We start from the raw sequence: 69,783 nt of genomic DNA on the forward strand, positions 1-69,783 counted from the left end.
CACGATCTTACAAACGAATGTTTCCATGCTATTGAGCGATGAGAAATGACTAGTACTGTTTTCATAGATATCAGCAAAGCTTTTGATTTGGTAAATCATAACATTTTGTTACATAAACATGGCGTTAGACCGTGTTAGAAGTCAATCTGTCAATATCGGTGGTAAAACATCAAAACCGTTACGAGAACTTGAAATTTGAATATTACACTAGAAGCTGTCAACAAATGGACCACCAGAAACAAACTACTAATAAATACTAAAAAGAATAAATTTATGCTTATCGGACCCAAAAAAAAATGTCCAATAAATTTTAATATTAATATTGATAATACTGTATTGTTAGAGAAATACGTTGTAAATGCCTAGGGGTAATAATAAATGAGCCACATGTCGAACAAAAAATTTGTTTGTTCAACACGTATTTAAAGAATTTACATACAACACACAGTGTCCACACTACGTGAATAATTTCTTTACACCAAACATGTGAAGTTGGTATACCATTTAAGAACTGTATTTAATTTATGTTCAATGTTTGTTTTTTGCATGAAATAACAGTTTAATGTTACCTGCAATTCTGCAATAGCAATTAGGCATAATGTGTGGTAACATCTGTAACAGTTCAGCCCTGTCGTTATATGGACAGACGAATAAATTGGACGTTAGGGGAAGTTGGTGTCGTTCACACTTGTGTGCATTCAACCTCCAGCCTGTGAGTAGCAGGTTATCCCTGTCCATTTGTATTATTTACATTTTACTCTATCAACGTCCCTTTAATAGCACACGCATGCCATGCTCATATGCACAATACAGAGACGTCGTACAATAATTATTTAAAGAGACAACCGTACAGAATTGCTTTAGTATGTCATAGTTTTCCAGATCTTGCGCTAGTACAGTACGTGGTTTTATGTAGTTCAGTTTACTGTTAAAACACCTTTAGGATTTCACCTTTTAACTGTTTGTTTTTGTAGTCGCATTTCGTTTGACGAATCACGCATTTTATTTCTGCCCATATACATTTACGAGCAAAATGATTGGTCACTGTTTCCATATGACAGCTGCATTAATATTTATATTGCTTAGATTTTACAGTTGAATTATTTTTGCAGCGAAATATGTATTTGAATGTAGCTTAGCTTCTCACAATTATCATCTAGGCCTTAGGCCTATATCTTCGCTGGAGGTATAATATAAGACCATATAATACAACATACCATCTACCCTAGACTTGCTCCAAGTCTTTTAGTATAGTTATTATCTCTTGTTATATGTTACGACCACCAGTGGGCGCTCTTATTTCGAATTTTGTCTGAAACGAGCTCAAGTGCCAATTTGATCTTTTTACTAATATTAAGTAAAAACTCAGTCTAGAGAATATAGATTACAGCTACTCGTCACAAATACAAACATAATTATACATAGTGTTCTATATGTATGCATGTATTGTGCTGTCATAATTATTTTTGTAACCATTTTATGTAAAAAAGTACTGTCTTCATTAAAATTATATGAAACACATCTCTTTTCTATTTCTGCCACATAGACGTTCACGTTAGCGAAGATTATGTAATTAAATTATGAATTTTAACTTAGCTGTTAGATATCATGAATAATTATGTAACTTAGAGGGAAAATGTACTCTTTTCTGGTTAAAGTGTAATCCTAAAAGCTGCAACGCAACACAATAGCGCAAACGTAAGTACTTGACTAATCACGACGCGATGAATCATCCATCGCGTTGTGATGAGTCTTCGACGGTTGTGTCTAGTAACCATCTAAACTAATTTCTTCATGGTTTAACCAGGTTTTACAAACTACATTAAGAGTATCTTTACATCATTGAGATAAGAATGTAATTATTGATAAGACTGAAATCCACTATCGAAATGAAAAAGTTTCATTGGGCAATACTAATTTGGCTTTGTAATGTTCAAATGTACAGGTGCATTCGTTTTTAAATTTAAATCATTAGTGTTTTTGAATTGATGGTCTTAATCCTGTGACGTCAATTTAATAATCCGGTGCATCTAATTGATGTTCATATTCAAGACATTAATGAGCTATCATAGTATAAATATTGCAAATTATCGCATTGCCGCTTATGAATTATTTTGTGGACAACGGCACATGCTTTGGTTAGAAGTTTCACTTAATTTAATTCAGCTTCAAAATATTCTTATATGTGAGGTGTTGACGAACTATTTTCAGATAGTTAAAAAAAGTGCATGGAAATTTGTTTTTTTTTGTACAAAAAGACTCATGACACCTTATATAAGTTTTTATTTTTTAAATAAATCTCTACTTAATTTCATACTACGCATCATCACTATACTAATATTCATTTTGTACCGGATTAGAGATTGTTAATAAATGTTATATCACATTTGTACTTTTGACTGTGGCATAATTATTATTCGAGAGTCACCTTCAATCAAAAGTGTTATACCTTTTAAAAACACATTTCTAGTAATCTATTGCTTGTAATCTTGTTCTTGTACTTTTTATTATATATTGTTATTGAAATATGATTTTTTGTATACTTATTATTATGTCAGGTCCATAGCAATTAATACGGTACTCATTAAATATGATTTAATAAAGAAATGAAATTGTTAATGAGCACTAATGTCAATCACCCGGTGATGTGTGCGCTCGTGTCAATCCCAAGACATCACCATATTATTATTATGTAACATCTATGACGTTAATTTCATTCTTTTTATTTACGAAAGAGGTGCTTATGAATAGCCTAATCAAATACATGAAAAACATTTTTTACAACATAATTGCAACGGTAATGGTTTTTCTAAAAGATGATTAAAACACCACAATTTTAATAGGGCCTAAATTAGAAAAGAAGCTGAAGATTATTATAAAGTACATCATGTTTATATGGGCAATTGCAATTGTGCTGTCATGCGTCATGCTCATAAATAAACATTTTGTTATTTAAAAATAAACAAAGGCCTACATGAGATGTTTTTAGAGATATCTTGAATACGACAAAATACCATCTTTTAAATAATTGTTCTTTATTGTTCTGCGTTAGGCCTACATAAAATAAAACAAATATTGCATTGACATTTAATTTGACATTATCCTAAATGTAAATAAATTAGGCGACTGGTCTTTATTGAGTTCATAGCGGCGTCGTAATACAAATAATGTTTGACAATTAGTGATTGCCAATGCAATTCATTATTAGTAATTAAGTAATTTTGGCCTTCAGATGAAGTGTCTAGGGATCTTGTTATTTCCTATTAATCAAGCCAACATGGCTGTTGTTTGATCGTCACTGGTAGTTAGGCCTACAATAATTTATAATGATATCAAGAAATTCAATGGCTTCTTTGTTGTGTTATGTTATTGCTCGTGTGAATCTATGAAAACCAAGATTTTCACCATTAGATTCAGTTATTCTTTCAAGTCAATTTGCGGAGTAAAATTAGAATAAAGCAGTATTAGTTACTGGATAGTTACTCGCGTTATTATCATTTGTATCGACTAAAACGTCATGTTTAGTATCGCTATGGCAACAGTGCTCAGGTCTGATTAACGTCCCCATACAATAAATTCATGCTTTATAAAACGGTAAATGACTTTGTGGTGGTAAACTCAACAACACATGTTCGATGAACCAATACACAGAATATTCAGGTAGGCGCACAATTCAATGTATTTAATGAAATAGTTTCAGTAATAATAGTAAAGAGTTGTTAATATCAATTTGAAAAAAACCAAAAGATAGTAGATAGTAGTAGGCCTGGTGCCTGTTTCTTGAAATACAAACATACAGTAAAATGGTATTACATGATTCACGATGGCATTGATAGATTGAGTTTAAGCATAGACCTCATATCTGTCCTCATATGCATGGTATACATAAATCATAAAACATAAACATTATTTTGATAAGAATATTATGGAAAAAGATTCATTTTAGATTTATTGAAGGTTTATGCCATTTTAACATCTGTACATTCACAAGATTCTTGAATAGAAGAAGATAGAATCTTTATTGGTTCAAAAACAAGCTCAAACAATTAAACATATATAAGGCCTATATTTTTATTGATATTAATTTTAACCAAATGAACGAAATAATTATTGATACCCAATGTGTGAGATAAGGAAAATGTGTTTAGGACTAGGCCTATATCGGTAAATTTCTAATCGTTTTCCTTCTTAGCGGCTTACCTAATATGAAAAATGAATAGAGGCCTCGTAGAGTAGGTCAAGGCCTAAAGTGAGTTTGTAGTTTTGTTCACTTTGATCTCTGGTAAAAATGTTCATATTATAATATTATAATTTCACAAAACAATAACTGTTCATAGTAAGGCTATAAATTGAAAATTGTAATATTATATATATATATATATGTATCCTATCGCAAACAAACAATAATAGTTCGAGAACGAACACATTATAATTTACAACTAAGTGCATATTTGCCATTTGATTAATTTTGTATCACGTGCCGTTATTGCGGTAACAATTCCTTAAAATACGATTCTATGATTAATTGTTGTGCAACGCGAGGTTGGTCGTTCGAAAGCCAACCTTTAGGCCTAGTGTGCGCTGTCTGTAGGAGCAAACCTAACCGTTTTACTCCGTGGTCAAAATCGGACCGCTACCGTATATTTTGGAATGGCCTAGATGAAATCGCCAGATTAATCAAAAAGATTAACTTTACTTCATGAAAAAAATTTAGATAATTATTTAGAGAGCGTTTAGTATACACCAAGCGCTAATGATAGTATCAATTCTATTGAGAAAATTAGAAGGTTGTTTGCCTAAAATGCAGTATCTTCTACGTTTCAAGTGGTTGTTGACACATCTCTTAAAACAGCAAATGAAAGACTTGTGTAGAAGCATAATTTCATTTTTATGTGTTATGATAACATCATAAGCAGATAATAATAATATGGAAACTCTTCATACGTCGTCTGCGTTTAATGAACACTTTAGTGGGCATTCCAAATATTATCATTATTTTCATTTACGTTAGATGTTATGGAATTAATTTGAGATAAAGGAAATTAACATGATCTTTAATCGTAACCGTAATCGTAACTGCATTCATTTCTAACATTATTAGAAAATCACAATCGATCGTTATGTAGGCTACTTTATGTATGTCCCTTATGTACAGAGCATAGTTTCTACAACATGATCAATGAACTTCAACAAGAATAACAGTATTAGATTTGCTAAGAAAAATAGTAACGGTAATGAATCATGTAAATAGTTCTATCAATGTCATTAACATTGCCTTTTAAGTAAGATGATTATAAAGCGCTTTAAGGTACCGTATTGTTTAAAGGTGCATATTGATTATATGAACACCTTACCATATTTCACAGATAATCTGCTTACATTTTCCCTTTTTGCTAATCAATAATGACAACGAACCCAATGACGTCCCGTTTATACTACCATGGAGAAATAATTTCTCCATGATACTACGGACGATTAAAAACGATGATACATATACTTACATAGGACTTACAAGAAACAAAACTATTTTTAGCCAGAACTATCGTGGGGATACAACGATTGTATATTTATTGATCATGACATATAAATATTAATTTATCAAAGACAGCATAAATGATTATCCTATAGTTCTTAGAGGATAACGCTTTCGATATTTCATATTTATCTAGTTAATCTAATCTCACCTTATCTAATAGGCAATTTGATTAATAACTTACGAAAGTAGACTAATTAATGTCAAATAAACCACGTGAATTGTTATTTATTCCGTAAGCACTTCAATATTTTTAGTATTTTGGTATAGGCCTACAATAGTATAAGTTCTAGAAAAGGTAAAAACCAACGAACAGCTAAATAGATTCGTACTTTATTTACACATCTCTGGCTTGTTACAATAGCACAACGGATATCTGACTCGATTCCGTATTCACAGTGACGACGGATCCAGATCTTTATCTCTATTAATGCCCATTATACTTTATTACATCAATAATATTATTCAAGCATAACGGATTGTAACTTTCGCCATCACAGTTCCTTCTACTGTATTATGTATTGTTACTTGTAAAGGATTTAAATAACTAGCAGAGAAGCTGCCTTTACGGCGATTAAAAACACATGTTTTGTTCAGAATGCAGGTTATTGACTGTGTGTTTTTTTTTAAATTAAACTTATCCAGTAATGTTAGAAGGGATCATACAGTAGAGATAGATATGTAGAAACAGGAATTATGATCAGAATATAATCATGCTAAATTGTTCTATGTTCGTCTGTAATTCGCCTATGTTAAATAGTTTTAGATTTAGTCATTTATTTAGTTAGCATAGGTGCTGTACAGAAAATGCACGATGGCCATATGACTTAAAGTGGAGCTTTAGCCTACTCAGCAGACTTTCTCAGCTTATTTTATGTTTAAGTAGGTTTAATTGAAAGCGATTATATAAAAAACGGGGAAAATATGGCAATATTAAAAAATAAACTAATTTCTAAAAAATAGTGTTTTTTAATACATTACACGATTTAAGTTTACAATACACTTGGCGACTGACGCGTTTTAGTGAATGTTGAACGCGTTGGTGTAATGTCTACCCTTTGGTAAATTATAGTGTCGAAAAATGGCGAAACAATATTTGATACACACAATTAATGCGATTTGTTTAGTCTCAAGTAATATTTCAGATATGTCAGTATCAAATTTACATATAACATCATGATTTGCACTGCAACAATAGCATAATCTTAATCAAATTGCTTATTAATTTTAAGCTAGGCCTAGCTAGGCCGTCTACTCAGCCTAGCTAGCTAATTCATGTCTAGGCCTATTCATCGGTTCGAAAAGACTTGGTCGTTTCGCACCATTTATCGTTCCTTGGTTTTCTCACACATTAAAGATGTATTGTCCCCTGAAAAAATAATTCTTAAAAAATTGTTGTTGAATATTCCATTTTAATGTAACATAATAGTTATCCACAAAATATGGATCGAAAAAAAATGTATTTACCTGAAAAAATGTAATTTAAAACAAAAAATAGTCAAATTGGCTGCCAGCCAATGAATTTTAACATATATTTTGTCATTTTATAAGTGAAAACATGATTTTTTTTTCTATTGACGTAGTTAACTTTATTAAAACTGCAAAATAACATATTTAAAGTCTGATTTAATTAATCTTCATCTTTCAAGATTCAAGATTCAATTTATTGTCACATAATATTACATAGGCCAGTACATGAAATTTGTTTACCTGAGCTTAGAAAAATAGATACAATATAATTTAAAACACAACATAAAAACGTACGTTAATTATCTTGAAAAATGTACATTATATAGATGACAAGCTTATTATATAAGGATCTATATACTGTAATGTACATTTTTCAAGATAATTAGTTAAGTACGTAGATAGATGTACTATAAAATGTAGGAGGCCATAATATATATATAAACACATTATCATGGTATAGACCCCCAAATTCTGATATGCAGATCTTTGAGAGAATAGAAAAAGTACTAGAGAATGTTGAAAGTACAAATTTAGAATATATGATAATTGGGGATGTAAATTGTGACACTCATTCTAAAAACCTATCTTGTTATACTAAAAAATTAATTGATATTGCTAAAAATTTTCATCTAACTCAATTAATAACTGAGCCAACGAGAATCACAGAAAATAGTAGTACTTTAATAGACCATATTTACACAACAGTTCCTAATAGTATCTCCAAATCAGGTGTTTTACATACAGGTATCAGTGACCATTCTGCTATCTATGTAATTGTTGGTAAACAAGAAAAGTGTAAAGCTCATAAGCATAAATATAAAACAAGTAGAAACTACAAACATTTTAATGAAAATGAATTTAAAAGGGATATTGAAAAAATAAACTGGCAAGAAATTCAACATTATAATGATATTGATGACGCTACATATTTTTTCGAATCTAATTTTCTTAAAATTGCTAATGATTATGCCCCGCTAAAAAAGAAGAGGGTGCGAAACAAAACTAGTCCTTGGCTAACAGATGATCTAGTTAGGTCTATGCGTGAGCGTGATGTACTAAAAAAGAAAGCATCTAAAACTAATACACCTGAAATGTGGGCTCAATACAAACTAAGTAAAAATAAGGTAAATGCTGAAATAAAGAAATGTAAAAAAGAATATTTTTCTAAACAATTAGAAACAAAAGATTCAAAGAAAATATGGGAAACTTTAAGATATATTGTCCCAGCAAAGAGTATAAACACTGAAATATCAAACTTAAAAACAAATGATAACAAACTAACAGCAGACTCTTCTAAAATAGCCAACAATTTAAACAAATATTTTTCTAAAATAGGACCTGACCTTGCAAAAAACATCCCACCAGAAATTCCTAGATTACTTATTGTAAATAATACTAATCAAAGTAGGGACCTACTTAAATTTAGTTTTGTTAATCAGGAATATATTTATAAACAATTAAACGCACTCGATGTTAGTAAAGCGACAGGCTTAGATGAGCTTCCAGCTAAAATGCTGAAGTTGGTTATTGATCAAATCGTTGGACCTCTCACTTATTTGGTAAATCTCTCACTCTCAACCAGTACTTTTCCAAAAAGATGGAAATGTGCCAAAATATGCCCAGTGTTTAAGGGGGGAGATAGGACTGAAGCTAGCAACTACAGACCCATATCAATTTTACCGATTCTTTCTAAAATTATCGAGAGGGTTGTATTTGATCAGGTCTATCAATTTATTAACTCAAAAAATATGATTTTTGCTTACCAATCAGGATTTCGTCCTAATTTCTCTACTGTATCTTCATTATTAAACATTACAGAAGATTGGATAAATGATATTGATTGTGGGAAGTATATAGGTTTAGTCATGCTTGATCTGAAAAAAGCTTTCGACACGGTAGACCATACCATACTTATAGACAAGCTTAAATCATTTAACTTAGATGTCTCTATTATAAATTGGTTTAAAGACTATCTTTGTGATCGTACGCACTTAACACAAGTAAATGGTGTCCGATCAGATAAATGCTATAGTAATTGTGGAATCCCCCAAGGATCAATTTTGGGACCACTCTTATTTATACTTTATGTAAATGATCTACCAAAGCATGTAAATAGTGTACAGATTAGTATGTATGCAGATGATACAGCTCTTTACTTTGCATCTTCTGATATAAATGAAGTACTTGCAAAAATTAATGAAGATTTAAAAAAAATCAAATCATGGCTAGCAAGTAACAAGCTTAGTCTAAATGTAAATAAAACTCAGTGTATGTTTATAGGAACACAACAAAGGCTTGCAAAATTAGCAAACATTGATCTAAATTTAAACATAGACAATGTTCGGCTACAAAGAGTAAAAAGCTGTAAACATCTAGGTGTTGTTATTGATGAATATTTACTGTGGGATAAACAAATAGATAATGTTAAAAGTAAAGTATTGCCAGGCTTGTACTACTTAAAAAAATCTTCAAATCTCGTCCCAAAACATGTATCTTGCTTAATGTATAATAGTATTATCTCTCCACAGTTTAACTATTGTAATATTGTGTGGGGCAGATCAAATAAAAAAAATACTAATAAACTACAAATGCTACAAAACAGAGCAGCCAAAATTATTACAAAAACAAGGAAATACGACTCAAGTACACAAGCCCTGCAAAACTTAAACTGGATAAATCTTAATACTCAACTACATAATAATGAAGCCAAAATGTTATATAAAATATTCCATAATCAAGCACCACCATATCTAAACGAACTATTTACACCCAAACTAGACACATACAATACAAGATCAAAGGATGTATTAAAATTGAATAAACCCAAAACAGAATATAAAAAAAAAAGTTTTTCATATCATGGTGCTAGTTTATGGAATACTCTAAAAAAACCAATGCAAAATGCCACAAATTTGAATACTTTCAAAAAATTATTGGTGTGATTTATTATTTATTTTGTACTCTTATCACAAATGTAATTAAGGTTTCTGTTCATATATTTTTGTTCTCTAATTTGTTATTTTTAAAATTTGTTATTTTTAAAATTTGTTATTTTAAAAATTTGTTATTTTTAAATGTGTAATGTACTACTGTTAGTTGATCACGGCCTTGTAGAAGAACACCTTTATGGTGACACAAGCTTTTCCGTGTTAAAATAAAGTATTTATTATTATTATTATTATTATTAGGCAATGAACATTAATTCGAAACCGCCCGGTGATATACGACCATAATATATATATATATATTTATACAATTCAACCTGTTTTTCATTATCGTCGTGGTATTTAAACTATTAAAAATATACTTATAATTCATATTCAAAATAAAACTGTCCATTTTCGCAGAATTCTAATTGTCGAACAGCAATACTGGTCAGTCTTAATTCTACCGTCTAGCTTGAATTACTACGACGATACAAATTTTATATAATTACGAGCTTAATAATTGCTGTCCATCTTATTTTGAATCAAATTTGTCAACTGTCAATACATATAATAATGGAGAAGTAGTTTTATATTTCGACTAAATTACTTTCATAAAATCAGTTCAGACACGAATTATCATGTAAACAGCCTAACAAAAATTATAAAATAAGTACGGTTTCTTAGGACATTTAGGAAAGAAGAAATATTTTAGGCATAAAAGCACTTAAAATCATTTGAAAGGGTAACTTTGTATTCATTTTATTATATCCTTTAATATATAGAATCTATGTTATTTCTTATAACCATTAATACACAACGGACGGGTGGTTGTGCGGAAAGCCGCTCAGGATAGATATAGATTATACTCTGGGACAAGCACGCGGTTTCCGCTTACCGTTTATACAGCTCGTTTGTGTAAATTGGCCTTTATACATACATAAATAACATGACGATACACACGATATAATTCAAGTAGATTAACAATTAGCTTAGGCCTATTTCTTTTGCAATCACGGTTTTACTTAAAATACCATAAAGTAATTTTGAACAAAATTATTAATGGCGAAAAAATAGCACCCCAAACGGTTTGATATGATTGGATATCCTACTCGATTCTAGACGTATGTTCGCCATTTTTCTTTTCCTATAATAAAAGTCATCATATATTTGAATCGATTCATCACTGCTAACTATGCGTATTCTACGAATAGTGGAAATAAAGGAACGTGATTTTTCCCGAGAGGCGATTTTCAATAAAAGCTTTATTGTTTTGTTTGCTAAAAATGTAGGTCTACTACATTTCGTCTGCAGTTAAAGTTTATGTTAAATCAAGATTTGATATCCATTAAGAAATAAGATTATTCCAACAATTTTAATATTTTTTTTACTGAATCTCAGAATAGTTAAAAAATAATTAGTATTATATAAATGTATTTCTTTGTATTTCTTTCTAGCATTGCATCTAAAATCCCACTAAAACAGTTCCAATATAGCAAATGACGCTTTCTTCATATTATTTTAATTCATACAATAAAAATGTTATTACTATTAACTCCAGTTGTTGAACAAAAGCTTGTCTGTCTTTTCTCAAAAACATTTTATTATAATTAGGCGTGTGGTAATATTTAATCGTAGCCATTGCTCGATGCCTAAGCATAGTAAAAATACATGCATGATTGTCTCATTGACAAATTCTTGGAAATTTAAGCTTGATTTTTGGTAGAATTTCCAAATTTAAATGTGCCTTCTTTATCAATTACCTTTGTGCAAGGTAAAAGCTTCAAACTGAATGATCTACCGAATGTTCTTAGTATTACTTATAATTATCGTTAGCTTCTGTAACCATCGGAGTTCAGTACGATGCACCCAAAGTAGAACACACTTAACAGTAGCACATATTGATTCCTTTGCATGGAAACGCTCTATTGCATAAAGTAGTTATATAAGCGACAGGTTTTTGTGAAATACCTACACTTTTATATATATTTATTTTTTTCTATCTTTTGATAGTAAGTCATCTAGGCCTACAGTAAACAAATGAAAGTGGGCCACATGACTCAGTGCTTAATTCCAGTACTTAATCAGCAGCTAATCTAGTATTATCAAGGGTTACTACTAAAATAGAATGCACCTCAATAAAACATTTAAGTACTAGTGTTTCAATGATTATTAGGTTAAATTGTTAATATGTACTACTATTTACTATTTGTACAAGTCCTTTAAGTAAAATATTATCCTTATACCTAGGCCTATGTGATAACGGTAAAATCATTGCTGAGATTGGACTTCAGAGACAGGATATCAGGCAGTAGTATCCTTTTTAGTTCATAGTTCCCTGTAAAATATGGTTATTCCGATATAGTTACCCTTTATTTCCAAAAACATAAACAAGCTGTGGTTACTAAATTCAAGTAGTCTATCAAAATGTAAAGAATTTATAACTCTGTGTTGAATTTCTCATCAGTATCATTGGATTCTATAAAACAGAAATGTATATTTTTATGCAATATGATTTGATTGTTGAAACCGACCGAACTAATGAGAATTAAGCTAATAAAATTGGCTAAAATGTCATAAAAAAACATATTAAAAAAAAAAAGAGTAAGTAGACATTGTATATGAGGAATAGGCCTAAGTGGATTTGAATATGCGAATACAAGTTTGTAGAATTATATAATAGAGTATGTGGTAAAAATACCCACGCAAATGTAAACACTTTGCCAGTTAAACGTTCTGATCAAATACAACATCGTCCAATACTTTTTATTTTCTGACCAGTAACAATATTTGGTAATATGATAGGTAGAAGTCAGTGGAGCTGTAGCTTGGTGGTTTAGATGATTGATTACCGATCTCAGGTTTCTGGGTTCAAATCCTGTCATAATGGCAGAGAAGACCGACTATGTGGCCATATGGCCTCTCCAGGCAACTTGTCTCTAAACTGTCATACTTTAATCTGACCAGTAACTATATTTGCTAATATTGTCCAAGAAATGGTCACATGATTGCCTCTAATTTACCATTAACCATATTTGGATATTTTTTATTTTAAATTTTCCAAGAAATGCATGGTCCTATTCTTTCTTTAATATCTGATCAGTAACCCTTACTCAGCCATTGAATAATATAAACGGAATGGACCAAACTTACTTAGCTTTTAAAGGATCTCTTCTAAACATTAAATGTAGGCCTAATTTATCTCTCATATTCCACCTAATAATTACCTCTTTAATTGTATGGCCTGTAATAATTAAATATTTGGTGATTGTCCATCAACGGTTCTATTCTGCATCTTAAATTTCATATTTAGTAGCCATTGAATATTTTATAAACGTCACCAAATAGACACAATGCATCCATTAACCTTTATATTATATAAGTATTCTAACCATATGTCATTACATGTAGCCTACGTTCCCTGTATTATTCCAATTACCTCTTTAATTCATCACCATTAACTATGGTTCATGCCGAGCTACACCAAATGAATGAATCCAACTTCATTGATTACATAATGTTAGTCACGCTTAGTGAATGCCTTTTGATTTCTTAGTATTTAGCAAACAGTTAAATATACACTATTGTAAAAGAATGTGTAAAACACACTGTCTGTTCTCTCTGTTGCAGCAACAATAAGAGGTATCGATTGCTTGGAAACCTTAATGGTAAGTAATTTCTTCACGTTTTTATAGCTAAATCAATATTCTGTAAAAGTATTAATTTAAATGAAGAACTGTTTAAAATGTAGAACTGTTTTTTTTTTGCTAATGATGCTTTGCGTACAATTTGAAGTAGATGTACGTAATGTACATGAACACACTTACGGCATCATGAACTGTAGGTGAAATAAAAATCAATCAATCATTATTTGAATACACATACTTTTGTGTTCAAACTAATGGTTTGGAAACTGTTACTATAATAGCTTTACTAAAAACTCATTGACAAAAAATGAATATACTATTTCATTATTTATTATAATTAAGATTCAGGTTACAAATTATTTCAAAGTTCTCGCGGCCTAGATAACATACTATCTGAAGTAACCTCTTATTATTACTGAAAAATAAAATAACTCCATTAATATCATCTCGTCGTCTGCTTTATCAAAACTTAGTAAATTACAATTTTGATAGTATACCTTACACTAGTGTCGCGTGTTTTGATTCTGACTCATTCTGACAGTTTTCATTTATTTAGTTAATTTTTAAGTACAGTTTGAGTTTCAAGTCATATTTTAACAGTAATTCTTTTGTTGATCACGGAATTTGTGGAGTCTTTATTTATTATTTAAAAAAAAAATGAATTAGTGTATGTAGACTTACCATTTTAAACATGTATATCCTGTGTCCATACTGCAGTGCTTCTCCCACGGTTTTTAAATAAAAATAATCCAAGATTCGAAAAAGCCCAGTCAAATGAAATTAAATGTTACTGTGTATATTTGTGTATATGTTTAAACAAATCAATTACATTTTAAAACTTGTTATCTATCTTTCTTGTTTAGATGTATCGAATCAAGTAAAAAACGGTATGCATATTGCAGTAAGCTAAGTGAATAGCCTATAGCTGAAATTTGCTAACATTATGGATAGTCGCCATTCTTTTCATTATAATAATACACAGTTTGAGACAGTTTTATAGCTTTTCATCAACAGGAAAATATGGTATAATACTCGGAGATAACCAACAATAATTGATTACCATCTAAAGGAAATTACTTGTTTTGTTTATGGACATAAAACATGAAATAAAAGGATGTCTTTATAATAAAATAAACATTGGCCTAACACAGTGAAGATAATTTTCCATTTTGGCGACAAAAGATTGTAAATAAGACAATATATTATGGGGTGTACCTCTTCAGTTGAGAAGGGTAGAAACTCCAACACGCCGTTCAACGATACACCAATCAAACAAGCGCCTGTTGACAAGCGACTACCATTTACTGCGCGTGACAAGTTTAGTCTTCAAAAATCATGGAAAGCAGTGCAAAGAAATTTAAACGAAGTAGGATCGGATGCTTTTTTAAGGTAATTCAATATATTTATTTGATTTTAATTATTCGGTCTTTTCTGTGAAAGTAATCTCCTCTCTTGTTCACAAATTTGGCCATACCAATTATTTATGACGTCACATTTAGTATACTGTCCAGTGGCCGAGAAGTTACGGCAGGGCCATACCGTAGCATTCAAACGGTACCGGATTCAAGATTCCTCAGAACATGGCTCTTCAGTTAGAATTGAAAACGTACAATAATGTACACATCGGTTACTTTAATAAGTGTAAATGGTCCATCAGCCTATGTCATTATTCATAGGAGCTGTAGGTACTCTGGCTGCCGCGGGTCCTACAGTATATAATACGGGTGAGCGGTTTAAGATAATGTACCCGTAATCCTTAGGCTTTATGGAAAAGGTTCGAGAGGCTCACTCACTTTGATGGTTCTGGTAGTAGAATGATTTTCTCGGTTAAAGACTATAAACCAGTGTACACAACATTCTCTAGACTTGCCCCAAGTCTGTATTTATTGTCTTTTTTTAAAATTTATTTGTTTTTATTTCGACCGCGATTTTTGTCTGAAAATACAAATATCCAAACTCAAGTAATACACGTATGAAACGCCATATGTGCAAAAATATTTATATTTATTTATATTTTTACAAAACTCCGTCTGGAGCCCAGACTAAACATTCTCGTGTGCATTTTTCGAGACGAGTAGTGGGATACTACCCCGGTGTACTAACTAGCTCACACAGCCACTGCCGTAGACAGACATCATTATTATGAACAGAAGACATGTTTAGTGATGTAATTATGGTTAACAAGAGGTGTCTGTTCCGTCTTAATTTTGATGTTTCGGCTGAATCTGCAGCAGAGGACTATACCACAATCTATATCATAGAGGGCGTCATATCGAGTTCATAGAAACAGATAGCCTTACTTTGTTTCCAAAAAGCTGCGATAATGAGATAAAGAATGTAACAGATAACACTTATTTTGAAATACTCTAGAGTAAATCTCTTCTTCTTGTATTCAATGTTACTCACGACTAGTCGTGTGCGTGTTGTAGTCGTAACGCTTTCTATTCAAACATAAGTAATGATGATGCTGAGAAATGACAATAGTGACAGCCATAATAATAGTCAAATATCTACCTCAATTTACCTTACAATACAAACTAATTTAAAGTGAAGAGCTGCTTCGACATTTACAATGCTCAATATCTAGCTCAAGTAACATCGCGCAGATAATTCAAATAATACTGTTTCCATGACAACATTATTAGTAATAATATTTCTATGTCATGTGAAGTTTATATCTCCTAACATGATATGAATTTCCCCGTTACTAAATTATTATAGAATTATTGTATAAAAGCATGATTAAATTAGAGTAAGTCTACTCTAAAAGTGAAAATTGTATAATATATTCTTCTTCTGAGATATTTCAAGATACATACACAGTGGTCAAGGTAGATGCTCCCAAATCCATAGCCCACGCTTTTTCAAATTCATATCTCCTTCGTTTTCAGAAGTTCTCTAGATTGTTACAATGTTTCTGCAAACTCTGATGTTTTAAAAGAGATCAGACAGGGAAGTCTACTTATAAGCATGAACTTAGTAGCTGTAATAGTAGCTTAATAACCTGGTTATATATATATATATATATATATATATATATATATATATATATATATATATATATATATATATATATATATATATATATATATATATATATATATATAATAGCACTAACCAAAATATTTATATCCGCATGGCGTGCTTCATTGAGAGCACGTTTTTTTATACCATTAGGTAGGCCTAATCGTCGGCCATGTCGGCCATATTTTCTGCATTACAATCAGGTCGTAGAGAGATCGTCATGAATTCACTAATTTAATGATAGTCTAATTGCAGGATAAGCTGTTGTCATATAAATAATCAATATCCATAATTAGCCCTCTCAACAAAGGAGGAACGGTATTAATTAGCTTGACAGTTTGACTGTTCACATCCATCCATTACTTCTATAATTATATGCAAATATCATATAGGCAAGTTATATTATTCAGTTGTGTTTTTCTAAAAACAAGTCTTTCTAAAGAATCGCGCTGAATAGTAAAATAGTAGGTCTAATAGTCGGAATACGCACGACGGACAATCGCCATCAGTGTTTGATCTGATGTCATAGTCACATTTTAACTTTGTTTTACACAGGTCTTTTATGGCGTGCATATACAGTAGCACAAAACATTTAGTCATTACTAATTATTTGAATAACCATTGTCTGTGTTTTATCATCAGGAAAAACATCAATAATAAATAACAACTGATATATAGGCTATTACTTTCTTCTTACTAATTTACCATGTTCTAAGCATACTGAGTAAGTTACTTCAGCCTGTATTATTTGTAATTTGTCGCCCCCTACATAATATTACTGATTCGTTTTTCGCCACCAACGACATATAAGTCTACACATCGATTTGGTTGTTAGCACTGTTGATCATCCAAAATTGACGGTTAATGTAATAGTACGGTATTAATATAGCCATATTATTGTTTATAAAAGAATAATTTTATTTTTATTTGACAAAACAATATGCTTAATGATAATTTGCTTATTGAACATTGTCTCGACTGACGTCATTTAGTTCAGCAGGCTAAATTATATATTTCATTAAGCTATACTTACCGTAGGCCGTGGACTAAAAAATGTAAGCCCTCTATATTTTACGTGTATGCGTGTATTATCGTATCCGGATATTCACCCCCTGGACATTTACCCCCGGAAAACTACCCCCCGGACAACCACCACCTGGACCACTACCCCCTTAGGACAACTACCCCTTTAGGACAACTACCCCCGGACAAATACCCCCCAGACAACTACCCCCTTAGGACAACAACCCCTTAGGACAACTACCCCCTGGACAACTACCCCCGGACAATTACCCCCTAGGAACAATTATCCCCCGGACAATTACCCCCCCCCCCCCGGGTAATTACCCCGTGGACAACTACCTCTGACACAATACTCCCCGTAGGACAACTACTTCCTGGACAATACTCCGAGGGAAAATAATCTTTTAGGACAACTACCTCCGTAGGACAACTAACCCCTGGACAACTACCCCCCGGACAATTACCCCCTAGGAACAATTACCCCCTGACAATTATCCCCCGGAGAATTATTTATTTAGAAGTATTTACTGTAAAGACTGGGTTCGCTAATAATAATAATAATTTTTGCGTCAGGACAATGCTTCGATAACCACTGGTCTTGAAAGAATTAATTTTTGTCTCAAATTTGTCATATAGGTATTTTTGTACACTTGAAGAATAATATCACTTTTGATATTTGACCTCAATGTTCACTCACCGAATAAACGGCGATCTTTAAATAAATTCCCCTCAAATAAACGGTGACCATGTCACTCCCATGAAACATCATATGGAATAATCGGCGTCTATTTCCATTAGATTATACCCCCTCCCATTGAATAAACAACTTTCTTCCAATAAATGTCGACCTAAAAACCACCTAAACAATAAACAGCCCAGGCCGTTTTTTCAATAAATACGGTACTTTAAATCTAGCACATCTAGGGTCTAGCGTGCTGTTAAACAGAATAATCGGTAAAAAACGCGTGTTTCGAAACTAGAGACCCGAGACCAGAGACCAGAGACCCGAGGAGACCCAATACGAAAAGGGAGACCTAAATATACGAAAAGGGAGACTCACGTACGAAAAGGGAGACCCCACTATACGAAATAGGAGACACCACTATACGAAAAGGGAGACCCTAATATACGAAAAGGGAGACCTAAATATACGAAAAGCGAGACCCAAATATACGAAAAGGGAGACCCAAATATACAAAATGGGAGACCCAAATATACGAAAAGGGAGACCCACTATAAGAAAAGGGAGACCCCACTATACGAAAAGAGAGACCACACTCTACGAAAAGGGAGACCCTAATATACGAAAAGGGAGACCCAAATATAGGTCTCCCTTTTCGTATTGGGTCTCGTGTCAGGTCTCTGGTCTCGGGTCTCTAGTTTCGAAACACCCGTTAAAAACAGATGATTTCATTTTTACAGAAACCGGTCCTATATATTTGTCTACTTTTGGATTGGGGGGGGGGGGGGGGGGGGGTGGTGACCGGGGTAGTTGACCGGGGGGTAGTTGACCGGTGGTAGTTGACCGGTGGTAGTTACCCGGGGGGTAGTTATCCTAAGGGGGTAGTTGTCCTGAGGGGGTGGTTGTCCGGGGGGTAGTTATCCTAAGGGGGTAGTTGTCCGGGGGGTAGTTGTCCGGGGGATAGTTGTCCGGGGGGTAGTTGTCCGGGGGGGGGGGGGGTAGTTGTCCTAATGGGGTAGTTGTCCGGGTGGTAAACATCCGTGGGGTAACTGTCTAGGGGGTAGGTGTCCTAGAACCGTGTATTATAACATTGGAAACGTCAATCTATCATCTCCCTCTATAGTAGCTGTTTTGTTTAGTGAACTGGGACGACGCACATACTGTACACAGGAAATCCTGATCTCTAGCCTCTTGTTTGTATATATATTGGTTGTATTACAGTATTTTTACATTTCACACTATGGTTAAAATTATATTACATATATACAAATTTCATAGAATTATTTTTATAATTGTATAAATCATTGAAATGCTTTTGTACAACCACTCCCGGTCGTCGATTTATCTATGAATCTGCACCACCAGGCGTTCTCTATACGCCAGGCGTAGTTAACTACACGTGTAGGCCTAAGTTGGATCCTACTTTAGCGATAACTGTGCCCATAAAACCAACTTATCCGGGTATATAACTCTAACACATTATTTATTTGTCATTTTTGTTTTTTGTTGCGTAGTTTTGTAAAGGTGTACAACTGTTTGCAGGCTTCGCCTTTGTTGTACGTCCTCCTTTTGTTGTTGTGATTGTGTTTATGATGGAAATAAATATTTACTGAAATAACCTGTAGATTGAAAAGGGGCGAAATTAAAAAATTAACCGACCAATCGACCGACATAGTGAGCTGTAGCACGCGACTAAACATATATGTCTGATTTAAATGTCTACATGTTAAAAAATAAATATAGAGGCCATTGTTATTGAATTAAAAAAAAGAAAGAAAGATTTTAACGCAAATTGAGTAAACTAGATGGATTAAACCAAGGGCTCATAAATTTACCTACAAACTGGGAGTCTGAGAGATTGGAATGTTCCATTCATCGCAAATCAATACATTTGTATAAACGTTTATTAAATCAGGGAAGAGTTAATTTAAATTAATGATTAAATCTATCAAAATAGTATTTTTTAAGAAAATCGGCCAGTCTTCAACATTATGATACTGTACTTGAGCTGTTCAAACGGTTTTCAGCTATTAAAAACAATTATCATAGGAGGAGATAGGAAAATGCGAAGCATCCTCATATTATTGTGTGCAGGTATTTTTCAAGAGGACATCCATTAGACAGTGTTATATACCACGATTGGAAAACACCCTATTTGGGGCAAAATCGTTGAACCTAAATTCGTTTTAATTGTCAATAACTAATTATCTAACTCAATTTAATTAGTAAACAGGGTTACATCAGGTAGTTAAAATCAGTACCGAGATTCTAACTAACTTGATATACCATCGATTAAACATTCTAGAAATAACGCGCGATTTACCGAATTTTGCCCTTACGTAAATTTATATATAGATACCGGATGGTGCTTTATTCTATGCATGTTATTACTATGATGGTGATGCGCGTTGCTAACGTCCTCTTTTGAAGCTAGGCCATCGATTACCTTGTTATGGTACTGAAAGAATAAAGTCAAACCTGTGGGAATTACCCCACAACTATTAATTGAACAGGGGTAATTGATTGTCTGATAACATGTTTTATGCTGTCTTGCTCTCGGTTTGAACAACTCATCTGCGTAAAACACAGAGGTGTAATAAGTTGTTGAGGGTTTTACTTTAAGAAGATGTACCTTTAGTGTAAAAAGGAAATCAGCGATAAAACAATATTTACAAAACATTAACCTATTTGGGGTAAACCATTTGAATTTAGATCAAGAGCACTTTATCTGCCTAATTCCCGAGCACTTAAATGGTGGATATATGAGAATGTGTAACCCGAGGGAATTTTATCTACTCGCGTTAATTTCTACTGGCAATAGTTAAAAGGCGACATTAGCGCATCATCATTAGTGATATCTAGTTACACTACCACACAACATGCCACTAGTAATTTCTATGAAAGTAACAATAAAAAGAAGATTATGTTACATTACATTATGTTTTCCTTGTAAAATTGTATTAGGTAGAATTATACACGTTTTGCTAAACTACATGATATTGTCAGAATGTAGTCACATATTCATAGTCACATAAAGAGCTAACAAAATATAACAAAACAAGCGAAGATACAAAGATAGGCCTAAGTGAGTGAGAGTAAGTGAGAAAACTATACAAAGTGGTTATGCCACCAGAAAAATAACAGGAAAATAGATATGATATGAATGATGTGAATTAAGCTTTCCAGAAACAAAAATGCATTTCTAATTTCGGCACCTTGTTTTTTTTTACACGAGAATAGATATTTCAAAATTAAACACGTATTTTTTAAAACTTATCCTTAATTATTAACGCCATGTCAACAAATTTGGTAAATTAGTCTATCAATAATGTAAATTGGTCATAAAAGTTTAATGATTTGAAAAATGTTAATATCCTTTCTAACATTCCACCTTGAGAATAAAGTTCGTTGGAAAAGTGGGCTTGTTGAGCTTGTGTCTGTTCCACGTGAACATTATAAAAGTGCCAGTTGCGTATCTCATGAATATATATTCATATTACCTAGGTTTTGTTTTAATACTGGTCGATAGGGGTCAGGCTATATCCGGTTCTGTTAACAACAAATTCATATTGTAGAAGTTCCGACAAATCATAGTCATAGGTCTATTAATAGAAATGGAAATAATATTGGAACATGGAGTGATATAATAAGTTAAGTAATTATTATCACACCAACTGTTCCAATTAATCAGCTGCTTCCCTCTTGAATCTTTATTAGTGAGCTTTCGAATCAGTAATGTTTAATGTATTTGTATGCCTGAATTCCAGAAAAGACAGTCAATACAATTTAGAAAGAAATGGTGGGAGAATTATCATAACATACCACCTGGGGGCGCTAATTTTCCTATGCTTTTACACAGTGCCCTCTTCAATGTCTATGTTGCAAAACTAATAATTCATGGAATATTGATCATTTCAAACACGAGTTAAATATTTCAAAATAACTTTATAATAACTGTATGATAGAGTATATTTTGAGATGAGTAAATACAACAACGGGAACGGCTGTAGATTCTAGGCCTACTGTGCGCGAAATACTACTGTAGGCTATATATTGGCATTCTGCCCACCCCACAGTGTTAATTGTACTCTGTAGATTATGGTAGGTAAAAAGACGGTCTTTATTTAAGATTGTTAAGGAATACAAATTTAAATAAAATGGTTAAAATTTATCTGTACATTAATATTCTAAGAGGCGTTGTAAAAATAGGCTTTCTATCATTTTATTATTTTCTTGTTTTGTACAAGTTTGTACATACTCTACCGCATACAAACACAGCGAGATGCAAGATGTTTTTACAATCGCCACACAACGCAATTGATTTGACCAATCAAAAGCGTCGGATCACTGGGAAAGGAAAACAAGAATATACAGTTTACTGGTTGCAAAAAACCGATGCTGTCAAATTTCTTAAATTAATCTTTTATCTCTAACCTTAATTTGCATATATACTCATGCAAATAACAATTTAACCCTTTGTTTTATTAGTAATGTTTTTTTATTTGTTAATCTTACAGATGTTATGAATTAATTTTGAAATAACTTATATTTATTTAGGTTAAAGGTCAATCATTGTCTGAGGAATGGTAAGCATACTGTGCTCTATAAAGGCTTTATTGCTGCAACATTGCTGTTCGATAAATCCATCCAAAGTATTGACTATCCCTAAGATTAGCCAAAACAAGCTTGTTTATATATTTTGAAACAAACACGTTTAATGTTTATTAAGTAAAATATGCACTCGTCTGTCTGTTGAACTGGTTTGACATTGTCGACATAAATCAAGATAGAATGACTCCAACATATACCGCTATTTTACAATTACAATTTATCGCAATACATTCCTTGGCTAATTGCGTACAATCTTACAGAGTAGGTGCTACAGTTATTATTATATAACTTGACGATATGCGAACGAATACAAATTAATATTATAAGCATATGCATTATTTTTACACCTTCGAAATATCTAAATCGATTAAAAATGTGTTCTTATAATATATCACTCTGAAATGTAGAATGCGTTGGACATGTTATAACTAACGTACAAGCATTTTTCTAATGGTGTACATAGTAGGACAGCTAAGCCTACACTATGGTCTACATCTAGGCCAACATTGTTCCTCCAAGAGGTTTTGGCCTAAAGTTTGGTTGTGAATTTTTGGAGAGACTCGAATGGCTATGACTATTGAGAGAAACAGGACAGTTATAGACACCGCATTCGCGATTCCTGCTCATTGCGTTGCACATCAATCTAAATTTTTTTTCAATCTTTAATTTTTTTTTCTAAAGAAATATCGTATAGGCCTAATATAAACGTAAAGTTAAATTAAGCTCTGTCTACAATATCAAACCAGTTTGACAATGTGCCCAAAAATGACAGTGATATGCTTAAATATGGTAGTGATATTCCATCATTCTGTCAATATATGAGCACATAACATATTTTAAGTTTGATAGTGTAGATAGAGCTTAAGAGAAAATAACAAAAACGTGATACAAAATCAACTCATAAAATGACAGAAAGATAAACTAGGCGTTTTACCATATTCTATAAAGGTTGATTAACGCTATGTCTCTTCTATTGCCATTTATTAATTGATTTATTTATACAGTATATACACAGCTAAATACCCTTGAAGTTAAATCTCTCACATTCTTGAATTTATTTTATTATGCTCTATGCATCTAGTCACAAAACACACTGGAAATATTTTACTCTATAATTGTATTTCCGTTTCAGACTTATTTTTCGACACTTTAGGATTTACATCTAAATATTATCGATAAACTGGCATATAAAAGTGTAACAATTGTCAGCAGTTGTCGAATTAGGATGTGGACATGTTGACTGTATGCATTATTATTACTCTAACAAATCGATACTAATTATAATGTAGAATTTCTCAACAAATACCAAAATTGAAATTTAATCATAATAAACGTACGGTACAAATAATACATGGAAATAATTGAACATAAAAACATACCAGCCGTATTTATAGCCTGACGGACGTGGTTTATTATAGCCAATGAAGCCATGCTTACGCAGTAAGAAATAAAAATTGTTCATCCGAATCCCATGGTGTGTTTGACAACTTTCAAAGAATTCTATAACGTGATTTAACTATAAACTTTTTATGCAACATTGGCAAAATTGTACTCTTCCTTAAAGATTCCTTAAAGATGTATTGTCCCCCAAAAACATAAAAAATGAAGATTAATTAAATCAGACTTTGAATATATTATTTTGTAGTTTTAATAAAGTGAATCATTTCCATAGAAAAAGAACGAAAACAAAATAATGTTTTCACCTATAAAATGACAAAATAAATGTTTAAAATTAACCAAAAATCCATTGGCTGACAACCAATTTTACCATTTTTTGCTTTAAATTACATTTTTTCAGGTAAATACATTTTTTTTTCGATCCAATTTTTCGTCAAAGTGGATAACTATTGTGTTACATTAAAATGGAATATTCAACATTTTTTTAAGAATAATTTTTTCAGGGGGTCAATACATCTTTAAGTGGAATTTTATTATTCCCGGGTAATACATACAAGATAGGCCTAATGTATTTACATCATTAGATTTTAAATAATTAAACAAAAATAGTAATCGCTTGCCTTAAAAAAACATAGGAGGTCATTAACTGAGCTGAATGTAGGCATAGGCCTATTATAAATACAAAACCTTTTTAGGAAAGTTGAAGTTTGGAAATGTTGGTGCTACCTGGTGGAACTGAGGGTTTCCGTTCTCATATCAAAACAAATTTTGAAAGCTGAGCAGTTTATTATACTTATAAATACGGTTTTTGTCAACAACAAAAATAATAATAATCACTATGCTCTTAATCAAAACTGATTACTATATTTCATTAAAAATCATAAAACATCATAACTTAAATAGCATATGGGCGGCCAAATGTGTCTTTAACATTTCAATAAATTGTCCTTATTTGTATTTTGTACAATGAACTATCCAATACGCCTTCCTGTAAAATTACAGAAACACTCACATTGGCAAAAACAAAAAACATTATTTTTTATATAATTTAGTCTTCAAATTAGGTTTGTGCTCTGTCAGGCACTCTCATATTAGTGCCGAATTGTTTATGTTTGAATAGATGAGCGATAACCACATTTAAATAGCTGTATGGAACGTATATCAACCTGCAAGACTAATGAGTAACTCACGTATCATTTTCTAAAAACAAACTAAATCGTTCTAAAGTAATAGTTTAGTATATAATAACATGACATAGATGATCAAGGTTGGATGGATAATGAAGATATATGCACATACGGATGGGGTCGTTTGATAAAATATATGATTTCACACGATTTATATACACAGCAATGATGCTAATACAAGTGATATAAATTAATGACTTAACAAACCTACATGTAATTATTACATACCGTATTTAGACATTAAATTCTGAAACGAAGCATTTTTAGTTTCACTTAATAAAGCTTAAGACTGAAGAATTAATGATATCTTAACAATTAAGGCGAATTTCTTGGCTATAAGACATAAACATGCAGTCTACGTTTACACATCCGATTCTCGGTACTGTATCTAGATTTGCAAAGTATAGTTTGAATCCATATCAATCTCAATCGTCAACATGATAATCTTTGACGTAATTGATTGATACATTGTGTATTGCCTCTGTTCATCTTATTTACTTATATACATTCTAATTCAATCTCAATAATCGTCGACAGAACTTGATTGTTTGATAACTTTCAAATTTAAAGATTTAAGATTCTTTGCTCCATTTTTTCTTGACAAAGTTAATATTATTTATTAATAATTTATATTAATTGACTTGAAAATATTTATCGTATTTCTTTATTACATTTAAATCCAATCTTAATATTCGTTTAAGTAATGTAAGATTAAAAATAGTCCTTGTTCCAATTGTTTTGGCGAATTTTACATTATATACAGTATTTGTCAACATTTCTATTAATATTTCAAATATCTATCTTGTTCTTTACCTATTTATACACATTCAAATTTCAATTCAAGTCACAATTTTGATTGCTTGATAATCTCTACGATGTAAATAGAAGTTTGGTTTTAAGTTAAAATTATTCATTACGTTTAACGTTTCTAGTAATAGACTCAAATATTTTACGGCCTTATTCCGTGCTCTAATTAACAACAAACTAAAATTAGTACTGCGCACATTTAAATTAAATACCAACGCGACGACGTTATACTATATAAAGTTAATGAGGCAACGTGAGTTACAATTACTTATTTACATTATTTAAATTCAAATTTTCCCACATATTAAATCAAATAACCTGTGCACGAGCAAACTACATTGATGATACCATACAGCGGTGTTTTTAAAACTTGCCACTCCGCCCGATCCATCCAATACCTTCAAACCCTAACCCTAACCCGCCCTTTCACCTTTCACCTTGACACAACGTACTATTTTCTATAATATACTATTTCAATTATTTAAAAAGGTTAGGTTCGGTTTTTTATGGGTATAAACTTACGGCTGATTTCATTTGCGGCAGTAAATGATGTAATCTTATGAATTCGATTAGCAATTACACACTACGTTTAAACATAAGATAATGTAAAAAAAGAACCTGATCATCTTAGTATAATAAAATACAATATTGCTAATGACCTTCCCTTTACAGTAATAGATCAAGTCTCTATAAAGTTCAACTGATTGTGTATCAAATATATTTGGGGTTGACTCATGAATAGTTTAATTTACCCTCTTGACAGTGGAAAGCAACAATGTACATAAATAATATTACTGCACTATATCGCTAAAAACTCTTAAACATGAATTGATAATGACTGTAAAGCACTTACCCCTTTAATGTTAAACAGTGAAAATACACTCTTAGAGTAAATTTTTCAGCAGTGTACTTAAGGGCCACTCATAAAAAGTGAAACTCGCTCTTTTAGGGTGTTGACTAATTCAACAACTATTTATTGTTTCACTCGTTTACCATAATAAAGAAACATATTGCCAAGATGCTTAGATAATTAACTTTTTTAAAAGTCATTATTAGTATTTATTTTAACAATTTTAGGCATTCCTAATATACTAACACATTATTTACAATATAGAAACTTTGTATAAAAAGAATACGGTAGCTGTGTCATTATGTAGGTTCGATGTCATGAGTAAACATGTCATCTGTAAGTTTAAATCGTTGGGTCGAACATATCACCGTGTAAAACCAAATTGAAATACTGAAAATTTAATTATAAACAACATCCCGAAATATCAACAGGAGATTCTGTTCAAGTTAAATGTTAATTTCTGTTTACACGTGTTGTACTGAACTTGTAGTGTATAGTCGCCTTTGCTTGGTAATTTTTTGCAGATATACGATTTCTTCAAAATCTTTTTATTCATCTCCAGTGCACCTCGGCGATAAAACACCTCATTTGCTTTTTGTCGGCATTTTCGTTCACATTTTGTTTCGGCGATATGACATTTGTAATCTTGTAACGTTTTCGAAGTGAGCCAAGCAGGCACGTAACAGGACGGTGTTCGTACCTTGACCGTCTTCATTTTCCGCAGTGTAGTAAAAGATCCATCACGTGACTGCGCCAGGACAAGACAATGACAACTAAAAACAAAATTATGTACATATCATTTGATAATGTCGCAAATGATTATTGATATTAACACGTTTGGGGGAAATAATAGCTAATAAATGTGAACGGCCGGGTGACGTATTGCGGCGTTTATATTTGCATGGTCATTACCACGGCCTTCATCACTTCGACATTCAAGATCTTTCCTCTTATAGAGAAACGTTAAATTGTGAATATTAAATGCGTACAAATGCACATCGAACATCCACCCAAAACGATATCAAGAGAATTCATGACATTATGCAAAATTGTCTTATTTGCTGGAACATGCATATTATATAATGACATAAATTATATTTCAATGCCATAATATGTAATCCTGCCTTATTTCCCTCATGGCTGTAAACGTACCGTTTACCTAAACACCCATCCTGACTCCGATTCAACGCTTACGGCTAAAACTTCTATTTCAACTAATATTATGCAATTAGCTATAATTGAAAATTAACAATACTGTTATAATCATATCGGTCGGTAATCTGTTATGAGCAGTCATTCTAAAACTAATTCAACAACTGGGCCTCTCTGTCACAAAGCATAATAATAATAATACTTCAGCATTCGATATATTTTATCGAGTATCATACATACATTCTATATTAAAGTATCACATGGGACGCCTGTATTATAGGTCATAAGTCTCCCATCAACAAGCGCCATATGTGATATGGTACACACTGTATTACATAATTTGCATGACACCCATCATATAATGCAATATGTTGAAATACAGTGGGTGTCTGTACATAGAAAATTATAATTAATGCTAATTAAGTATTCAGACATTTTTATTGATTATGCTAATTAAATGTTTGTTAAATATTACACGGACATATTCAGTGTAGACATGAATTGAATGAAATGGATACGGTAGATTACGTAAAGAGACTAACAGATCAGTTATCAATCAATTCAGTATCATGCCTATAGGTTAATCAGGCAATATAAAAAATAGAAAAGGTAATACATAATGCGTATACTACATCTTACACTAGGTATACTTATATTTAAGCATACGTATTATTAATAATACAACATTCAATACAAATTATTTTATACACAGTCGTACAGCGTACATTCCGCGTATTATTGTTTATAATATAACGTGAAATGGGAATATAATTTTAAACGTTGTAAAAAGAAATTGAAATTTGGTTATGAAAGATGAAGCTAATAAATTGTATTCGTGCTTAGAATGAATGGTTCAGTCCTTCGTAAAATCAATTAAACGTTCGGGTTCATTTTTCCGTTGAATTCGTTTTCACCTATTTCTTTACGCAACTTATGAATAGACTAATACGTTTAAATAACTAATCATTCAAGAAAATTGGATATAAGGCAATAGAAAAAAACAATGAATACAATTGATGTATATATTACCTTAGTTTAGCAGCGAGTGTTACCTCGCTTGAAGCAGCAAATTTCAAACAGATAATAAGTAAAACAGCGACTGCAGATGCGAGGTTGTATATTGGCATGGTTCTTCTTCGGTTGACTAGCTGCAGTTACTGAAACAGTATTCATTCACGCGAGTTCAATGTATTATGTTTTAGCGTTCATCTCTCAAGGGGCTACTCCGCTTAGAAAGGGGTCGTGGACCAGATAAGTACTGAGTAAAGTATATCTACAAGAAACTTCATACTAGTATAAACACACCTGGTGCCAACTTTTTACATCTTTCGGTAAACATCGTATAACTTGAGTGTACGTTTTCAGTTTGTTTGCGAGGGGCGGGGAATACATGCAACGATCGTTTATGACTTTCAGTAGTGTAAACGTACAAATGTAAATGTCTAACAGTAAGTATCGTGTGGTATCTATGCAATACCATTGTAAGAATAGAACGGTTACAGTCGAATTATTTTGAATAATACTTCGGATTATCATTGAGCAGTAGTGCAATTATTTAAAAAAAAGCCTACATAAATTAATTGATGTTTATAGATTACAATGTTCGGTTGCGCGCGACTTGAGCCGACTGCCTGCCATCAATTTGGATTTGTCGTAGATGCCATGAAAATATCATCCCCTTTAATTTACCTATATTATCATAGTCCTAAATAGATGGTTTCAGACCTCCACTCGGTTTCTTTCTATATTCTATATGACAGAGTTGGTAGGCTTAAGCAAAAGCTCATTAAAATCTCGAAAAATATAAAGTTGAGCATTAATTAATGAAGAAAAAGGATTAAGACTTCTGTAATTTGGTAAACCACGGTTAAATCTATTATCTTGTTATATGGGCCTATCTTGATCAAAATATCCACTCCAATTTGCATGAATGCTTAAGTATCATAATTGTAATTGGACATTTCATTACTTTTTCACAATAACGATGGGTTATGATGGTTTACGTACTATTAATCATGTTTGATTGCTTGAGTGAGTAATCTTCATTTCATGATGATTACTTAAAGATGTATTATCCTCCAAAAACATGAATAATTATGATTAATAATAATTCACACTTTGAATAGGCCATTTCATAGTTTTAATAGAGTTAATTACGGTACTGCTATAGAAAAAAAAAAGCAAAATAAACGGTTAAATTCAGTCATAAACTCATTGGCTGGCAGCCAATTTGATTACTTGTGGTTTTAAGTTAGTTTTTTTAAGGTAAATCATTTTTTGGTCAAAATGAACTATTACGTGACATTAAAATGGCATAGACCTATTCAATCAATAATAAAAATAATAAAAATAAAAGGGAACAATATATATATATATTATAACACCGTTATTAAAAGTAACATTATATTATCGCCTCTATAGCTCCTCACTATGTCGGTTGGTCGGTCGGTCGGTTGGTAAACACTAACTCAAATTGTAGGCCTATATGGCCTTGTTTAAACAGTAGTTTGGTTTTTACAGTAACGTTGCCTTTCAATCACAAGGTCAAGTAAGATTTTATTTTATCTACTACCGTGGAGAAGACATTAAGGCGAGTGGCTAATGAAGCCGTCTCCCCCTTATATGTCATGATAACAATAATGTTAAGATACGGAATACTATGCATATTATATCTTTTTTATATTTATAACATCAGAAGGTCGCTATACCGCAGGAGAAGAATTGAGAATCAAAATCAATAACTAACCATTACCATGGTAATAACAATAACAATTCGAACGGATCTCATAATTTTGTCGTTAAGCTTTTAAATTGAATGATAATTTTGACATTTATATCTCCAAGCATTAGCAAATTAATTGTTTTTTTAAAATTGTATTATCTACATATTTAAAACAAATTAAAATGTTCAATACAATAATAATAATACCATTAAATAGATTAAATGGACTTTTCTTTAACCGCTTGCTTTGATAAATTCAGATAATTCTTTCTTTTTAAAATTCGGTCATTATTATACTAGATATAAACTTGTCATCAAGCGCAATGTTAAAACAAATCATCAAAATGAAGTTAAAAGTAACAATTGCAAAAGATAATTGCCTCAGTACGAACATATTAAAAGAAAATCGGACACGGATAAGAAACACGATTTTAAACAAGGCCATACACATGGCTGAAGTCGCATGCTCACATTTGAGTTAGTGTTTACCGACTGACCAACCTACCGACCGACTAACCGACAGGCATAGTGAGCTGTAGAGTCGCGTTTGCACGCGACTAAAAATTCATCTACAATGACCATACACATAAAACGTACATCTTACCGACAAACCTCTAACTCGGCAATCAATAACTGTAACAACTTCTATGTAAACACTACGTGCCTTCTCTATGAATATAACTTATGTACATAACGTGTTTATAATAGTATATTTATATGTATCGCGTATAAATGATTGTATAAAAAAATCATTGAAATAGCCGCTGAATATTCACTGGAGACATAATATTTCATGAGATGAACTTCAAGAATTGCGTAACATTAAAGATATATTATTCTGTATCATATCTTTTAAAATTGTATTTAATATGCTTTTAATATTAATTTATATTAATGAAAACCAGACCAGACCATGTTGATGTCACCAATATAGGAATACCATCTTAAATTGGTTTTGATTTAATTTATTTTAGAAATGGTGATTTGTAACCCTTTGTTGTTGTTGAAAGCAAATTGAGTTTACATTATAGACGTGACGATACATCTTTATAGTCGGGTTTTCTCAAATGTTATCCTATTATTATGTTTGTTATTTATTTAGGCGCATTGTCAAGGGTTGCCAATAGCACATTTTATCACAGTCCCCATATGTGACAATCCGTTCCGCAGGACAAACATGCATATAGATTGCTCTATATATAAACACAATCTTTACGAGTGGAGTTTCTTTTATGACCTCAAAAAAAGTTAGAGCAAATGGCCAAAGGATCTTAATCACAATATCCCCTCAAAATAAGACAAAATTATAGTACAAATAAGGGACTTGAGGCACATGGTTATAATACGCGTACTGTACCATTAATGATAAGCTTAATTTCGATTTTTTAACGATCTATTATTACTTAATTCAATATAATTGTTTTGTCTTATACCATATATATTGACAATATCTAATATTTTAACATCATGATTTGACAACACTATTCCAATGGTATAATCATTAAACTATCCGATGTAACAACACATTATTTATTTTGAATGCAAATGTAGATTTTGCGTATTTATAACCTTTTTATTCGACGACTCACTGATTTAAACAGTCTTGGGAGCCTAAAATTAGCTGCTTATCTTTAAAGATCTTTTTTAAATCTGTTTTAAACAAATCGTTATTTAACATTACTCAGCCAATTGAAGATCATTTTGAAATTTATTAAATTTAGTGTCCCATGACATTAAGATTATTCATAATAATCTAAGGCATAAAACACCAAACGAGAAATACGTGCAGGACATTTATACTGAATTATAAATTAATATGACATTTAAATTGGAAGCAACTGGCGGCACCCAGTTTCAGATTGATAAAGAATTGTATTTGTCAATTACACATTGAATGGTGGTCACCAATAATGTCACTCTACTAACATATCAGGTTTCATGTTTGTATTCTCTTATTGTTAAGGACAATATGCACATAATAACGAAAGTACGGTACAGTCTTTGCAGTAAAGTCTTTACCACTTTCCATGAAAAATACTTCTTTAGAATTAAGGGAAACAGCACTTACGCCCAGAAGAATTAGGTATGAGGATGATATATGAAGCAAAGCGTATTGGACGATCTATGTATGACGAAATGCACGAGTTATTAGTATCTGTATTATATAAGCGACAATGTGTTTGCTTGTTAACATGTTTGTCACTTTGCATTCATACACATTTATATGTATCAAAATGAGAATTTTTAAAACTAAAATTAAAAAATGATTCGCCATATTGTTGATTCAATAGGAAAAAGGGAAATACTTATTTTTAATTTATGAAAGACTTAATGCATTAGAAAAAAATATCTTAAAACAAATTTGGCAGGACAATTTCCACTAGATTTGAGAGAAAGACTGCCAAACAGTCACATTTCACAAACTTTATTATGGATATCCACTAAAGAAAATCTCAGCATTTAGAAACAAAAAATCCTCTATAGATTCAAGATTTTCCTATTCGTCCATACACTGGAAACTTGACTTTCCTTTTGCAATACATATACAATATGTTATATAGGCCTACTCTAGGTTTATTTAATTTTTTTAGTAATGTGTTTTGTTTGTGGGTCTCTGCGAGACAAGTTTTTAACTTCTAGAAGGGATCCATGATAACAATGACTACCAATTACTGTTTTATCTATGTTCACTTTAATATCTTTTTTTCTATTTTGTATATGTTCATTATTATCTGAATAAATGTTATCTGAATCTGAATTTGAAAGCATAAAAAAGACCACACAAATAAGCCTTAAAGGTGATAAAAAAGATAAAAAGTATGCTTAAAAAACAAGTGTGATATAAAAAAAAAAAATTTAAATCAATTACATAAAATTCCAGTAAAATAAGTAAGCTTTCAAGAACATAATAAAGTATGCATGTATTTCTCGGTATATATATCGGTAGGCTTACTGGTTTCATCAAGAAAAACAGTTCAAACTATTTATTTGGACTCATAAAAATCAGGTAAATGACTTCCTAGACAGTGTGTAAGGAAATCAGAACTACAAACAAGAAAGGTACAAATATATATTTACAAATATTCAATTTAATTTCTTTCACAAGACGATTCATAAATTAGAATAATAAACAACTGTTCTTGTGCTGGAGAAAATGAATAAGTACAGTATCAGTTTTACGAGTTAAAAAACGAGTATATGCAGTTTGATTGACAGTTAAGTTCAAAGATAAAACTGTTGGTCTTCTTACATTCACGTTGCTTTGTAATGCTTCTACCGTATGGTGCGTTCTTACAAATTTAACAATATTGTTAACAATTAATAAAAAAAGGAAATCAATATCCCGTATCTGTCACAGTATTATATTTCTTACTGACGTGTGAAATCATGAAGATGCTTACTTTTGTTCATATAACAGCGTATAGGGTGTGTAAAGTATCAATGTTGCACTGTTACCATGCACTTAGTAAATCACTGTGCTACACTACTATTATGTAAATATCTTCAGGCCAAATAGAAACTTCGTTTAGTTAAGCTGTTTGAACTTCCATTTCAATTGATATACTTTGCATTTCCCACCTTGATTGATTGATTGATTCAACCAAAAACAACGAATCTTATGTAAAATGGTTGTAGGCATAGTTTTATAAAACGCATATTTCATGCTACTGAACAAGTTTCCATAGCGATATACTAACGATTATGATATTTACGTCTCGATTTCTCATTTGAAAGACGGATAATATGTATCTTCGAAAAAGTATTACAATTAGATAAGAAGATCGTATTGGTTAAGTTAAGAACTTTAACTATATTTCAGAAATGACATTTTCAATTATACTGACACTATCACGTTAAGATGATCATCCATGATTTAATATTTGGATCATCCTTGAAGAAATTGAAGTATTTACTTAGCCTACAAGTAATACTTAACGTTATAAATGTATCTGAATTAATCTGGTCATACTACATCGGTTTGTAATCCACGTAGTATAACTAGATTAAGGCAATGTCCTCGCCAGTAGGACAGTATTTTCTTAATATACATTTATTATAAACAAGTTTAGAGAACCAATTGCAATTATAAACAGGCATATATATATTATAGTAAACTTGTTATTTAACCTAATCCCGACTGACCAAAATCTAGGGTCGTATTTTGTGGATAATTACATAATTTCCAATTGCACTCTCTATTTGTTGCATATTTAATCCATGTTTTGAAGTTAATATCAATTTATAGGGTTATTATGGTTTCTATTTGGTCTACCTATTGGTATTAATTTCATTATTTTTATATACAGAGATCTGAAAATTGATTTGTTATTTTCAGCTTATAGTAGTTTTTTTTTTTAAAGATAATTGTATTTTTATTTTTATTCGATTTTATTAATTGCAACATGGTACAGTATATGTACATATATCGTATCGTCTGTGCTTCTCATGTTAATTCTATTCAATGTGATTGGCTTATTTTTTTAATGTAAAAAATTATATTAATATAAAATAATTGCTTTTTCTAGGTTATTTAAAATTGAACCAGAATATCAAGATCTCTTCAAAGACTTAAAAGGCCAGTCACGTGATCAACTAATGGCTAGTCTAGCATTTGAAAACCAAGCTGCAATTATGATGAATATTTTTGACGAGTTGTTGGAAAAATTAGACGATGTAGACAGCATGAGTAAAATGTTAAGAGAAACAGGCGGGAACCACGCTAAGTATGGCGTAACAGTCGATATGATTACGGTGAGAGCGCTTTTCAGTCTAAGTTAATTACTATTTTCCCCATGAAGTTTAGGCGGAAAAGATATCTCCTCGATTTATAGTTTAGCTATTTCAATTGGAACCATGAATATATTTAAAAGTAAAATTGGAACAATTCAAATTTATTTATCTTCTATCTTCTTCAATAAATACCTTATTATAAACAATGCAAAACCTAATGAATCATTTTCAAACTTTTGCATATACAAAGTTTGACCAATGACAAAGAATTGTATAAATAGGCGTATATGTTCAAATATAATTTAACACGTGTTTAAATAAAGCACATTTAATGTGATTGTATAAAAGGGATTTTATTTGATTTAATGATTAATTTTTCCTGCTTATGCCTAAGCATACAAAAGTTGAAATTTACTGTTTATTGTTTTTTTTTTACTATTAGAAATTTGAAGAACCACTCGTCAAATCAATCAGAGACTTTCTTGGGGACCGTTACACAGAAAACATCGAGAATTTGTATAATAAATTTTTAACATTTACATTTGAGGAATTTTGTATAGGACTGAAAGAGGCAAGCTAGTCTAAACAGTCTGTGATGTATAGTCAGCCGTTGTTTCAATCATGAAGGGAATTATTTCCTCTATGTTTCAATTAATTGCTGCATGTTGGAGTGAGGTGAACTATTGCTTCAATTTGAGGGTTATGACTATAATATATTTAAGAACCAGATGTAAACGAAATAAACGGCTGATAAAATATGTTTTAGCTTGGGAAGTACAATCAATTCCCAGAGTGAATTTACTAAGCTACATTTTGTTTGTACTGTAATTACCAGTATAGTATAGCTATCTATCTCGATTAATGACAGAAAAGAATGAATATACGCGGAAAGTGATGGCGGTAAGCATAGGTTTACAATGAACAGACCCATAATCCCTGAGCACCACAATAAAATATTGTTTTCAATCATTATGATACATCTAAAAACACTATAGTTATATTGTAATTCGAATGTGCATTATTAGGCAGCTAGGAAGGCCTTCTGTGTGTATCTTGAATATATCACAGGTTCATAAGGTACCGTACTGCCATAAAACCAAGTATAAAAAATGCAATTTGTCAAAATATAGTAAAATAAATATTTAGAAAACCTAAAAAAAATTCACCCAAGCCCGACCAACCCACAATTTACAAAATGTAGAGTTGGTTTTATTTTAGCAATTGAGCATTAATAAATAATTTTTTGAATTAAAAACAAATACTAACTAGAATTTAATTCGTCACCTTGACGAATTATAGGTGATCATTTTTATCATTTTAATGAAATTCACATTTTTACTAATTACTTAATAAACTACCATTTTTGGATGAATGTGATTATTCTACAGCGCCCTCTATTTTTAATTTGAGATTTAGTCCTAATACAGTGAAATATTTTATTAATATTCTTTTCAATTGATGCCATGCTTGTGCAACACAAACTTTTTTAGATATGTTATATATAGTAGACCTATATTAATATGTATTTTCTATTCTTTTCAAATACTGTAAATAAATACAGGCCTTTGTTTATACCTAGGTAATTACATGTTCAGTATTGACAACAATAATGACGTCATATGTTTGTATAAATATGGGCACGTCGTGGCTATTATAGGGTACAATGTACATAAGTAATATTTTAATATAATAATGTTGGTAGTGATTTCTTTCACACTTCAAAACAAATGATATTTTCATAAATACTCAGCATATTAAGTGCCTTAAACTTATGTATAATGTTGTATACAGTATAACACCCAGTAAAAGGAGGGTAAGCTAATCAAATAATTAAAACTGGAGGGTACCCCGAGAGTGCATCATCCGACTATATTATTGTTTCGTACATAATAATGTCACTGACAAAATGTTGTGTGCCTTAGTACGGTAAATTATACTAAGCACTAGGCCTACTGTACATTGAATGTGAGTTTTTGTGCCATTGTGGGAAAGTTTGGTCGAGAATCGGATAGAAAGAGAGGCATGTATATCTATATATTATACAAATTAATATTAATTTTGTTTCTGACCTTGACATTTTGTCCTTTTAAAATTTAACTAGCCCGGGATAAATCGCAGATTGTCGTCAAATTTTACAAGATTCGAATAAAACAAAATGTAGGCTGTTCCCAGACAAACAGATAGAAACCAAACATGCAGTATGAAAACATACCGTAAGCTATTACCAGAGATAATGATTTCATACGCTGGTGTTCAATGGATACGCATGACTTTAGTAAAATAGGACAAATGGCTGAAACCGACAACGAGGTTTGTGAAATTAATGCTACTGAAGTTGTAATTGGAATGCAACCGTATAATCAATTTTAGGGTTTAGGGTTTAGGTGCTTACGAATAAAAATTCTGAACTTTATCTATTTATTTTATAAAACTGTAGTTTTTGTGTTTCATTTCGTTACGTTCATTACATTCATTCAAAACTAGTTGTCCTTTCAAATTATTAATAGCATTTTTCTTACTTAGTGTGGCATATTAATTTTTTTATACACATAAAAGTAGATATTCTACGAGTGTGGAACTAAATGGCAGTGAGGATGGATTTACTCGGAAGTCGGGTAGGTCAGCCATCTTCTGCTCTATTGGCTTCCTTTTTTTTTTTTTTTCATTTCATTTATTTCAATATCATTATCGCAGCCTTAGCTGAATTACAAAGATATTTACATTTGTTCAATGTTTTGTGTCTTTTGTCTACAAATAGTAGATTGCCGTACAACTGTTTTTGAGATGTTGGTATCCCCAATGATCAAAAACTTTTTCTGACCTCCGATGCAGTTCTCAAATGGCCCCCATGAAAAGAGTTTCTATGCCGATCCTCAATCAACAAACTGATATGGCTTCTCTTCGGTAGTAGGTAAGGATGTCTTATGTAATACGACAGTGGTGCATTCTTAATCCGTCCACCAACACGGTACACTCCATCTTTCTCATCGAACACTGAATCTAGCTTCATGATGTTGTAATCATCGACATTTATTTCCGATTGTCTCTGTCGGATCCAAAGCAACTCAGCTTCCTTCAATGCATTTGGTGAAGGCCACTCAAAAATTTGTGAAGTTAACTTCCTCAACCATTGGTTCTTTGGTAAACGCTTCAAGGGCAAAACTCTTGCTGTTAACATCTTAAATGTTGGCCAACAAGAAAAACTGGTGGGATCACGTATTCTTTGAAATTCAGGTATAGCTTTTATTTTGAGCGCAAGTGTCTTAGCATTACGAAAATGAAATTTCTTCTGTACTCCATCTTCAGGAGCTAATTGAACATTAGTTGGAGTTTCAGGCCAAGAGATAGGTGGTGATCGTAGGATCCATCGATGACTTGCTTTATATCTTCAATATTTCCTCCTCTTGATACAATATCTATAGTGTTCTGGTCTGATGGTACAAAAGCAATATCTTTGATCGGGTAAATTTAAGAAGTGATCTCACCTACACTGTATGCAACGTAGGACCAGACATAATTATTCGGATTGATCTCTCAGCCAGCTGATTGCAGTCATACTGTCTGTCCAAATCTTTGAATAAACTATTACAACTCTCAAAGAATTCTTTACAGTAAGCATCAACCTTAATAGCAGCAGAATCGCTTGAAGTTCTTTATGGGGACTAACGACAAATAAGCTTTAGTCGACTCATAATATGACCTTCTTAGCCAAACTCCGATACCCATGTCATGGCCTTTTCCTCTAAAAGGCTCTGGAATAAGACATCTTGGAATTTCTATGTCACTTTATCTTTCAAGATCTTTATTGATTTCACTGAGAATAGGAAAAAGTTCACCTCTCTGGTTAAGTGGTGTATCCCAATCAATGTTTAATTGCCACAGTGTTTTCAGTCGGACAAGGATATCGGAACGCATACCAAATACGTCATAGTAAAAAGCGGTTTGTTTCAGAATGTTATGTTTAGTTGGGATTAGACCTTGAATTGGTTTTACCTCTTTGACCTTCAGAGTGTCGATCACAAGGTTCCAATTTGTTCCCAAAGCTGTTGCAACAGTGGCGTCTTCTGATTCGTCACAGTCACACACATTCTTAACGTTGGATTGCCATTTCCTGAGATTGAAGTTTCCTTTTTTAAGAGTCTCGGTTAGATTAGATTTTAAGTTGTCAGCCTCATTAGCATCAGTAACAGATTCATTTAAATCATTCATTTTATACTGGTCAGTAACAATTCTTTAAAACAGTTAATCACCGGGTGCATGCTCAGATACTACATGCCTCAATGTCACTATAGCCGCAGTTGGCGATAGCTAGCTTGTAACCAAATGTAACAGTCGTCAACTCGTACACCTGAATTGGATGGTTACGATTTTCCCTAAACACAAATCAATGAAGGCGGGCATCATCAGAACTGATTTTAATAGCCTGGAACATTTTATTAATGTCAGCGATTTTACCAAGTTCGTTTTCTCGGAATCGTAGGGCAACATTAAATTGCGGTTTGTAAATGATCAGAGCATTTGCATTTCTTTGGTTCTAAACATATTGTCTTAATGCCAAGAAAATCTTCCATTGGTCCAACTGCAGACACATTAAGAAAATCCTTCCAAAAGAACATTTCACGGCTACAGGTTCATTAACACATTCACCCCGGAGGTACTCTTTCCAAATCATTAAGTGTTATCGATACCGAGCATTACATCAATAGTTGGAGATGGAGCAACTTGTAAATCAATTTTATTTAGATGACTGTATTATTTAAGCTGTTCTTGGTAGGATTGATAGGAGTATCTCCACAGGGTTCTTCTATTTCTGTGACAGCGAGTGGACCAGACCATGTACCATTTACTTCTTCAATTTAGCAATTCAGCAATCGTAGTTTCTTAGTAATTTTCTTCCCACCAACCAGACATAGATCATGTTTTGATAAACATCTTGATTAATATAGTAGGGCCTAAGTGGAATGAGTCCTGATCTCAGAAGTGTCGCTTGGTTGCCACCATCCAATAAGATACACACTAGACGACGGGTTTTGCCACATCTCAGGTACCCCATAACAGTAGATAAGGTCACTTGTAATTTACTTTCTCCCTTGTGAGACCATGCCAGCCCGCTCAACAACTATGGGTGGATCCGCTGGTTGAAATGGTTAAGGATTGCAATTGAGTTGATCCTTTCTTTCATACAAGACCGGACAAACAGCCGTAAAGTAAAGGTTAACCTTCACCATCTGATGGGGTTCCACAAGGTGCGGCAATCTGACAGGAATTCCTATAATATGAAGGTTTACCAGCAGAGCAATTGCTGTGACCATATCTAAAACAGATTATGTTCTTTTTCATCACTTCATATTTTTCTATTTGAGACAAACTTCTAAACTTGTTATAACTCTTCAAAAAATGAGTATTAGCGGTGGAATGCAGTGCACACTTGCTATTTCTATTGTAGTCTGACCTGTTACCCTTTCCAGATGAAACTACAGCAGCATTTGGAGACTTGATGGTTCAGTTTCAGTCACGGATGTAGCTTTCTCAAGTAACAATAATTGGCTGTATAGCCATTAAATCAAGCCAGTGAGAAAATATGACCGGTGTCGTTGTTCATAACGCTTTTATAGTAAGCTATTCTGTGTTCTTCTGGTAAATTCTGTTTTATTTGGCTCAGAATGATTTTGCTGTTCAACTCTCCAGATAAACCAATGGTTTCCGCTCTGGTTCCAAATGTTTGAAGGGTTTGTTGGACCAAACGAATTATGGCTGAAATGCTGATCTTGTCCTTACTTTCATCTTTAGATTCTCTAAATCCGTCAACAGACTATCCACGACTCTGTGTTTGTCTCAATAGCGTTCATCTAACATTTTCCAAGCTCTAGCAACATCGAAACATTCTTAACCATATTTTGTATTCGGACAGACCAGTTGTTGGTGTTGGTAAGTGTACGATAGTGTGTCAGTTTAATCTGAAAGAGATATACATTGTCTGCATATATTCTAACCATGTTGAAATGAACATGTGCCGTATTTTAACTTCTTTTAACTGTTTTTAAACATAAGGCGCCTACAAAATTGACAATGTTTCTTTCACAACATCAAGCCATTCTTATCAAATCTGAATTATGTTTATTATGATGGTAATATCGGTAAAGTATCGACAATTTGTCCTCTAACATAGAGAAGTTGTAGATACACGACTAACTTTCGTTGATAACAATTTACATGTGATCGATATATTACGTTGTAATAAAGAGTGTGTCTATGATTCTTACAAACATGAATTGGCTGATTGTAATTACTCTATAACTCTTATACTGTACTTCTAGATTTATGTCGGTCTGGTTACACGCCTTACAACGAAACGTGTTACAAAGTGTTCAACGGCACGCTCGAAACTTGGGATGCAGCAAATGCGGCCTGTGAAGCAGACAATGCGCAATTATTCATGATTGAAGATACGTTTGAACAGCAATTTCTTCGAGGCCTCGTTCCAACATTCTCGCCATACAAATACTGGATTGGGCTGAAAGACGTTGGGGGTAAGTATGGCTCAGAGACTCCACGTAACTCTTAAATCCACCGCTAACTACACGATAAAAGGGACGTAACTTCGAAAGGGCAAGTCTATTATTAATCACATAACATGCCGTTTATTATACTCCTTACGACTTTTCAATCATAACAATGTATTTGTTCTAGGGCACTGATACTTTCAAGTGGACAAACGGGTCATCGGCGTCTTTTATCAAATGGCTTCCAAACATCATGGCTATCAAATGTGACTGAAGACTGCGGAGCTGCGGCTTTTGTAGATGTCTACGATACCAGGGATGTCAGTACTGATCTTGGTGACTGGGACATAATGGACTGCACCGCTATCTTGCCAGCTATCTGCGAGTATCATATGTTAGATTTTGAATACAGTACGCTAAATCCATGGTTCTTACGTACTGCACTAGACCGTTTGTCAGCAGCCAAACATTAACTGACAAACTTAACCGATAAAGTTCATGTGGAAATGAGGTTTACGGATTCCGCTCCCGAAAAATTAACCGATAATTATCTCATTCAAATTGGATAATTATCGGATAAATGCAATAAAATACAAATTGTTGCGTTGTGATTGGACACTTGGTTTTTCGATAATGACTACACTACATACTATCATAGACTTGATCGCCACAATAAACCTTTAAAGCAGTTATAAAACTGCAATTTTGTAATAAAGTAGCACATAAATATTGTCTTTTTTCTTCAGGTGAGGGAACACCAGAACCAGTAGTTTCTTCAGATGAGGGTACACCAGAACCGGTAATTTCTTCAAATAAGGGTACACAAGAACCAGTACTAGGACCTGCAAAAGAAGCTGTGATGAGGTACAGCAAATGGACCGAATCTCAGACAAGCGTCTGCCATTATGATGGGGGATCTAGCCAGTGCGATGCTTGCTTGGCTGGTGCTCATAAATGTGAAAACGGAAAACATACTGTGTGTGTCCGTGATCCTAGTAAATGCCCAGTTCCAGGTAAGTTTGGAATAAAGAGTCCTGACGGTATAGCTAATATATCACAAGAAGTTCCGTTGCTTATGAACTCAAATTACTTTGTCAACACTGACGCGTAACCTATATAAAAAAAGACAAGAACTCCTAAAATTCTGACTAAACAATAATGTTATTATACACTCTCCGAGCACTCCTCGTTCCTATTTTATCATCTTAACATGGTTTGATTTCTATCCAATTAAATTTTAGCAATTTCTCGAAGCATCAACACGACTTCAACAATGTAATTAATCGATGAATAAGGCCTTGTGGATTGCGTTTGCTTTAATTTGTCGATGTTTTTCTTATTATTTCGACAGATTATTATGACCAGGGTTTTGTCATAACTAAGAAGTTGGATGATCCGGATAATGACGTCATTTTTGCTTGTAACCCTGCAGTTGGACGTCTATCAGACAAGGTTGTTCCGTCCTGCTATGTACAAGATAATCCACCAGATGGACGCTGGAAAGGTAAACAATGATGATTGTTTTATAATGTCCCTCAAAGAATAGCACTGAGGCTATCTGATATTTCAAAACACTTAGAACTTCCATACTTAGAGCCCAAACTGACACGGGTCATCATAAACATCGATACGGACAGCAAGAGGAATCTCTAACTTGATAAATCGATAAGTATTAGGCCCAACACTGACACTTTCTCCCAAAGATTTTTGGATTTGCAGATAACTATCAATGAATGGTTAGGCGTAGGGCCTACATTTCTTTTTTCCATTAATCCTTTCTTGAATGCTTAGCGCCCACAAAACAATGATTTAAAAATAGGCACATACAATTGCATATATTAATATTTTTCTTATGTCAAAATGAAAAATATATCCCTATACTATTTCATTATAAATATTCTTCAATAGCTCTACCAATGAACCTACACAATGTCATTGGATCTGACCACCACACGGGACTTATCTATGGCATTCACATGGACATGCGAAGTTACATGCGCAGTAAAGATCATGGTGTAACGTGGCAGTTTATCAGTAAAGACGCCTGGGACTCTTTGACAAAAAGTTTGCCGGACTTCAAGACGGCCAGAACTAGTGAAAACAACTGGCTGTGTGAGTTTATATCATTATTTACTTCCCACTAAGGTCTCACTGTCATGTACGTCCAATGCGAGTAATTTGACAAATCACTAGCGACGCCTTGTCTGAACTGTCGCTTGTGATTGGTCAAACCTGAGCTTCCTAACTTTGCTTCAAAACTGAAATAATTACACTACAGTGTATTGTTTTTAAGTGCCACAATCTTAAATGCTAAAAATGGGCTGACCATTGAATATAACGAAATAACCAGTTCTACGTAATATGAAATCAACTAATCAAGGCAATAATATAATTTTGTGATAATGATGATTAGGTTTTATGCTACTTTGCTCATTCAACACATTTCTATTTTTTCAACAGATGATGACAGTGGCCTAAAGTATAATGGAGTTTTGAAAATGAAAAAAGACTGCTCCTAAATCATGGAATTTCAGCGGTTAAAAAGTCATATTCAACTTTCGCAAATATTATGCAATTTATATATTTCAGTCCTAGTGTGGTTTTTAAATTCAATCAAAAATATAACTTTGAAATTTACAGTATTTCTAAATCTTAAAATTGTTTTAATTAAATATTAATATGTTTGGTATTTGCATTGTGTATCAGAAAGTATTGCTATATATTAGTCAAAATTAAATTTTGTTTTCACATGAGTAAATCATTTTAAATATTTTGAATGGTTCGGCCTAATAATAATATTTGTTTTTGTCACGCATGACGTTTCATACATATATAAAATCTTGTTACAAAAGCCAGCATAGGATTGTTTAGTAATTCTCAAAATCACACCTTTCTTTGAAAATATGCAACTTAGTAGTACAACAGGTGAAAGTTGCCATAACTCTATCGGTCATTAGGGTTTTTTTAGATATGGCAATTCAATGTAATTTGCATATTTCATATAACTTGTACTACTAATTTGCATAATTTCGGAAACTTTTGGAATTACTAAACGGTCCTATAATGGATTGTAATTGTAGTTTTGCGTCAAGGAGTTGAGTAATTAGATGTTTTGCTCTACTCTGACGTAATTTGTACTTTATACTAAGTACATTTGAGAATACTTGCGAAAGAATTCGCAAGTAGTTCTCGGGTAGGACTCGAACCCACGACCTCCAGATCACTAGCCTGGCGTTCATACCTCTAGACCACCGAGCTTGCGCTGATGGCTACTGGTTAGATTATTTGGTCATATAATGGTTATATAAAACCTGTATCCAAGTCATTTGAGGCTAAAACAAGGTCTGTGCATCCATTTTAGTTGCATTATATGCAAATATTGAGAAATAGGGTCGAGGTTCAAATGTCATACTTTCGATAATTTTTTCGTAAAATGGTTTATTAGAGCGAATATAAATATGTACATTCTGAATAAGGCTTTGAAAAAATTGTCTAGCATTAATGGTTTTCGAGATATGGGAAGACTGTAATTTCACCCCCTTATTTCACATTTCATATAATTTGTACAACTAATTAGCATAATTTCGAGATGCGTGACAAAGGCTTGATTTTGGGAATTACAAAGCGGTCCTATGCCGACAATATAGGAAACCTGTATCGGAGTCATTTGAATCTAAAACAAAGTCTTTCCAGTCATTTTTCGTAAAATATTTTATTAGAGCAAATATAAATATATACATTTTGAAAAAAAATCAGTGAAAAAATAAACTATCTTGGACTAGTAGTTTTGGAGATACGATAACCCTGTAATTTCACCCTAATTTGCATATTTAAGCTAATTTGCATATCATCGGGATGAGTGACAGAAGTGTGATGCTCAAATTTTAATTTCCACATCATATGTGACCATTTAAAAAAGGAAAATCTCTGTTTGCAATTTGTTTCACTAAAAATGATAGATTGCCTAGTCTATTTCGCTGTGCTCCACCACTGGCGCCAAATTGGATCCACTGGAGCACAGGTAATCCCATACAAAAATATAATGAAACTTAATTGGGTCAACTGGAGCACAGTGTGTTAACATACGAAAATATATTAACATTCAGCGACTTATTTCTATTTTATATAACTGTGCTCCACTGGTGCCAAATTGTGTACACTTGAGCACAGTGTATTAACATACGAAAAGATATTAAAACTTAAGTGACTTCAAATTAGGTCCACTTGAGCACAGTGTATTAACATACGAACAGATATTGGAACTTAAGTGACTTTATTTCTATTTTATATCACTGTGCTCCACTGGCGCCAAATCGGGTCCACTTGAGCACAGTGTATTAAAATACGAAAAGATATTAAAATTAAGTGACTCTATTTCTATTTATATCACTGTGCTCCACCGGCGCCAAATTAGGTCCATTTGAGCGCAGTGTATTAACATATGAAACGATATTAAAAGTAGTGACTTATATCACTGTGCTACCCTGGTGCTAAATTGGGTCCACTTGAGCAGTTACCGCCGTAGTACTATTTCTATTATTGAAGAGAACATGGACTCGCTGAAGGTTTCACAAAAAGGCAACCACATTGAGAGTTCCACGTGGTACTTTTCGTGAATATACCGATGACTTAAACCAATAAAAGAACTTAAGGCAAAAATGACAGATGTGGACATCTTTCTAAAGAAAATCATTGATAGATATGTTTCCCGACCTGACACTTGAAACGATCTTTGTCTAGCAGAATTTGCGGCAAATTACTAAGTGACCTCTGTTGAAAAAGAAGAAGCAGATGATAGTGTTCCAATTGTGCTTGATAACAGTGCAGGTGTAGAGCAGAACACAAGCAGAGATAGGTTGCTCAAACGCATTAAACTGAAAGATGGCAATAATATGATGTTTAGGCGAAAGTTCGAAGCTGTGATAAAACTTCGCAAATGAAACTCCGAGAAAGATTCCATGAATTTTTATCGAGCAAAACTTATGTTGTATTTGCTATGGCGAGATGAAGAGACTGACTTGATCGGCAACTATCCAGATTTCGCATCTCATTATCATGCAGTTTATCATCGAGTTAGTGATAATGGAGCAAAATTCATTGAAAACCGGACCTTGAGCTCATAGATCAAGCAATTCATGAGAATGCAGTGTAATGCTAATTTGTTTGCAAGATGTAAATGAGGGTGTTGAAGTTGAACGTGATCAAACTGATTCATTCAGACAACAGAAAGTTGCTTTTACGAATCATAAAGCCAAAATATGACAGTTCTCCTGACAGCACCAACAGGTGTTGCAGCTTTTAACGTGGGAGGAATGACAGTCATTCTGCTTTGCTATTAAGAGTCAAGAAATATGGACAAGAAGGTGAACCACTAACGTTTGAGAAGTTAACATCCTGCGATCTAGACTTGAGAACCTACAACTGGTTATCATTGATGAAGTTTTAATAATTGGTTCCGATTTGCTTTTCAACATTCGTCACAAGCCATTAGAGGAAAGTAAAGGTCAGTCTGGTGACAATATTTTGTTTGGCAACGTTTGTTTTCTTGCTGTAGGAGACCTTTACCAGCTACCGCCTGTGAAACAGTCACACATTTATGCTCAAGTACATGATAGAATGGAGAGACTCAATGGTTCACTGTGGAAAGACCACTTTAAACTACATGAGTTGGATAAAGTTATGCGACAGAAAGATTATCAAGCTTTAGCCGAAATGATCTGTCAAATTAGAGTTGCCAAACAAACTGACGATGATATTGAAGTGCTAAAATCCCAAGTGATACCTGCAGAAGACGACAACTATCCGGAAGATGTCCTGCATGTTTATGCTTCTAAATCTTGATGTTGATGAAATAAATGAGAGAAAACTGAAATGTCTTGCACCGCTTGAAGAACAACGAATTCGTATCGTCGCGTCGGATGACAAATGTGACAGCACAGGTCTGCTGGTGAATGTACAGAATATTGCATCTTCTAAAGAATGTTAGGAGACAGCGGGATTGCACACAATGTTGATTCTAGCTGAAGGATCACGATTCATGCTGACATATAAAGTTGACACAGCAGATGGCTTGGTAAATGGCGTCAAGGGAACGGTTACTGTAGTTGTAAAAAAAGACAAAGAGATGGTACTAACTGTTCTTCTTTGCTTTGATAATGAGAAAGTTGAACTAAAGGCGAGATCTGCAAGCCAATTGAAAGACATATACCCACTTATAGTTCTAATTAAGCGTCATGAAGGTAAATTTGACAAAAGTGGAAAAAAAGGTGCACAAATTGCCCGGAGGCAGTTTCCTTTGACGTTAGCGTGGGCTGTGACAATTCATAAATGTCAATGACTCACTGTTGCTTTTAATAGATTGATCAAAATGAACGAGGATCTTCTAAAACAAATAGAAGCTGCATCTATAACGGCATCGCTCTAGTTCGTTTCTTTTCAAGTCAAAATTACGGACAGGATGTTAAGAAATACAGCAGAAGAAAGTGATTGAGCAGACTTTGTCCGGCGGTGCTTCGAGAATAAAATCTCAAGCTGTCGAAATTGAGGGCCTTACGAGGCATCTTCGAATTCAAACAGCCGAATAAAAAAAAACAACAATTCGCTCAAGAAAACCAAGCTTCGAGCAGTAAAACAACTGTAGAGCCTAAATGTGAAATTAGGGTGGGTCTCTCCGAAGCCACCTTTTTAAAACCAAGAGAGAGTGATGAGGATTTGCTGTTGGCGTTAGATTCACCATTAATTCCAAAAAGAGGAAAAAGAGTAGGCCTTATTATGATAACAAAATAAGTATCTTTGTCAAGCTCACCAAGCTTCTGGTCATTACGCAAATAAGTTTCCACAAAAGACAGAACATCACCATCATTGAATGCTGTATCTACCTGCATGTCCTTTACATGCTCTAGGTATGACCTGATGTTCAAAAACATGATCACCAGACTGTAATGTTAAACAAAACCGACGTTTTTGAGAATGATGTGTTTTGACCTTATTGTATTGTAGTAATTTGGAGTCATTCGAATCAAAATTCTGAGCGCTAGAGTGATGACAAGCAAACACACACACAAAAACCGAACAATAGAACAACAACGCGAAAAACAAATAAGAGAATTTAAAAAGAAATAGGGTTTTTAAACTACTCGCATCAAAAACCTTGTATAATAAATCTAATTATGGTTTAAAATTCACAAATAACAAATTATAACGCTTTCCTATTGTACAAAAATGAAGTTTTTCGACGTAATTGAACATTTTATGTTTATTAACATATTGTGAAAAAATGGCCGGTTGGAAATTCGTCTGGTTTTTTTCTTTCTGCACTTCCACATTTAATTAAAGGTATTTTATTAATATATTTTAGTATTTATTAGTAAGGGTATCACCGACTGCTTCTACATTTAGGAAGAAAGTTTTATTTTATTCTCTTTTGTGGGGTAACACCACTTTTATTCACATCCATATTATCTTTCATGTCATCACATAAGATCACAATTATTTATCACATTTTTGTTAATTCTTAATGTCATCACAATTTGATAATTTATTATTTTAAACAATGTTTTCCGGAATTGAGTATTATTAACATTATTAAATATTAACAATTTATATACAACATTGAAATTATCCTTGTGGTTTTTGATATTCGTTCACACACTGGTGATGGTAAATTAATCAAATATATCGTTAACTAGATATGATATTAAATTATTTTTTCCTAAATCATTTACACAATGTACGCATATCGAATAAAAAATATTGGCACGTCACGAGTCGCGTAAGGCGCGTCATGAAGACGAAATATTGAAAGGTGATTTTCAGGTGTGAAAGAAACCGAAGGCGTAACTACAGTATTTTAATAATTGCGATAGTGGAACTGAACAATGCTTACAAGAAACCGGTTAAAATAACTGTGGAGTGAATGCTTTTAATAATTTTCTAAATTCTAGATTTTGTCTTTTTATTTATTTATTTCCACTTTAGTTAGAGAGGGTATCCCTTCTAGCCGAACCCACAGGCAAGCTGGTATACAGGCCCTCTAAAATATAATTATTATACTTAACTAAGTTAAAATCTTTACAATATGACATTCAACAACAAAAAATACCATAGAATATATTTTTAAAACTTTTTAAGTCTTGGATTTGTTCATGCGTTTATTTAAGAATCAGCAAAGAATTTAACCCAATAATTAATGTTTAATAGAATAATAATTAGTTTGTTATAATTTTGTTATTCTTATTGTTTATTTAGGTGTTATATTCAAGTAAAGTTTTTTTTATATTTTTAATAATGATGTTATATGTAGTCAACAAGGATCCTCCTGGAATATATATGACAAACATTAGTTACAGTGACAACACACATTTTGTCATCAGTTATTCAGAATGTCGGATTAATCCAACCTTTCGCTGTCGATTATGATACCAGCACATTAACACTGTATTGGTCTGATGGCAGCAAGCACACCATTGAACCATTGAACGGTTTTCACTTTTCACTAACCAACATGAAGTGTAATGTAGTAAGATTTGTTCCACCAAAGTGCTTAAGGCGCATGTGAAAACTACCCAATCTAGACAAAAACCACATAATCGCATTTTGTTTACCAGTTAAGACGCACAGACTGGCTAGTACATAACTAGGTATTCTCAGTTACCCGAGTATTACCTAGACAAATAAAAACCAAAAGTATATAATTATAGCCAACATAAAGAAGCAGATTAAATCGGATAGTTTATTGCCTCAAAATGAATATTACGTATTATCCTGATAATAATTAAATATAAATAACAAAAAAAAGTCATCATGAATCAACGTTTAGCTCAATCATTAACATATTGAAACGTTCATTCGACCCTTGAATGTGGATGTATCCACTATTACAATGTAATTCATAATTTTAAACAAATGTTGTTATTGCAGATTGATTCCGTTGTTATAGTAGCTATGACAGACGAAGACCTCTATAAATTCATTCCTCTCCTTGGGGATAGAATTGCTGTGGGTGAATTTTGCAAAGACAACAAACGCAATAGTAAAAGTAAAAAAGAAACAGTTTTGCAGAAGCTTACAAAAATTGAAAAAGAGAAGCGAAAAGGACGATGATGATGAGGAGGAGAAGTTAGGCAACTTCCTCGAAACACGCCCAAGCACTCTGATGGGAAACAAAAATGCCCCCAAAAACAAATCGGAAGATAGACATAGGGTGGTTAGACTACCACCTTGAGCTTAAAATGTACAGGTAGGTTCGTAAACAGAAAGGAGGAGGCACTAGGCCGCCGACAGTGCCAAAGTCTACTCGTTATAATGAGTTACTGAAGATCGCCAATAACCTATTCTTTAAAGACGGATTATCATCCAAAGGAAAACTAAGCGATTTAAACTGCCAAATGTGTGACTTCAGACAACATCCGTTGAAGAAAGATATGAATGTTGGGAAACTATATTCTGAATGTAAAATGGCGGTCCTTCGGTTCTACCTTCAAACGACTCTACTTGGCAAAAAAAAAAAAAGATGTTGTTCGTAAACGAAAGAGAAGCGGTGAATTATTTGATGACGACCGGGATGATTTACCGTTGGTTGAAACAACAACTAACCGTAACTAGCTGTATGTAAGAGATGGGTAATTGCAGAGGAGCGAATGAGCAATTTGCTTTAGCCTTAATTTCAAAGTAAATTCAAAGTAAGGTAACCCAACAGAGTGCATAATTAGTATTTTAGTGAATTCATTCATACTGTTCGCTGATATAGGGCAGGTATATGGACTGATCTGATGATAGAACAAGTAATGATGAGATCCATAAAAAGCAAAGGAGGACTGACAAGAGGCAAAAGCATGACTGAAACTGTTTACTTGCAATGAATATATAGCATGCACAAATGTGCTGGAGTGCATGATGTCATGACAACAATGACCAAATTGAAGCACATGACAAGTTAGCAACATCTATAAATGAGTACTTCAAAACGAAATCGGGATTACAAAGTTTCTTTAAGGATATTTTTCTGTAAAGTAAAGGTAGATTGTTCCACAGTTTTGCGCCTCTAATTGTAACATCAAATTGACCAGATGAAGTACGAAATTGTGGTATAATTAAATTAAAATTATTTTCAAGCCTTGTATTTTTCATATGCGCTACATAATTAATGTACAAATTAATTGGGTGAGGCAATCTACAATATAATAAATCAGATAGGAATTTTAAAACATAAAGGTCATATAACTTAAAGATATCCAAAATACGAAGTTGCTTTAATAAAGGTGCAGAATGAGCTCTAGCCTATATTCAGATAAAGTAACACAACAAACATACATACATTTTTTTAATAAGAAATAATTTATTTAAGAAGAATATGTGCTACCCCAGACCTTAATTTACAAACTCCGTATACATTACCGCCAGAACTTTATTCTAACTTACTCTGGCATTCTGGATGGATGTTCACCAACGCAACAAAGCCGAGGTTTTATTCAAACCACGATTTCTGCAAATTCAACCGCAAAATCCGAGGTGTTGATGTTACCAATTATTGTTTTTAATCCCACAGATGAAACGTGCATCTATTCAACAATGCTATACATTATAAAGCCAGCACGGGCATTAACCTACAGACATAACGTTCGACCAACCACTGTGGATTAAAGGGCTCGGGCTTAGAAGAAGCTATGGAAGAGGTATATGGCTCTAATTCTGTTTTTCACATAATGTTTCTTGGTGGAAAATATTTTACCACATTAAAAGCTACAATCCAAGCATTAACCATTACAGAAAGAAGCACGCACTATTAAGGAAATATTTACCTTCATAGCTTTTGGCAATGGAGTTTAATGATTTTAAGAATCATAGCACGTGTAAATATAATAGATATAGAAGATTCATCAAGGAACTTAATATCAGCTTTATTAAAATTAGGATCCGAAGAGTGCCTTCAATTTATAGAGCACACAAAAATCAATGAACACAATTCTGACCGACAACATTGCAATATCTGCCAGAAAATGACACCCATTATAAAAAAACGCAGACATTTCTAGAAATCTATACCAATAAGACAGAGACAGGCCAAAAGATGGTAATGATGTAATAGTTTCTGTGGACATGCAGAAAATAATTATGTTTCCAAAATTGTCTGGATATAAACACGTTCATGTCTGCTGACGCATTCCATCATCAAATTGAGTTGGAATGAAAAAGTCCAATATTTCTTTAAGATTGTTAATAATGCAGGAAAAGCAGGTAGGATGACTTATACCGACTTCTTCGCATACAAAAATGAAAAAGGACCGAGTAAATCGTTAGTAACACCAAAACTTCATGATGTTAAAGAACAAAGCAAAATTATATTGGAAACGTGAATATATGGATACTAGTTATATGTCTGGAGAGTTTTAAAATAAAAACACATTACAAAATATCGTAAATCGAACCTATTTACCTGAACCTCTAAAAGAACCAAGAGGAATTCCACAAATTTAAAAAAATGACAACATAATAAAGAAATTGATTCCACTACTGGAGACGTACGCGACCTGATAGATAACGCATAAATATATCAAATACAAAACTTGTATAATGCTTAAAGCAATAATATGCATCAAAACATAAAATGCAACAACGTTTAAAAATGGAAGGAGAAGTTCTGAGATTGAGGACTTAAGTTCGTATAAACATAAAATACATCGTAGTGCTTTGAAACCAGATGATTGTTGGTTGTGCAGCTTTTGTCAGACAGAAACAAAAGAGAAAAGAAATCTAGTTACGATAAAGTAATCAAAGCTGCTGCAAATGATTACACACGTTGCAATGTAAACTAGCATTAGTCAACGATTTGCCAGCAGCAAACACAAGATACTATCTTAAATGTTATGTTACATTTCTGAGAAAGCATACCCAACAACGCCACCATATGCATTAAGAAAATTGCAGATGACAGACTGCACACTTTTACATGATACACGCAACTTCTCTCTGATTTCCAAGTTGATACTGGCAGTTACAAGGATCACAAGTCATGGTTTACAGCCTGCTTTATGGAAATGTGGAGTTTGTTGCACAACTTGACCCTTATCAGCCAAAACTAATATTTCCGTCGGTTAATATTTCCTTCAAAACTGTTATTCAGACAAACACATGACCATGCAATATCAAATCAGGAACTACACAGTAGCAAATTCAAGACACATAAGAGGGACTAGCTTTACATCATAGCGCTACGTATCAGAACTAAACTTAAATCATTACCACGTTTTACCAATTGAAAAAGATTCAATCCTGATAATGTAGCTAAGCTAGTTCCCAAAACATTATACATGTTTCTCAGTTTAGTACTTTCTGGTGAAGCAGCTGAAACAGAAGATGATGGTTACATTAGAAGATTATCTGCTAGTATTAGCCAAGATCTTACACCAAAGAATTTAGGGATCGGAATAGCTATCCATCAAGCAACAAGATCCAGACGACTAGTAAATCTTATTCACAGCAAAACACTGCGTGTAGACACTGCATTAATACAGCATGCAATTGAGTTCCTCCCTCCAACGAGCACATATTTGTTCCAATACATGGATATGGTGTCTGTCCTGTTGAAATTTATTCGTGCAGAAAGAACAGGAAACTGGAAGATGAATCTCTCTGCATTTGATAGAATGTTCCCATGGTTTGCAGTTTATGATCATGTAAACTATGTACAATGGAGCACTGCATATTATGCTCATCTGCTTGATAAGACAAATCCAGATGTATATAAGCAATTTATGAATGGCAATGTTTTGGTCAAAACAACAAACAAATCATTTTGAGATCAGCACTAACCAGGCGTTGGAACATGTTAACAAAGTAGAGAAAGTAGCAGGTGGTTTAATTTGTATTACCAGAACAGATGAACGTTATGTCTAACCAGAATTAATTAGTATTGCCACGAAAGATATTGCCACATCATATATTACTGACGCTTTTCTCTCTCTCTTTTTAACCTAATAATATTTTTATAAATCTATAGGGTTCCTTGTCTGAAGTACATGAGTTTAGACATTAAGATAATATAATAATATTATGTCAAAAAATAAAATGGTCGAACTTGGGCTATTTTTCATTTTATCGAAAGGTATCTAATCAAAATTATATCGACTTTTAAAAATAATCTTGAGTAACATTCTGTGCATGTAAATTATGATTTAGGAACCAGTTGTCAAAACAAAAGGAGTCGAAATGCTGCAATCTATTATAGATAATTGTATTCTCGAAAATGACTAAATATCTACTGTTGTATGAGGTACAGTACTGTAACATGTGCAGAACTCCTTATGTAACTTTTCATAGAAGTAATAAGGCATCAAAGTAAACTGAAGAAATATTGGCCTCAAAGAAATGTTGCTTGTTCACAACTAAATTTTAAATTTTACCACTCCATGATATCTGCATTTCCAGCACTCCATGCACAAACTGGATGTGATACAATCAGCAAGATATCAACTAAACTTTGAGCTCTAAATCATGTCTGCAAACAAGAAAATGCATTTGGTTGTAAATTGGCAGAGAAATGCAGGTGTCTGAAACAATTAACAGACCTAAAGACATTCGATGACCTACGTGTCGCCTCATTTAATAGCAATGCCCTTAAGGTAGACTTAAATTAAATTACCTTGTTCTTCAACGAAATGCTAGAAAACATATCCATATAACCTTTTACCAACAGCAACTTTGTGTTCAAGCTCCATTCAAAGGTGCCACATTGAATTGAAAGAAGGCACCATCTCGAATTGGTTTGGGATCGGTTGCAAGGAGAGCAGAGGAGGTAAGGCGAATGGAAGAATTGAAAAAAAAAAGGAGTTAAGTTCTTACGAAAAAGCAGGAAACTGAAAAAAGATTGTTAAATCTCTAAACTTCAACAAGAAAAAAATGCTATTGCTACAGAGATGGCAAGAGAGAAGCTTCTGAAAGAGGTGAGGGTAGAAGGGTAAGCTCAGAAATTGGCGGTATCTGGCAGAAAAACCAAATTGAAGCTAAGAACAAGTTTGAAATAAGGATGCACACGGTATACACCAAGCCTGGAAAATCCCGTAAAATGAGGAGGAAATAATCAGAGGAATTAATCTAACCAAGATTGATGCTGTTGATTGGGAATAATACCCAAGCTACATATGCTCCCAGTGAAGTAAGAACATGACCTCACGGTAGTACTTATGCTACAAGTAGGCCTACCCTATTTAGATGGGTAGCACGAGGAGTTATGAAACCCATGGATTCAAGCACAAGCAAATCTGTAAATATGGAGAAGGTATATTATATTAAAAGTTTAAGTTACGACTTCCCGGAGCGGAGCGAGGAATAGACGACAAAAGAGAGTGAACAGCAGAAGAATTAGAATTTATGAGGATAATGAATGATTCAAGCCAACAAATTGATAGCCACTATCAACTTGATCTATCGTTAAGAGATTAAAAGATACAGCTTAATTTTAAGATGGCAAAAAAAGTGTTTGAAGAGCCTTCAAAAGAAAAATGGTAGACACAAAAACAATATTCAGTTATCCAACAGAACAGGTTCAAATAAACCAGACGCAGTATGGAATAAGCTCAAGTCTACATTGGAGATCCAACGATGTTGTAAGTACACGTACTTAAGAATGAAACGCTACCGACGAATTTACTGGCTCATTTATGCTGTATTACAGCCTTTATTTCTTCATATATCTCTAACCTCTAATCTCTAGCCGTAAATTACTGAAAACAAACAAGTAATAGCAATCAGCAAATACAACCTCAAACTGAGGTAAATACAACATTAAAACTTAGGAAGAGAACAATGACGTATCTCAACCATACATGACGTAATCTATGCTTCGTCAAGCGGAAGGACCGCTCAGATGTGCACAACACACCATGACGTGCAGCTAACTGTGTGATACATGATGCAAATTTGCATGTCTTAAATAGACTAAATAACTATAAAGTAATCTTAAAGTTCACGTCATAACTTCTACAATCATTCTGCTATCAGTAAACGTAATGATAATAATCAGTAAATAACAATTTAAATAAACAATGTAAACAAACAAACTGAGGGCATAAAGGTGGGCTCCACAGAACAGCGACACCCATGACAACCTGCTCCGGCCATGCCACTCCAACCCTCCATGCTCTAGGCGGCGAGTCTAAACGACCTCGCCATCTAAATAATGCCAATCTGCCTAAGCAAGAAGGAGTCACGAATATTAAATGTATCATAACTAAAGCTAAAAAACATCTATAACAAAGCATTACCGGTTCCGGTATCGTAGCTCAAATTCAACATAACAACTTTGTTGATTATTATGTCCTCTAAACAAACAATTAATTATCACGTTCTCATATCTGTCCAAAAGGACCCGCACGATGGCGCTATACAAATTAACCTACTGATTAGAAATCAGTACAGATGTATTTAACATGGTTGTTTGAAGCTATTATGGAGAAGACAAACGAGAAGTTGGAGAAAATTCAAATACAATTGAGGGCGCTTCATTGCTGCCTTTGGAAGCTAATTTATACTTCACCTTCTCTCGGCTCGAATCATCTGCATAGGCATGTATACCTGTTTTTAAAGAACTACTTCCGGTTCAAACCCCTGATCTACGGCCTCTTCCCAAAACTGCATGACGATAGTCAAGTTGAAGGTATTACAAGAAGAAGAATACACTTGTACTGGTACTGGTTCAAATAACCGTCTCACAGAGACATCTGGTAGCCATTGACTTGAAGTTGGCATTTGGATGTGTTACTTTTAAATGTAGGCCTACAGTATGAGAGTGACTACTACCAAATTACACAGTCACAAAACAACTTATAAAACAGTTCATATATACAGTTAAAACATTGCTGGGAATTATAAATTTCTGTTGAAGCAGGCTCTAATGAAGTTGCATCTAGAGTAAGTTGACTTTGTTGTACAACTCTATCAAGTACTGATGGTATCTTCCGACCTCTTCGTTTACTTTGTAAGTAAGCTTAACATTTATATAATAGCGATACCGTCTTATGGTTTCTGATAAAGAAGATAGATGTAAGACTAAGATATATCCATGATAGAAATGTCAACTGTCTGAGTCAACTGTCACCATGTGCACAGTCGCACAGGCATGACAGGTCCGAATTGCGCCTCCATTCATTCGGTCGTAATATCAGCAAGGACAGATCACGCCTTTACTATTTGAGCAGGATGATACATGCCTCCTTGATATGGGTCATGGTCAGCCGTCACCAATGGAAAAAATTTGAAATGGCTCAAAGTAAAGTATCCAACAAGCCAATTAAAGACGTTTTATGTACAACTTCTAGGCCTAAATCTCCAGCAACAGTTGACTTTTTACCAAATCAACTGGCAATCATAAACGATATAGGATTTTTATGTTGCAAGATACTATGAGAGATGTTAGGTCGGATTCTTAGTCTCGATCAAGAGCCAGCATTAGGACACCTCATAAGAGACAGCGTTCGGGAAGCTCTTCGTCGGAGTCTAAGGATACCTTTAGACAACGAAGACGTAGTCGGGTCTCCAAGCGACCAACTTCACCAACTGGAACATACCAGCAAAAAAGTGAGGATGCCTTGATAAGTAAATTGAACCCGGACGGTAGCTCAAGTTATGTACTATTAATTAAACCACATGAAGTGCCTAAAGGTACATCATACAACAAAGATATTCTGTTATGGTGGAGAGAACAAAGAATACATATCCGAGACCAATAAAAAAAAGATGAAATTTTGAAGAAAATAAAACCCAAATAAATCGACACTAAATAAAAGGAATTTCAAACATGAAAAACTGATAATACAATCTGGTCAATCGAGGAAGACATGCTTAGAGCATCGATGCCATTAATCAAGGCCTTGGAAAAGATAAGTGAATCACAAGATAGTGAAGTGAAATCACTACTATCAACAACAGGCACTATTTTGGGTTCAGCTGTCCAGTGTATGTCAGTTTTTAGACAACGCCAAGCAGAACCTTTTTTGAAAATGCTAGTGTACAACTTCCCTCTTTTACTAAATTCTCTGCAAAAATCATCGGACACATCGGCAAGAGATCAAATGATTTGATTGTTCAAAAAATTGTTAACGTGACCGAATATCTTAAGTTTGGTGTCGAATGCAGCCAAGTGCTGGTCAGCCAATTGCTTAAACGGCACCCCAGTCGAGTGGGCATGCATTTAATGACGCAGTAGTGGATAATATTCGCCAACTAAAGTCTATTTACGCAAATGATGCCGTGGTGACCTATTGGAAACACAGAGAGCTATGGATGGTGTACATCTCAGCAGACATTCCACTCAAGAACGATCGTCGGGGATGTATCGGTATGCACGGAACGTCCGTAAGGCTGTTTTGCACGCCAGGAACGTTACGAGGCCAGTTTATATTATACATTAGTATTTATTTGCTATATCATCATACTTTTGTACTAACTTTGCCTTCGGGCGATTTACTTGTTTACTTGTTTCCGGAGCTCAGCAATGCTGGGTCCGGAGTCGAGGCTAGGCTATGCCTATAAGCCCCTCTTGATAATTATATCAACTCTTGAATATGGCGCAAATTTAAGAGGGTGGTTGGACCATGCCCGTTCAAGACCGGACTTAAATTGATAGGTTGATCTTGAAGCTACTACATCCTCCGATAACGAATTCCATAATATAATAGCTTTTCGACCAAATGAGTCCCTCATCCAATTTGTGCGTGAGAACTTAAATTTTAATTTAAAAGAATGACCACGTGTTCTAACATCTTCATCACGCTAAAAAAAGAATCAGCAGAAATACTATCCACTCCATGTAAAATTTTAAAAATCTGTATCAAATGAGCTCTTTGCCTTCTGTATGCGAGAGTAGGTAGGTTGAGAATTTTCAGCCTTTCTGAATAAGGTAAATGACGAATGGAAAAAATCAGCTTGGTGGCACGTTCTTGGACTTTTTCCAATAGGTCTTCCTCCTTACAATGTAGCGAGTTAAAAACAACGTTGCAGTATTCCAAGGTCGGACGAATAATAGCTTTATATAAACGAAGAAACCCATCCATATTTAAAAACTTGAAAGCTCGATATACCATGCCCAACTTCCGATTTGCTCTCATTGCTACATCTGCCACATGTACATTAAAAACAAGTTTAGAGTCAATAGTAACACCGAGGTCTTTTTCATGATCAACTTCATTCAATAAGAAACCACGCATGGCATACAGATGTTTGTTGTTTTTCATCCCAAAGTGCATTACTTTGCACTTACCCTCGTTAAAAGGTAATTGCCATTTGTCAGACCAGTCACATGCTTTCTCTAAATCTTCTTGTAGGACTTGAGCATCATGTAGTAATATCATATGTGTATGCTGCCCCCAACCATATAACCATAGCAACGCTACTGCGCACTAAGGGCAGTTCTGATACAACGCCATGTTTGAAAATAATACCAATTAATAGATATATATTAAACATCAAAATAATAAGTAAAACGTGTCTGACAATCATTAAATGGTGGCAGCGGTATATTGTGAAATAACAAGGAATAGAACTCCTGTAAGTAATCTTAGTGCACTTACAGTTACGTGACATATTTTTGATTTCCGAGCAACAAGCCTCGCCGTAAAAAACACTCGTGTCCGTCCAACAACAGCAGCGCCGTTTGTAGGCGAATCACCATCACCGTTTTAGCGTGATAATTGCTCTGGTGGCTTAGGCTAGGCCGTACGTAACAATAATCAATATGTCATCTAAAATGCCCAAGATGGATTGGGATGCAAGAGACCTGGCAGAGAGTCTCCGTGCGTTTAAAGCACGCATGAATTTATATATTGAAGACCACAATGTAACACTGGATGAGAAAAAAGCAACAAAGATTAAACTTGCTTTTGGTGATGAAGGTATGAAGAGAATTTTATCATCTGGGTTGTCTGATGCAAACCAAAAGGTACCCAAAGAAATATGGACCTTGTTTGAGCAGCAACTAGATGCGTCTGTCAAGATAAATTTTAGAGTTCATAGGTTAGAGTTTTCAACCTATAGGCAAAAGACAGATGAGCCCATCAGTGATTATGTTGCGCGTCTACGTGAAAAAGCATCAAAATGTTCTTTTAAAAAGGATGAACTAAATGAGCGATTGATCGAAATGGTAGTGTTGTCCACACCATTCGAAGATTTTCGTAAGGAACTGCTTACAAAACCGGAGAAATATCCTGTTGCGCAAGTTATTGAGCGTGGTCGTGAATATGAAGCAATCAGTGCATCTAATTGCACAATAAAGAAGATGCAGGATCAACAACAACCACCGACAGTAATTGCTCATTCAATGAAAACGAAGTATGAACGAAAATGTCGAAATTGCGACCGAAGTCATGAACCACGAAAATGTCCAGCATGGGGAGACACTTGTAGAAATTGTGGAAAAATGAATCATTGGAAAGTATGCTGTAAATCGCAATCCACATTTAAATCGCAACAATCCACATCTAAAGCTAAAGGTAAATTACATAATCGTTCTCGACACAACAACTTTCAAAATCAAAAACGAAAGATGCATGCTGTAGATGAAAATGAACATCATGAGTTAGGCAGCTTAACATTATACGATAGTGTTTTTCTCGACGCTCAAAGACAAAATAAAAACAATGAAGTTTTTACAAACTTGCACGTACATCATGACGACATACTTTCTAAGGGACTGATCCACTTAAAAGTCGACAGTGGAGCCAGTGGAAATACGTTACCACTGAGAATATTTAAGAAAATGTTTAAAGAACAATCAGTTGACATTAAGCAAGATTACACTGATCTGTATTCATACAGTGGGCATAAAATTAAGTATCTTGGTTCGATAAATCTAGGACTACAACGAACAGATAGTGAAAAGATTTCTACACATAGGTTCCATGTTGTTGACGTAGATGGTCCAGCATTAATTGGAAAGAAATCTAGCGAATGCATGGAGCTAATTACATTTGATGAGCACATGACATATGATGCTGTTACTACGACATCCACATTATTTGATCACACGTCAGTTAAACCAATAAACACAGTCGAAGATTTGAAATGGAATTTTCCTGAATGTTTTGATAAAGTTGGATGTTTTAAAGAGCCAGTAGATCTCCATCTGATACCAGATGCAGAACCTTACATCGACGCTCCACGACGTTGTTCAATTCACATGAAACCAAAGATTAAAGCTGAGTTGGATAAAATGGAATTTGAAGGTATAATCCGAAAAGTAACAGGGCACACAGACTGGTGTTCTTCGCTCACATATGTAACGAAAAGCGATGGTAGTCTACGTGTTTGCCTCGATCCCCGACGATTAAACGCAGCTCTGAAAAGATGCCCAAGAAAAATCCCTACTGTGGAAGAATTAAACCCAAACTTTGCTAAGGCTAAATTCTTCACCAAGCTTGATGCGAAGGCAGCATATTGGAGCGTGAAACTTGCAGACAAGTCACAACTGCTCACGACTTTCCGAACGCCTTTCGGTCGCTATTGTTTTACGCGACTTCCATATGGCTTAGCGAGCTCCCAAGACGAATTTCAGGAGAAAATTGGAGAACTTTTAGACAAATGCGAAGGTGCAGTAGGTATAGCAGACGATATTATTGTGTATGGTACATCCGAACATGAACATGACCGAAACCTGTTAGAATTCATGAAATTGGCAAAGGACTATGGCCTTGCTCTTAACTCTAAAAAATGCCTGGTAAAGACAAACAGAATTAATTTTTTTGGACGCATATACACAGACGAAGGTATCCTACCTGATCCAGAGAAGATAGAGGATATTTATGAAATGCCAGAACCCCGTGACAAGCGAGAACTTCAACGCTTTATTGGCATGGTTACATTTATGTCAAACCATATTCCTAACTTGTCTAATAAACTGGCAAGTTTACGTGACCTTCTAAAGGAAGATGTTCCATTTGATTGGGACGAAAATTACCAAAAGAGTTACAAAGCGGTTAAGCAAGCGGTCGCAGACGGCGTATGTTTAAACTACTACGACCAGACAAAGCCAGTGACTTTGGAAGTTGACGCTTCAGGCAGAGGTTTAGGTGCTACATTGATGCAGGATAATCGTCCAATCGCATTTGCTAGTAAAACACTAACGCCGACGCAATCAAATTACAGTAATATTGAACGTGAATGTCTTGGTGTAGTTCATGGCATCGAGAGATTTCACCACTACCTTTTTGGACGAAAATTTGAAATAATTACTGATCACAAACCACTCGAAGTGATAGTGAAGAAACCATTGTGTGCGGCACCACCCAGATTGCAGAGAATGCTAGTCAAGATAATGGGATACGATTTTGATCTAAAATATAGACCAGGTTCGCAGATGATCGTATCGGACGCACTCTCTAGACTTCCAAACACAGAAAACAATAAGGACATTGAATTGGCAATAAGTGTAGATTCTGTACACATTGACCTCATAAACTTCTCACCAAGCAAAAGAAAGCAACTAAGAGAGGAAACTGAGCGTGACAGAACACTTCATTGTCTTAGCCAAGTTATTTATACTGGATGGCCAAATGAAATGAAGGAATTGCCAACAGAACTTCGAAATTTTTGGAGTTACCGAGATCAACTTGCAATAGAAGATGGAGTCATTTTCAAAGGAAGACAGGTTATAATTCCAGAAATGATGAGAAACGATATTCTAAAGCAACTTCACGAATCACACCAAGGTGTGGAAAAGACACGAAAGCTGGCTCGTGAAAGCGTATACTGGCCGAAAATAAACACAGACATCGATGAAATTTGCCAGAACTGTCAGATTTGTCAGGAATATCAACCACAACAAGCAAAGCAACCTATGATTATGCATGAAAAACCCTCTAAACCATGGATAAAGCTCGGGACTGATTTATTTGAGATTGGAAACAAGAACTTTCTTCTAATCAGCGACTACTACAGCAGATACCCTGTTGTAAAACTACTTGGATCTACAACTGCACGATCTGTAATTAACACAACAAAGGAGGTACTAAGTTTATTTGGAAATTGTTCTGAAATATTCTCCGATAATGGTCCTCAATTCCAGCGAGAGTATGATGAATTTTGCGCTGAATGGGGCATTGATCATACCACGAGTAGCCCAGGAGATCCTCAGTCAAACGGGTTCATTGAGCGACAAGTTCGTTACATAAAACCCATCATAAAAAAATGTTTAAAAACCGGCGGAGATATTAACAAAGCACTGTTGAATGTTAGAGCTACACCATTGGACACAGGTGTACCAAGTCCGGCTGAACTGATGTTTAATCGACCTATACCAACATTAACACCAAGTCGTCAAGCAGCAAACAACTCGCAACAAGAAGAATATTGTAGAAAACTGCAACAAGCTACGCAGCGACAAAAAGAATATGCAGATAAAAACACTCATGAACTCCCACCTATTCCTGATGGAAGCAATGTTCGAGTTTATTTATTTTTATTTTCCACAAAGCAATGGAAACCTGCGACGACTGTGGAAAAGTGTGTCCAACCAAGATCATATATTATACAAGCGGAAATGGAAATCTGCTGAGACGAAATCGCGTACATTTGAGGAAGGTACCTCAACAAAATGCCCAAATCAATGGTAGCACAGCACCTGAGAATGTTGTACCAACCTGGCAACCGATAGACCAAAATCCGTCTATTCTGAATATGAGTAACACGCGCTCTAAGAGAAGTGTGAAACCTCCTACGCGTTTAATTGAAACAAAAGAGTGATTTTGGACTGTAACGTGATCTACAAGTTTAAAATGTATGTTCAATACCACTGATTGTTAAAGTTGCAGTTCTAGGAAGTTATGAAACAAGTTGTGTTTGAAGTTTTTATTTTTGAACATTTGAACGTTTATAGTTAATACAGTTTGGAACTTTTTGGACAATTACGGACACCGAAATAAATAACTCTTAGCTATTATTAACCATATTATACTGTTATAAAAAACAGGGGGATGTAGTAATATCATATGTGTATGCTGCCCCCAACCATATAACCATAGCAACGCTACTGCGCACTTAGGGCAGTTCTGATACAACGCCATGTTTGAAAATAATACCAATTAATAGATATATATTAAACATCAAAATAATCAGTAAAACGTGTCTGACAATCATTAAACATCATTCACAGTGTTAACTACTCTATACAATTTAGTATCATCTGCAAACATGCGTACAGAGGAAGAAATAACAGAAGGTAAATCATTTATAAACATAATGAAAAGAACAGGTCCAACGACGCTTCCTTGCGGGATACCACTACGAACATCAGCCCAATCTGAAACACATCCATTGACACTAACCCGTTGTTGTCTATCGTTAAGAAATTCTTCAAACCAGTTTAGAAGTTTACCTCTAATACCCAATGCACTCATTTTCAGAAGGAGTCTATGATGAGGCACACCATCGAAAGCCTTCTTGTAGTCAAGGTAGATACAATCAAAACAATCCTGATTATCAAAATAAGAAAACCAGTTTTCAAGAACATCAAGTAATTGTAAAGCACAGGAACGACCTTGCCGGAAACCAAATTGCTCATAACAAATAAGTGAGTGATGTTCAAGAAAGTCCAATAATTCCTTCCTGATAATTCTCTCCATAATTTTAACAACTACCGAAGTTAAACTCACAGGTCTATAGTTGCTTGGGTCAGACTTCACTCCTTTTTTAAAAATCGGTACCACTGTAGCCCGTTTCCAACTATTAGGGACGGCTCCTTCTTGAAACAATTTCGTAAAAATAATATGGAGGGGGTAGCAAATGATATCCTTTAGTTCGACTAAGATGCGTGGGTGAATACCATCAGGTCCAGCTGTTTTAGTAATATTCAACGTTGATAAAATATTTAAGATTTCGTCACAAGGAAAGCAACTTGTGTTGCCTTCAGGCTATATTATTATATTTTATACCACATTCGGGCCAGTTGTATTGCCTCAAGCTTTTTATGTTGCCTCAGGGCTGTTTATGTTGCCTCCGGGCTTTGTATTGCCTCCGGCCAATTTAGTATTTACTATTTAGTATTGTATTGCCTCCGGGCTGTTTGTGTTGCCTACGGGCTGTTTGTGTTGCCTCCGGGCTATTTGTGTTGCCTCTGGGCTATTTGTGTTGCCTCCGGGCTATTTGTGTTTCCTCCGGGCTGTTTGTGTTACCTCCGGGCTATTTAGTATTTGTATTGCCCCCGGACTAATCCTATCAGCTGTTTTCTCGGTTGGTTGATGGCGTCCCAATAATAACATAAGTTTTAGATACCTTTTCAGATAATGCCTAAAGCCAAACCTAGCCGTTTAGCATCTAAGGCTGCGGCAGCAACCAAGAAATCTATAACAGGTCGTTAGGCAAGTTCGCTTCAAATTGACTACACCAAATTGGCAGCCGGTGATGCAAACATAAGCCACTGACCACCAACAGCCAGAGAATCAGTCACCCAAGGAGCTGACAATCCACTGGTCCCCACAACTAGTATAGTTGATCACGCTTTGTCAATGTCCGACTCAATAGAATTGGACAATAATGTCACGGCAGCCGGAAGAAATAAGATTTGGACTGACACATACATTGACTTAAGGGTACTACTCAACAACGACATAGAACCAACTGGTGTCTCTTTTGTGGTGGTCGAAAAACAACTTAAGTTAGACACTGACAATAACAAAACGAAAGTTTTATGTATTACAGAATGGATGCGTGCATTTACGGTGTACATGTCTATCACCGAGCGAGTGCCCGGCTTTGCTAAAATATTCCAGTAACATTCTCGAGCTCCATGCCTTAGGGAATGTCAACTGGCGATCGTATGATGAGGGCTTCCGAAGAGCACGACAAGGTGGTCGTCTGGAGTGGGAAATCCTCCATCCCGAACTTATGTTAAAGCTAGCGTCATTGGGAAATGTTAACTCAAAAGGTAACTCGCGTTTCCCAGGTCAACAGAATTTTCGTCGGCAACGGGTATGTTACGCATTTAACGCCGGACAACCATGTCAAGCCCAAAACTGTATTTACACCCACGTCTGGTCCATTTGCCGATACCCACATCCCCAAACACAATGCCTTAATAAAAGGGAGTCAGCGGCTAATCCGGGCGCCGAAACAGTTCCTCGCCGGCAATGGTAAATGAATTGAAACGGTTTTTAGTGGGTTATGAACGTGAGCTTTTTCGAGAAATAGTTAATGGATTCTCATTTGGTTTTTGCCTTCTTTGCGCAAATTCTCCTACCCCATGTAGCGGCACTAGGCGCTTTGTCAGTGTCCGACTCAATAGAATTCGGCAATAATGTCACGGCGGCCGAAAGAAATAAGATTTGGACTGACACATACATTGACTTAAGGGTACTACTCAACAACGACATAGAATCGACTGGCTTCTTCTTTGTGGTGGTCGAAAAACAACTTAAGTTAGACACTGACAATAACAAACAGAAAGTTTTATCTATTACAGAATGGATGCGTGCATTTACGGTGTACAGTACATGTCTATTGTAAAAAAAATCACCGAGCGAGTGCTTGGCTTTGCTAAAATATGCCAGTAACATTCTCGAGATCCATGCCTTAGGGAATGTCAACTGGCGATCGTATGATGAGGGCTTCAAAAAGGCACGACAAGGTGCTCGTCTGAAGTGGGAAATCCTCCATCCCGAACTTATGTTAAAGCTAGCGTCATTGGGAAATGTTAACCCCAAAGGGAACTCGTGTTTCCCAGGTCAACAGCATTTTCGTCGGCAACGGGTATGTTACGCATTTAATGCCGGACAACCATGCCCAAAACTGTATTTACATCCACCTGTCGATATCCACATCCCAGAACATCATGCATTAAGAAAAGTCCGGGAGTCAGCGGCCAATCCGGGCGCCGAAACAGTTTCCAAACAAGCACGACTTCCAACGTCGGCAATGGTAAATGAATTGAAACGCTTTTTAGTGGGTTATGAACGTGAGTTCTTTTCAGAAATAGTTAATGGATTCTCTGTTAGTTTTCGAGTTCTTTGTCCAAATCCTAATACCCCAGGCACGCAATCACCTGAATGCTATAAAACTTCCTTAACAAATAGAAGAATTTATAACAAAAGGTTTGAACCTCGGTAGGTTAGCCGGTCCATTCCCGTGTCCTTCCATACAAACTTGTTAGGCGCGGCTATTCACCGTATCTCCATGTGGCGACAGAGACATTCTGAACCTTTTAAGATCTTCGAGATGTTATCGGTGGATTGCGTCTTTGGCGAAAAGTGGTCCGAAAAATCAAAGAGAACAAATTGAACAAGGTAAAACAGCCCAAAGTATACACTCGGAAGCAAAGGATCTAGTGGGTATAGACACCAAGGCCGATCTTACCAGGACAAACATAATATCCGATATGAACAAGAAAAAGTTGTCTATAACAGATTAAACATGGCAAATCTAAAAACCTAGTAGACAACCATTACCAAAAAACTACACAACCAAAAACAATAGTTCGATTTGGTACCAGATTGCTCTCGTTCTTATCAATCCGGGGAAATACAATTCTACATAAACGATTGGGACAAAATTCTATGGATACGACAAACAGTTTACAGGATCGAATTCTATCGTTATGTAAAATCAGACAGCTTCAGACAAATGAAGTTTATCCGTCTTTTTGTCCTATCATTGGGTTTATCGACAGCCCCTGGTGTATTTACAAAACTAATGAAAATAGTCGTGGCTCGTCGGTCAAGAGAAACCTTGATTTTCACTGACAGAATGAAAATCAGGATATGGATTAACTATGAAGTTTCATAGGCTATTAAAGCGATGACAAATTTCCAATGGAATATTTCTAACCTTTTCTTTCATACGATTAGGGAAAAGTTACTTGCCTTTTGTCGATAACCACAAGATAATGATACTATCCAGACTTTCAAACTATAAAAAATTAAAAGGGGAGCCATATCTACATTCATGAAAACCTTACGAGCAAAAGATCAAGTTTACTACGTACTGTAAAGCAAAACTATGCATCAGTGGTATCTGCAGTTTGGACACAAGATGGTCGCATACATACCATAATCACTGGCAGTAACGAGAAAGTTGTTTTATCCAGAACTTCCGATCTTAAACAATTACCTAAATATAAAAGGTAATGTGTAAGAGAATTTTAAATGTCCTAAATTTGTATTGTATTTTATGTAGATAAGATGATTTTAGATTTTATTTGTAACGCATGTAATAAACCATTAAAACCAATTCAATTGTTAAACGAACATCGTACGGGAAGCCTTTTAGACAACGACGTAGACGACGCTGAATTACGTAACGACTCTATTGTTTATCCTGCTTTTGGCATACTATGCAAATTATGCGAGATTGATTGTACAAAGGGTTTTAAAATTGGTCATTTAAATTTCAGAAGTCTCTATAATAAGGTGGACCATGTTCGGAGTTTACTTTCGGAATGCCGTTTCCATGTCTTAGGAATTAGTGAAACCTGGCTAGATCAAAATATACATAATAGTGAACTTGCAATCCCAGGATACCTATTAGTTACAACAGACAGAAATA

The 69,783-nt window shown here is 34.1% G+C and overlaps 3 protein-coding genes across 3 annotated transcripts; 1 reads left to right on the forward strand and 2 right to left on the reverse strand.

The window, feature by feature from the left end:
- Nucleotides 1–13,495: 13,495 nt before the first annotated feature.
- On the forward strand, nt 13,496–38,140 carry LOC140060400 (globin-like). Its single transcript, XM_072106587.1, has 4 exons — nt 13,496–13,595; nt 14,438–14,963; nt 35,557–35,782; nt 36,204–38,140. The coding sequence occupies exons 2-4, from the start codon at nt 14,779–14,781 to the stop codon at nt 36,339–36,341; spliced, it is 549 nt and encodes a 182-aa protein (XP_071962688.1). The 5' UTR covers nt 13,496–13,595; nt 14,438–14,778; the 3' UTR covers nt 36,342–38,140.
- Nucleotides 38,141–38,564: 424 nt separating this feature from the next.
- On the reverse strand, nt 38,565–38,939 carry LOC140061244 (uncharacterized). Its single transcript, XM_072107753.1, has one exon. The coding sequence runs from the start codon at nt 38,937–38,939 to the stop codon at nt 38,565–38,567; it is 375 nt and encodes a 124-aa protein (XP_071963854.1).
- Nucleotides 38,940–59,987: 21,048 nt separating this feature from the next.
- On the reverse strand, nt 59,988–60,608 carry LOC140061246 (uncharacterized protein B0403.1-like). Its single transcript, XM_072107754.1, has one exon. The coding sequence runs from the start codon at nt 60,606–60,608 to the stop codon at nt 59,988–59,990; it is 621 nt and encodes a 206-aa protein (XP_071963855.1).
- Between the last annotated feature and the right edge of the window lie 9,175 nt (nt 60,609–69,783).

The sequence above is a fragment of the Antedon mediterranea genome, chromosome 10 (genome assembly GCF_964355755.1).
Source record: "Antedon mediterranea chromosome 10, ecAntMedi1.1, whole genome shotgun sequence".
Taxonomy (NCBI): domain Eukaryota; kingdom Metazoa; phylum Echinodermata; class Crinoidea; order Comatulida; family Antedonidae; genus Antedon; species Antedon mediterranea.

Coding starts and splice junctions, on each gene's coding strand:
- LOC140061246 (XM_072107754.1), bottom strand. CDS start 60,608: ATGATATTACTACATGATGCTCAAGTCCTACAAGAAGATTTAGAGAAA.
- LOC140061244 (XM_072107753.1), bottom strand. CDS start 38,939: ATGTTAACAGCAAGAGTTTTGCCCTTGAAGCGTTTACCAAAGAACCAA.
- LOC140060400 (XM_072106587.1), top strand. CDS start 14,779: ATGGGGTGTACCTCTTCAGTTGAGAAGGGTAGAAACTCCAACACGCCG. Junction 14,964..35,556: donor GGATCGGATGCTTTTTTAAG/GTAATTCAATAT, acceptor TGCTTTTTCTAG/GTTATTTAAAATTGAACCAG. Junction 35,783..36,203: donor TAACAGTCGATATGATTACG/GTGAGAGCGCTT, acceptor TTTTACTATTAG/AAATTTGAAGAACCACTCGT.